The sequence below is a fragment of the Portunus trituberculatus genome, chromosome 50, assembly GCF_017591435.1.
Source record: "Portunus trituberculatus isolate SZX2019 chromosome 50, ASM1759143v1, whole genome shotgun sequence".
In the NCBI taxonomy this organism is placed as follows: domain Eukaryota; kingdom Metazoa; phylum Arthropoda; class Malacostraca; order Decapoda; family Portunidae; genus Portunus; species Portunus trituberculatus.
The window spans coordinates 25,392,044-25,447,902 of record NC_059304.1 but is presented as its reverse complement, the minus strand read 5'-3'; the positions used below and the strand labels follow the sequence as shown (position 1 = coordinate 25,447,902).

At 39.6% G+C, this 55,859-nt stretch overlaps 1 protein-coding gene across 1 annotated transcript; it reads left to right on the top strand.

The window, feature by feature from the left end:
• Positions 1-14,237: 14,237 nt before the first annotated feature.
• LOC123499922 (epimerase family protein SDR39U1-like) lies at positions 14,238-41,376 on the top strand. Its single transcript, XM_045248454.1, has 5 exons — positions 14,238-14,261; positions 14,774-14,908; positions 15,391-15,530; positions 26,014-26,081; positions 40,495-41,376. Exons 1-5 carry the CDS (start codon positions 14,238-14,240, stop codon positions 40,554-40,556), a joined length of 429 nt encoding a protein of 142 aa, XP_045104389.1. The 3' UTR covers positions 40,557-41,376.
• The last annotated feature ends 14,483 nt before the right edge of the window (positions 41,377-55,859 follow it).

The window sequence follows — 55,859 nt, the reverse complement described above, 5'->3', positions numbered from 1 at the left end:
GTTAATTGTACGACAATTATCGTATTTGTACGATAATATGGCTGTTTGTACGATGTACGATACATAGGTAAGAATCGTACACCAATATACGATAATTGAGTGGCAAAGTATTTTTTTTTTTATATTTGTAATAAGGTACTGGAATAATTGTGTAAAGAAAAAAAATATCGATGTCAACATTTCAGAGAGAGAGAGAGAGAGAGGGGCTGGGGACTGGGGAGGGAAGGAAAAAGGAGAGAGACGCTGTCAGTCACAGTCAGTGTCAAGTGACAAAATGATCTTATTAGTGTGACTCTTAGTGTTAGTATGGTAAAGGGCGAGTTTTCCTTCTCTTATCATATGTTCTATTTGACGTATAACGGTATGAAAAAACAAAACATTCTCATTATGTGGCACTAATGGGCAACAATAAATAAAGAAATAAATAATAACGGTTTTCCAGTGTAGGTTGTGTTGCGGAGAGTGATGGAATGACGATTGACTGATACGTTGACCCCTTGGAGATACTTGCACATTGACACTGTACGTAAGCTTTTATCAATATACAGTTTTATATATATATATATATATATATATATATATATATATATATATATATATATATATATATATATATATGTGTGTGTGTGTGTGTGTGTGTGTGTGTGTGTGTGTATATATATACACACACACCTTTGTGTAACATTTGTATGTGTAGTATGTCATTTGCATATGAAAATGAATGAAAATTAATGAAATGTTCAATACAGTGTATAATGCAGTTCTGATGTGTGTATATTATTTTTCCTTTGGATGTACGATAATATTCGCCAAATACGATAATTCTGGTGGTTCGGTACGACAATGTGGGCTAGAAAAGTAACATCACTGATCTGACTCCATCACGGCATCACCCGACATCCGTTCAGTCGGCACTCGGAAGGGATTGGGTAGGGGGGAGGACTACTTCACTCTACAGTTTCAGTTATACAGTAAGCTCTGTTGCTCAGCTGGTGTTAGTCACACCGGTCTGCAAGACGGCCGGTGCCTGTAGGACCTACTTTATCTGCTACTGCTAGTGGTAGTCAAGATGACTTGACAAAAGTACAAGGAAATACAGTCAGAGGTACCGTCCATCATGGAAAAATTATCAACGTTTTAAACACAAATAGATTATCCTTAACACAAACACGTAGTAGATTCGTAAATAGGGATTTTGTCATATTTTTAAAAATGTCCAGACCTGAGAATACAGAGTTTACAGATATATCTATTGTCTCATCCAGTGGAATGTTAGTAAAAAGTGACTGAACATCATAGCTAACCATAAAACACGATTCTGGTAGTCTGTAGTTCGAAAGGGATTGAGAGAGTTCATGAGAATTTTTTACAGTATAGTTATTAGTAGTGTATGGCCTAAGAATGGGAACCAGGAATTTTGCAAGATTATAAGAGGCACTATTATATGCCGCAATGATAGGTCTAAGTGGGACAGAAGGTTTATGAACCTTAGGGAGTCCATACATCACAGCAGGATTCGAACCAGTGGGTTTCAGAAGTGAAGCTTCTTCCTCATTAACAGCACCAAGAGTTTTAAGATTATTAATGAAGCGTGTGATTTTATCTTCAACTTTAGTTTTGAGCTTATAGATGTCATCGAAAACAAGTTTAGAGAACTTAGTATCATCCTGGAGGATATCACGCATTTTAGAAACATAATCAGACTTGTTTAAGAGAACAACGCCTCTCCCTTTGTCAGGTCTACAGATCACCAGGTCCTTGTTCTTACCTAGATTTTTTAACAAGTTAAAATCAGATTTAGAGAAGACAGGAGAAAATACTTTGTATGAGCTAAAAGTATAAAAAGTACTATGTGCAAATTGTTTTATGGAAGTTAAAACATTACTGAAATCAACATCTGGTGTGATTTTCAAGCCTTTTATCCGCTTGATTATAAGCTCAAAATCCAGAAAATATCTATAAAATGAAGGTTTGAATACAGGGAGGCAGAAGTCTAATCCAAAAGACAGTAAAAATTTCTCTCTGGGAGACAAGGTAAAATCTGAGAGGTTAAAAATTACTTTGTCTGGGTCACATGGGTTTAAGTTGCACCTACCACCAATATTACGTAACTTCTTTTCATGGGTAGCACTGACACTTTTTTCATATACCTGGGTATTAGTCTTAATGAACTTACTTAAACAAAGGTGCAACTTAAACCCATGTGACCCAGACAAAGTAATTTTTAACCTCTCAGATATATATATATATATATATATATATATATATATATATATATATATATATATATATATATATATATATATATATATATATATATATATATATATATATATATATATATATATATATATATATATATATATACATATACATATATCATACATATATATATATATATATATATATATATATATATATATATATATATATATATATATATATATATATATATATATATATATACATATATATATATATATATATATATATATATATATATATATATATATATATATATACATATATATATATATATATATATATATATATATATATATATATATATATATATATATGTATATGTATATATATATATATATATATATATATATATATATATATATATATATATATATATGTATATATATGTATATGTATATATATATATATATATATATATATATATATATATATATATATATATATATATATATATATATATATATATATATATATATATATATATATATATATATTTTTTTTTTTTTTTTACAGTAAGGTCTATAGCGCCTGTAGGCACACTTGAAGAGTGTATAGGAAGCGCTGTTCAGCTTCCGCCCATTAGTGGCACAGGCAATTTTATTTATAGTGGTACCCATATTAAGGCCCATATCACTGCCCAAGCTCATCTTGAGTGTAACCACCTAGAACCTGGGTATCATGGTGACATGCAGGTAACTTTAAACCACTCAACAAATGGCAAAGTGTTTTAAGGCTGTACATGGTGGGATTCGAATCTACTCGTGGACGTCTGCCCGATCCCATGCTCACCACCTTATCCACTATGCCTATATATACATATATATATATATATATATATATATATATATATATATATATATATATATATATATATATACATATACATATACATATATATATATATATATATATATATATATATATATATATATATATATATATATATATATATATATGTGTGTGTGTGTGTGTGTGTGTGTGTGTGTGTGTGTGTGTTTTATTTTTGCCTTATAAGTTCATAACCACAAGAGAATGCAGAGAAAAATAGGAAGCATGGGAGAAATCTTCTTAAGTTACTCCTGAAAACGTTTTCTATGAAAGCACTCGCTTCTAACAGATGGCAGCACCATCGCTGTCCTCCAAACTTTAACCCACACTACAACTTCCTTCCTGTATATTCCTTGGGCGAGACCAAGGATTCTAGGGAGGATATACAGGTTCAATGGGCGGGCTGGAGGAATTGATTAGGGAACCTCGCTTCTAACAGATGGCGCGCAGGTCGTAGGGAGTAAGGGGGTGAGGGATGGGGGGTTCCATCAGCTGGGGAGGATGAGTGCCATTACAAGATTCAAATAGTCAGTCAGTCGCGGGAGCCGGGAAGGAGCGCAAGGCACATCAACCATTGCCTGCCTCCGCCTGGGCCACACTACGCTCAGTGCTCACTTGCATCGCCTACGTCTGTCTTGTGACCTCTTCTGCCCTTGGTGTAGGACTACCCCTGATGATCCATAGATTTTCGTGGCCTCTTTTGAATCCTTATGAGCCCTGGGTTTGTCCTGTGTGGGTATCACAGGCGTGGTAGCTGGCCGGTCTTCCTCAAGAAGGCACAAACAAGTAAGGCGAAAGGACAGCAGGTTGCAAGGAGGAGTGGACGCCTGAGGCCGCCAAGAGGGTAGGCAGGTCGAGTGTTGTGATGGCCAGGGCGGAGAGCAGGGAGCGTAATGTAGTATGTTGAGAGAGGAAGCGTGGGCATTGAAGCAGGAAATGTTCCATGGCCTCAGGGTTAGTCCTACACCAAGGGCAGAAGTGGTCACGAGACAGTCGACGCGTATGCAATGCAAGTAAGGAGTATGGTGTGGCCCAAGCGGAGACGGGCAGAAAACGCATATATATATATATATATATATATATATATATATATATATATATATATATATATATATAAATATTTTTATATAAGTTCATAACCACGAGAGAATACAGGGAAAAATAGGGGGTGGGAAAGGAAGCATAGGAGAAATTTTAAGTTACTCCTAACAACATTTTCTATGAAAATACTCGCTTCCAACAGAGAACCTCCCTCCAAACTTTACACCAAAACTTCCTCTCTATGTATTCCTTGGGCGACACCAAGGAATACACAGAGAGGAAGTTTTGGTGTAAGTTAAAGTTTGGAGGACAGCGACGGTGTTGCCCTCTGTTGGAAGCGAGTATTTTCATAGAGAATGTTGTTAGGAGTAACTTAAAATTTCTCCCATGCTTCCTCCCCCCACCCCCTATTTTTCCCTGCATTCTCTCGTGGTTATGAACTTGGCAAATAAATATATATATATATATATATATATATATATATATATATATATATATATATATATATATATATATATATATATGCGTTTTCTGCCCGTCTCCGCCTGGGCCACACTATACTCCTTACTCGCATCGCATACGTCGACTGTCTCGTGACCACTTCTGCCCTTGGTGTAGGACTAACCCTGAGGCCATGGAACATTTTCTGCTGCAATGCCCACGCTTCCTCTCTCAGCATACTGCATTACGCTCCTGGCTCTCCGCCCTGGCCATCACAACACTCGACCTGCCCTCCCTCCTGGCAACCTGCTGTCCTTCGCTTTACTTGTGCCTTCTTGAGGAAGACCGGCCAGCTACCATGCCTGTGATACCCACACAGGACTACCCCAGGCCTCATAAGGATACAAAAGAGGCCACGAAAATCTATGGATCCTTATCCACTACACACCTGTAGTGTTTGTTGGACTATTAGATGATTATACCTGGTTTATTACACCCTTTTGAACCATGCTTGGTTCGTCCATGCTCGTTTCGAGCACGTGTTCGGGTTTTTCCTACCTTACAACTTACCTGCCGTCAGGCGAGAGGTCACTGCCTGCCTGACCACAGTGAAACTAGACCTCCCTCAGTTCTGGTTCGCCGTCTATCCTACCTACTTCTGGAATTTGGGTGAGCATTTCTACTTTGCATTTAAAGAGTGTTCTGAATATCGTTTTTACTTGTATCATTGTGGGTAATTGTATATGACTTTAGTGATATTGTGATATTCCTTGTACTTACTGTGTTATGATACGTCACTGTGTTACACATCGTTTATTAGTTTAGTTATTGCGTGCATTTGTCTAGGTATAATTGTTGGTGTTGTGTTGTGTTTGTTGTTGTTTGTGTTGGAATTATTATACTTAACTTAATCTTTGGTATGGACTGTTAATGTTTAGTTTCTTATGTTAGAACATCTTATTTATATATGACCTGGTTTACAGGCCTCTGGTCGTATTCATGAAATACAGTTCTGGTACTGCACACGGCTTCGTTTCCCTCTGCACTCCTTATCACTTCCCAACAACTGGTGACCCCGGAGTGACCGTGGATATTGGGGTGCAACCTGCGGTTCACTAGAAGACGCCGTATATTGGAGCTATGACACCCTCGGATCCTAACGCAACTGCGGGACAGTCGTCAAATTCCTCATCCCCTGTGCAGCCTGTGACTGCAGCAGTAGCAGTAAAGTCGCCTGTGTTCGACGAAACTTCAGTAACACGTTGGTTCACAATAGTTGAGTCGCAATTTGTTCTGGCTAAGATAACTGTTCCAAGTACTAAGTTTCATCACATACTGGCAACTTTACCTTTACGGGTGATGAACCAACTGAGTGATGATGTGATTACTTCTATGGATTATGATAGGTTGAAACAAGCCTTGATTACTCTTTTCACCAGATCAAAACCTGAACTTTTTGACTCCCTTTTGGAGTGTGTGATAAACCTTCAACCTATTTGAGAGATTTACGTAGAATTGCTGCTCAACTGGGAGTTGATGATGCATTCCTAAGGTTAAAGTTTTTGAAGGCGTTGCCTAACAACATAAGGCCTCTCTTAGTGACATATGATGAATCTACCTCCCTTGAAGAACTTGCCCGTGTGGCTGATACATTGCTGGCGTACGGTACACACGTCAATGTAGCCAGTAGTGCTAGTGTGTCTTTGGTTGCAGGCAGAAGTAGTGACCTTAGGACTGACCGTAGTCAGGGTGATAACAGAGGCTCAAATTTCAGAGATAATATTTATGGGAAACCTAGTGTACCTATTGGCGTGCGCGCCTTTCATGACAGCCAGCGACCACAAGTTTGTAGGTACCATTTGTATTATGGCAACAAGGCCAAATCATGTAAGAAGTGGTGTATGCTTTCATCTACTTCAACTAACGTTCTTCCTGATTCTCGTCCTCCATCACGTAGCTCATCCCCTGCTCCCATGCCTCACCAGTCGGGAAACTAGACGGGCAATCCGTGAATCTTTTAACCGTCGGATTGCCACTTAGAGTAAGTGCCACAATCGGTTGCAAAACATATCCATTTATGATTGATACAGGTTCATCATTTTCAATAATTCCTTTTGAACCTAGTTTTACACCATTTCTTAGACCAACCGCTGTTGTGAATCTCACTAATGCTTCAGGTAATCCTATACGTTGTTATGGAGAGATTAACGTGGACCTAGGAATACGATGCATCAGGCGTTCCTTTCCTTGGTCTTTCGTCATTGCAGATGTCATTCATCCCATTTTGGGGACGGATTTTCTTGCTGCTCATGATTTAATTGTTGATTGCAAGAACAAAGTGCTTATTGATTCATCTACACAATGTGTAATTCATCTTGAAACGTCAGACTCTCCTATTTCCTCGTACTGTGTCAGTTATGATGAGGTAGACACTAGGGTTGCTTCACTTCTTTCTCAATTCCCTGTCCTTTGCAGTTGTCAGCTACTGACCGTACTGAGAGAGACATACATCATCACATAGACACAGGTAATTCACCTCCCATTTGGTTCAAAACCAGGCCTCTGACTGGTGAGAAGCTCAAAGCAGCTAAGGATGAATTTCAGTTTCTACTTAATGTTGGGATCATAAGACGTTCTAACTCTCCTTGGGCGTCTCCTTTGCACCTCGTACCAAAGAAGGAGCCCGGTGCCTGGAGACCTTGTGGTGATTACCGTGGCTTAAACAAGGTAACTATCGATGACAAGTACCCAATACCTTATTTGCGCTCTCTCACCATGTCACTGAAGGATAAGGTGTTTACCAAGATAGACCTTCAGCGTGCGTACTTGCAAATTCCAGTGTCTGAACTAGATATACCCAAGACTGCTATTTGTACCCCTTTGGACTATTTGAGTTTTTGTATATGACTTTTGGTTTGAAAAATGCAGGCTCAACATTCCAGCGTTTTATAGACACGATTTTGGCTAATGTTAAAAACTGTTTTACCTATTTAGATGACATCTTAATAGCCAGTGAATCTCTGGAAGAACATGTGCTTGTACTTTCTACCCTAGCTAGACAAAATTTGCGGATTTCTTTGCCTAAATGTGAGTTTTTCAAGTCTTCACTCATTTTTCTCGGTTACGAGGTTAGTTCACAAGGTATTAGACCACCATCCTGCCGGATTGCTGCAATCTCTGATTTTCCTTTGCCTGAGACTTCTACTGGGTTGCGTCGTTTCATGGGCATGCTTAATTTTTTTAGAGCTATGATTCAGAATTTTGCTGAGATTGCCTACCCTGTGACAGAGCTCCTCCGCTATAACCCTTCTTCCGGACTATTACCATGGACAGACGCATCCGAAGACTCCTTCAAAAGTTGAAGCAAGCTTTAGCAAACTGTCCTTTTGCCTTTCCCTCACAAACTTCGACACACTACCAGCTGGTGACAGACAGTTCCAAGTTAGTTGTCGGTGCAGCGCTCTACCAAATGGTTGATCGCCAACCGGCGCCACTGGGATTTTATTCTAAGAAGCTTTCTGACACTCAGCGGGACTATTCAGTCTATGACAAGGAACTTTTGGCTGCATACTTGGCTGTTCACCACTTTAAGACTCTCATCGATGGACAGTCTGTCACTCTCTTCCTTGACCACAAACCTGTTGTTAATGCTTTTCACTTTAAGTCTATTGCCAAATCTGACCGCCAACAGAGACAGTTGTCTTTCATCTCTGAGTATGTTTCTTCTGTAGAATACATCCGTGGTGACAACAACGTTGTAGCTGATTGCCTTTCACGTCCTGTTTGTGCAGTTACAGTTGATGCTTTTGACCTTCGTAGTATTGCTCGATCCCAGGATGCTGAAGTGGAATTGGAGACGTACAAAGACAGACTAACAAGGTACTCTTTATCACCTGACTTAGATCTATGGTGTGACACTTCTACTAATTCCCCCAGACCTTTTGTTCCTTCTTCTCTTAGAGTTGATATTATCAATTCCTTGCATAACCTTTCTCATCCTGGTAATAAGTCCACTGCTAAACTAGTCAAACAAAGATATTTTTGGCCAAATATAGGTAAAGACGTTAAAAATTTGTGAAAAATTGTCTAAATTGTTAACGAGCTAAGGTGCAGCAACACACCAAATCTCCTGTTTCTGCTATTTCTGCTCCTACTGACCGTTTTCAGACTGTGCATATAGACATTGTCGGACCTTTTCCTCCTGCTACCCTACCTAATTGCATGTATCCTCTTCCCTACCGCTACCTTTTGACTTGCATTGACAGAGCAACTAGATGGGTTGAAGCCATTCCTCTCATCGACATTACTGCAAGCTCAACTGCAGTTGCCTTCGTCGCCGGCTGGGTATCTCGTTTTGGAGTTCCGCTGCAAGTCGTCACTGACCGTGGTGCCCAGTTCGAGAGTGAACTGTTCTCTGAGCTCTCGTCAATGATCGGCTTTCATCACGTTCGTACGACAAGCTACCATCCACAAGCAAATGGCATCATTGAGAGACATCACAGGTCTTTGAAGTCCGCAGTCATGGCAAGACAAGACAATTGGTATTTGGCCTTGCCTATAGTTCTCCTTGGCTACCGTTTGACGCCTAATATCTCAGGTTATTCCCCATTTACAGCTGTGACGGGTGCCCACATGATGTATCCTTCGCCACTGATTGATAGAGATGCGTCTCGCTCGATGAATTTAGCCACCATCCAGGTTTTCATCAATGAGATGCAGTCCATTGACTTCAGTGACTTGGCATCTGGGGATTGTCACTCAACACCTCACCCGTATGTGCCCAAGGATCTCCTCACTTGTCAGAGGGTCTGGCTACGTGTGGACCGCATTCGCAAAAGTTTAGAGGCGCCTTACTCAGGCCCCTATGAGGTTCTCCAGCGTGCACCTAAGTACTTCATTATCAAGCTTCCACGGGGAAACACTTCGGTCTCCATCGACCGCCTCAAGCCGGTTTATATAAAGGAGCGCGTCAATAAACAGCCTACCCCTCCAGTTGATGTATCTACGCAGTCTATTGCCATCCCTGATTTCCCTCTTCCTTCTGTTTCTAACACCCCTTACACTACACGCAGCGGACGGACGGTTCGGTTTCGACAGCACCCTGACTATTGTTCTTACTAGGTACACTCCGTTCTTGTGGGGGGAGTGTTGTAGTGTTTGTTGGACTATTAGATGATTATACCTGGTTTATTACACCCTTTTGAACCATGCTTGGTTCGTTCATGCTCGTTTCGAGCACGTGTTCGGGTTTTTCCTACCTTACAACTTACCTGCCGTCAGGCGAGAGGTCACTGCCTGCCTGACCACAGTGAAACTAGACCTCCCTCAGTTCTGGTTCGCCGTCTATCCTACCTACTTCTGGAATTTGGGTGAGCATTTCTACTTTGTATTTATAAAGTGTTCTGAATATCGTTTTTACTTGTATCATTGTGGGTAATTGTATATGACTTTAGTGATATTGTGATATTCCTTGTACTTACTGTGTTATGATACGTCACTGTGTTACACATCGTTTATTAGTTTAGTTATTGCCTGCATTTATCTACGTATAACTGTTGGTGTTGTGTTGTGTTTGTTGTTGTTTGTGTTGGATTTATTATACTTAACTTAATCTTTGGTATGGACTGTTAATGTTTAATTTCTTATGTTAGAACATCTTATTTATATATGACCTGGTTTACAGGCCTCTGGTCGTATTCATGAAATACAGTTCTGGACTGCACACGGCTTCGTTTCCCTCTGCACCCTTATCACTTCCCAACACACGTTGACATGATGTGGGAATGAAAATATGATAACCAAAACTAACCTTACCTAACCCTAAATTAGGCTAACCCAACATAACCTAGTTAAGGGGGTATATGCTGCTGATACATCTTCCTCATAACCCTCCTGATGAATAGCATGGTTAGGTTAGATTAGCTAGTCTCATGTCAGTGAAGTGAAAGAACTGTGAAGTTAGGAAAAGAGGCAAGCTGGAGGGACCAGTATGTTTAGACAGTGCTAGGTTTAGATTAAGTTACAGTAGAGCAAGTTTACTTTGGTGTAGTTGGTTGGTGAAATAAGAAATAGAGACAAATGATCATATTTGGCAAAGGAAATACCTGTTGTAAATTTTTGTTGTATACAATTACACACTGAATTTTGTGAAGGTACGAAAGAAAATAGTTGAAAAAGAAGTCTTCAAACTTATACTGGAATCATTACCCATTGAAGAGACACCTGTTACAGGTAGTGTTAGGATTCACTTGAAAGGAGAGCCCTGGGCAGGGTTCCTCGTGTGACTTGGCAAGGAAACATACTAAATTTTCAGTTTGAGCCATCAATATGTATTTACTTTGTATTGTGTATCTCGCATATCCAGTGGTGCCTAGCGATAACGGACCTCGCAGTAATGGATTTCGCTCAATAACGGACTGGACTAACCTAACCTAACTTTTTTTTTTTTCATCATTACATTAGCTTTCCTTTTTCCCTTATGAATCCATAGTTCCTGAGTGGCCACATGGATGAATACACATATGAAATATAAACAAGCTAAAAAGGCATGCTAGATACCATTGTAACTTGTTTTTGATGGTCTAGGATTTGCAAAGCTTGTAAGTGGCAACTGCTTGCCTGTGTGGGTTACCAGAGTGACACTCATGGTGATTTGTGGTCCCTGGTTGCATGGACACACTGCCTGCTGAAATAAAATGCTAGATATATATTGTGTTTGAATGTTGTTGGGTAAGTAAAGATAATGACACTTCCATACAGAGAGAGAGAGAGAGAGAGAGAGAGAGAGAGAGAGAGAGAGAGAGGGGGGCAGACAGCGCAGTGATTGACTATGTGCAGACAACAGATAAATGCGAACTCAAACCCTCCATCACTTGATTTTTTCTTCATTTACCGGTTATTGGAGGTCTGCAATTTCATTTCCTTCTTCTTTTGACTGAGGATAATTTAATATGAAGTGAACAAACTTTTCTTCTTGTAAATGACATAATGAGGAAAGTGTTTCATCAGCACAATGGTAGTGGTGGTGGGGAGAGCAAAGCTATGTAAACGAAACACGGCCACCTGATCATGATCTCTCTCTCTTTCTCTCTCTCTCTCTCTCTCTCTCTCTCTCTCTCTCTCTCTCTCTCTCTCTCTCTCTCTCTCTCTCTCTAAGAAGCACTTCTTCATGTTGCAGATTATTGCCCTAGATTGGCTGTGAAGGTGACCATATGGCAGTATGCAGCAGGATGGCAGTACTCTATAGCAAGACTGCAAAAGTTGCAGGCCTGTGAGGTATCTGCACTCAACAGTGTAACACTTCCCTGCTAAAATGTCATGTTTAGGATAGGGCAGAGGTTCTCAAACTATGGGTCGTGACCCAAAGTTGGATCGCGAGATCAATTTTGATGGGTCGCAGGGACACAGAAACATTATCATGCTTTCAGTGTTTCAGTGTATTTCAGTTACTTAATTGATTGAATTATTCTTCTTTAACCACAAATTACTTTTGTTATGTATGTTCATCTTCCCCCAAATCTCCCTCCTCCTGGGCCCCACAGCCCCACGTAATGGTGTCTCTGACAGGAATGACTCCTGTATCAAACGCTTATGTTGAACTGGCAGTGGGCCCATGCAGGCTCGTGTATATAACTATATATCATTGTACATTTTCTTTCTCTTACTTTACTCTGGGTCGCGAAGGAATGAAATGTTCCAAATAGGGACGCTCATGAAAACGTTTGAGAACCACTGGGATAGGGGAACACTTTCTCATAGAGAAAACATCTTAATTTTTGCCTTAATGATGATGTGGAACAAAAGTTAGATGAATTTCGGAAGTAATTTTGGAAACACCAATTTATATAGAAAACAGGGAAAGGAAGAAAGACAAGAGACAGAGAGTAAGGAGGTGGAGTGGCTCGTGATCTGTAAGGGGGCGGCAATAATGTGGAGGTAATTTACTTTTTACTCTGACTCTGATGATCCATTGTCTTCTATGACTCACTTGTCATCTCAGCAGTGTCCTTCAGGCAATCATTAAATGCTTGTTAGAGATGCTGCTGGATGACATGAGAATCAGCCAGTATACCAAATGGGAAGCTATATCTTTAATTCATATATTCTTGGTCAGACAAATTTTTCATTGTACACTTCTTGAATAATAATGAACCCTTTTATTTCAAAACTGTGGGTAGAATAAGATGGATTAAATTATGATTTTTTTTTTTTTTTCATCATTTAAAGAAATAAACTACCAAAAAAACGGTAAGGGGGTGTTTAAGAGTCTCACAGACAAACCGCTCTCAGTAATGGACAATTCGTGTCCAATATGTTTGTTAATGTAAGGCACCTCTGTATTTGCCAGGAATGATGGAGGTTCTAGTGCAGTTCATCACAGTTCACCAATAGCACTTATGATCACACAAACCTACACAAATTTTAGAGAGAAAAATTATAGTTTGTCTTCTTTTGACCATTTTCTGAAGATGACATACGAGAGAAAACGTTAATTTTTATGGGAAATTTATCTATTGGTACCATAAAAAGATTGACAAATATTTACAGCAGGTTGCACCAGTACTTATTGTGGTATAAGTGAATCATACACCTTTGTAATAATGATGAAAGTCAACTAAACCATCATGTCTTATACAACCTATCTTCTAAAAGATCTCTTGCAGTATACGGGAAAAATGACACTCCATCTTAGAAAGCAGCCAATATGTACATCATCGGATATGTCATGAGCGCTCCGATGATGCAAAATGCACGTCATCATATTGAAGAGGTTAAATATGGCATATTACAAGTCATAAATCTGCTGATTTAGACAATGAAAAGATATGAAATCTGAATGTACTAGCTATATAATATGACACAGCATACTCAGTAACATTGTGATATATGGATATAGTTATTTTCATGTGAATTTTATTTTCCCTGGTATGATGTGAGTGAGGTGGCAAAGAAATCGAGCACCAAAACAAACATCTCTAAGGGCTGCCCTAGAGTAATGAGAGGGGAATACAGGAAACTTTCCTCCTCCTCATGCCATGGTGTCATGGACACTATAGCAGGAATTAACTGGTTGACCAATAATGTGTTTGTGAAGTTCAACTAAAGCAGCCCAGCCAGGTGTTTGTTTTGGTTAGACACAGCAATACTCTTGCCTGGACACTTATGTTATCTATTCTTAATTAAAATTGTTTTCATATACTATTAGTAAGTTGATATATGTCACTTGGACTTTTAAGTGGCACAGACTTGTTTTCTTCCTTTATACTGTTGTCTAGATTAATACACTTCCAGTGACATACTTGTTTGGAAATCTGGAAATGACCAAATAGATCTAAATGCCAATTCACTAGAAAATCAACTTGCATACTTTTTTTCATAAATAGAATTTGATTATACCTGTGTTAGTATTTAGGAGGAACTGTGGAGAAAAATCTATCATATTAGCTTATTGCATCCTTACGTTTATAGAATGACACCAGGAATATTTGATAGTGAGTAGGGGACATGCCTAGTGCTGGCTCCTAGTGACAACCACTACTTCTGAAAACTCCCCATTCTGTTATATTTAGTTGGTTCTACATTGGGTTAGGTTAGGTGGTGGTGCATGACTGCTTGCTGGTGTGTACAGGGAAGTGGTGGCATATCCTCTTGAGAGAAACAATATGGTTGTTACTGTTGACTGTTGGGTTAGTTATTTGTAAAGATGAAACTGTTTTTTTGGAATAAATTTTGGTCTATTTTATTAATCCACTTCTCAGTTTTATCATTGGTTTGAGAGGGATGGGGAGTCAGTAGGAAGTGTAAAAATTAAAACTAATAATTTTAGGGAAAACAACAAGCAGATTAATGAAAATTATGTGAAAATACCAGAAATTTTTTTTTCTAGAATAGAGAGACTGGTGAAAGCGTAAAAACTTATCTTCTTAGCTCCTTATTTCCATACACATAAAGGAATAAAACTATAAAAATAATGAAAATGTTTAGAGAGAGAGAGAGAGAGAGAGAGAGAGAGAGAGAGAGAGTATAGAAGCCTGCAACTACTAGTTTTAAATGCCTACAATAATCATATATTTTTCCTACTCTAGCTATATCATATTTTATACCAATTTGATTAAATGCTTTCATCAACTCATAAAGCCTGCAGACCAATATATGGATGAGAGGCAACCATTTCTACTTTGGTTTTGTCTCTTCCCAGCCATTTCTACATTTGACATCATCCACAGGTGGAGGAACTGGCTTCATTGGGACAGCTCTTACCAAGAGTCTGCAGCACCATGGTTATGATGTGGTGTTGGTGTCCAGGAAGCCTGGGCTTTACAGACTAAGCTGGGTCAGTCTTGCTCACTAAATGGATGCCTGTAATCTCACCTAACATCTTATTATTCATTTAGGAATGACCAGGGTTTTCATTTGCATTATAATTTTTTTCTATTATCACCATTATTAAATTGTTAGTGTTGATACACTTAGCAGTGTTAGTATTAGGATTGCAATTACAATAATAAAGTAATTCTCCTTTCAAATAATTAGTATCTTTTTTACATACTTCAGTGGATATTTCTGTGAATTTACTATTAGTGAGAATGACCATTCAAAGATAAATTTCTGCAGAATTATCCACCTACTCATTTTTAATTAGGAAGTATTAGTAGAGGAAGTTAGTATTGTACCTTTGCACTAAACTTAAGGATGTAAGGATTCATTTTATAACTTACAGATTGCAAAGTTTGATTTTATTAGAAAAAGTATATATGAAGGTACTTAGGTTCAGAAGAGATTAGGATCAAAGATGAAAGTCATGATAATTTTCAGAATGACCTCAACAAAAAAGGTCTACCAGAATCCACTGTGGCTGTTGTTAGTCTTGCTGGACAGAATGTGTTAGATCCACTGAGGAGATGGACTGAAGGCTTCAAGCAAAATGTTTGGGCATCACGCGTAAACACAACAAGGTCAGACTAAGGCTAACTATATATCTTTGATGCCCCACTTCCTTTGGGGAATATCCATGACAAAGAGCCTCCCTTTTTCATTCCCTGTTTGTTCTGTACTAACATCATTCTAATATGTAATCCTTAATCCCATCCTTCCATCTTCACATTGGCTTTCACATACATACTACTAGGAGCTTCAGTTTCATTCCCATACGCTTACTGTAGACTTGATCATTATTCTTTATTTTTATTTTTTTTCTAATGAAACACAGTATTATATATTTCAACTGTCAGAAACAGAAACAACAAGTAGGTGCACAATGTTTCTTTAGTTTTCAAATTGAAACACTTTCAGCAATGTGTTCATCTTAGGGAACAGCCAGATATCACGAGGAGCCACATGTGCAAAGTGGGATGCTTGTCGTATTTGTGTTTGGCCATGAAATCCTGGAGCAATCTTTTTTACTACAAATGGGAGTCATATACTGACCCTATTTTTTGCATACAATCCAAGATATGGCAAAACACATATTTTCTTAGATTGGATGGCTTCCTTTCTCTCCACAGATGGCTTATTTGCAATATCTTGCAGTTTCCTAAGCTGACAATGCTGATGAAAGGGTCCTCCTGATTTGAAAGTTGAGGAGACATTATTCACAATGTATCAGTGCACCTGTGAACCATTCCAGAACAGAAGTCCCAGAAAATAATTAAATTATTACATTATTTAGTTTTTGTTACATCTATCTGTCTCATATAGATAGGATGAGGGTCTATCTACTTATTTCCAAGTTTGAAATACCTGGATTTAAAGTCTGTGGTAAAGGGGGCAGTACACATGGTAACTGCTCAAACCCTCTCCACCAGTGCACCTTCTCCACCATGCCTGCCATACCATTTTGAATCTTCATAGGGTTAACACCTATGCTCCAAAGTTGTATGTTGCTAGTGCCGGATTTTGGATGCCATCTCCTCCTTCTCAGCGCTCTGCCTCCGCTGCTGGCTCCAAGAGGTTCTGTGGTAGTCCAGGTTGCAGTTGCTGGATAAGTGCTGTTGTCTTTGACCCCCTTCCTTTTGTGTGCAGTGCTGTGGCTTGTGTGATGTAGACAAGCATTGTGATGAGTGCAGAGAGTGGGATGATAGTTTGGTTGTTAAAGCTTATAAGCACCAGTTAACTCTTAAGGCCAAGCACAAATATAATGAGAAGAGATGTGGCATTTCTAAGCAGACTTCACCATCCTGTGTTGTGTCTCCCCCTGAGTTTGGCAGTGTGATGACGAGTGTTGGTAGGGGAGGGATTGTTCCCTCGTCACTGGTGAGTTTTGTAGGACCTTCAGCTTCACAGCTGTGTGATAGTTTTACTGTTAATAATCTTGAGACTCAACTCTCTAACGCTATGTCAGTTATGTTTCACATGGTTAGCTTTTTGGGCATGTCTGGTGATTCTACTCATACTAGCTTCAAGGAAATAGTGGAAGAAACAGTGGTTGATAAACTTGCTGACCATGTTTCCATTCCAGCTGCTCCCCTGTCAGCCGGGGTCATGTCCCTTGCACCCCCCTTTCCAACAACACTCAGCTGTTCGCTCAGGCAAGCGTAGTCAGATTGGAAGTGTAGGGATGGCTGGCAGGGGGTGTTACCATGGATTCCCCCTGTAGGGATTAATCTTGGTATTGCTAGTTCCTCCCCTCCCAGGAAGGTGATCTGGCTTGAAACAGAGCCACATGTTCGGGGGGGGAGTGATGCGGTCACAGGATGGCATGATGGGGCTTGAGAGATTTACTTATATGTCCTGCCTTCTTCCCACCTGTGACGGTGTGGCAGCACCTGCCCTACGATCTGATGGTTTGCTGCCAACATCACCGACCCCTTGCAATCAGAGGATAGGGAGTGATGAAGTGGCAATATCTCCCCTTTCTTTCCACTCGATTAGGGGTATGTGGTGTGTGCCTGCCAGACAGTGGGCATACAGTGTGCACCTACCAGATGATGCTGGAAATGCTACTAATCCACTGTGGTTGCATTCACAAGTGGGTGTTTCCTCTCTTGCTTCATCTTCTGATGAGGACGATGACAAAGAGAGGCATGAACTTCCTGAGCAGGAAGATGAGGGTGTGGCTCCTAACCTAATTTAGTGATGTTGAAGGGGAGATTATTCAGTGGAAGAGATTGGCGGGTCTGGTGGAGGAAGATCTCGTTGCGGCCAGGCCAAGAAGCAAATTTGTGCATTTTAAGTGGTCACAGCCAATATCAGAGGCCTTGGATTATATGCATGAACTTCTGACAAACAGAGTGAAGAGAAAGTCAACCACCTTTCCCTACATTGCCAGATGCAAGTGGCACTTCTATGAAGTGAGTGATGACTCCATGAAAGGCCACTCCTTAGTTGTTAATCCCATGCTAGGGTAGTATTCTCTCCAAAAGGTGCACAACACTTCCTCCAAAATTGCTGCCACTGACCTGTCACAGATGGAGGAAATTATGAGATCCATTTGGGTGATTCAGAACTTCCAGTTTTGGATCTTTGGTGCATTCATTCATTTAGTTAAGTTCAAGATAAGATTACAAAACAAAGATTTGCTGATGGCAAAGGCAGTAGATAACATGCAGAAGGTCATGAAGGATGCAGCTAAGGAGTCTTCCTTGGTTCTATCTAATTTAGTGTTCTTCAGTAGGGAAATGACTGAGAAATTTGCCTTCCTCCTTTTCAGTATCGGATAAGTTGGCTTTAAGGCACTCTTTGTTGGACACAAAGTTCTTGTTTGACAAGGCTTTTGCAAGTCATTGCCAATGATGAGAAGGTGACCCGGTCTTTTCAAGAAGCACCTACAGAGGCACTAATGAGGAAAAAGTCCCTACCTACTGTTTCCTTTTGCTCAGTTACTCGGTGGTGAAGCCTTCCACTTCTGGGCTGTCTATTCATCCCAGGAAGCCCTTCATGAAGTCTATTCCTATGCCACCTCAGACTGGTCCTTCCTGCCCTAATTACTGGGGACATGGTAAGCTGGGTTTTCTCAAGTAGGAGTCATGCCCCTTGACTGTACAAGTAGCAGGTTGTCTTTCAGGGAGTATGAAAAAGTGTCAAGATTTTGGTACAGAGACCTCCACCTGTTATGGACTGATGCAACCTGATTGTTACCTGGTCCCTTTTTGCTCTACAAAGAAAACAGTTCAAGGTTATTCCATGCATAATTAAAAATCAAGACAGAGCAGAACACTCATACATTCTATACAGGCATCCCACTTTGCCAATTATTTAGACTAAGACTGCTTATAACTCGATGCCTAAAGCAGGTTCCTAACATAAGCTGTTAAAAGTTATTTTCAGGTGTGCTGAATGGCTTCCCCACTCAGAACACTCCTGAAGAATCATGTACCTGTCACCACATTTTATGATACACAAAAAGTAATTGAGTTTCAAAGTTAAAGGCTACTGCTTTTCTTAACTAAATGAAACTATCCTGACCTAACCTATCTTCACCTGATGTGGATTGATCTAATATAACACTATCTGTGGTAGCATCATGATTCTTCAGGAAAACCTATACATTAGGCATTGCTACAGAAGTACTCATGTGTCAATTAAAGCCTATATATGTATTACAATTTGATGTTGACTGGTTTTGCTTGTACTCAAAGTTTGATCACCAATATCTTTTATTGACCTTACATTTCTACACCAAACTACTGAGTTAAGAAAAAGCCGTAAAATATTGTAGGTTTCTATTGTAAGAAATTGAATCCATAAAGATATGAAATGGTATTATACTTACTTTTGCTTATAGTTGTCCCACCAATGCTTCAGGGAGGTGGTAGATCTGGCAGCATATCCTTGGCTGGAAGGAAACATCTCAGCATATTGCTGGCTTATTTCCTCCCAGGCCACTGCCTTCATCTCATTCTGTACATTGGGAGCCTGTCGTTTAGATCAGTGTTTCTTAAACTTTTTTTTGCAGCGGACCCCTTTTATTAAAATTACTCATGTAGCGGACCCTTTATTATTATACTTTTCCTCTTGAGTTTGAAAGTGTTTGCAGGTCATAATATACTGAAATTACAACTGAATTATTTATTACTGGCTTATCTTCAAAATAAATGTTTATATTTTGCTTAACATAATTTCCACAACATTGATAATTTTGCATACAATTTTTCATGAACTTAACAGCAACGCTTCCTCGTCATAATATACTGAAATTACAACTGAATTATTTATTAATGGCTTATCTTCAAAATAAATGTTTATATTTTGCTTAACATAATTTCCACAACATTGATAATTTTGCATACAATTTTTCATGAACTTAACAGCAACGCTTCCTCCTCATATCTCACAACCATACTTAATGCGATGAATGATACTGTTTTTGCTGCCTCACTACTGTTGGAATATCTGGTTCCAGTCTGCTGAGTTTCAGTCGTATATCGGGTTCGACATTGATTCGGTTGCGCTTCTTCGTTTTAAGATCAACCAGTGTAGAAAATCCAATTTCTCAGTTGTACGTTGTTGGGAACGGCATCAAGTGTTTCAAAGCAATTTCTGCAAGTCCAGGGTACTCTGGCTGGACTTGAGCCCAAAAATTGGCCAAACTTCTTTCCCTGAATAGGGTCTTCAGTGCCCACTTGTTGCAATCTCGACAAGATTATCAGCCTCTTTTGATGACAGGTTGACACTGACCTTTTGGCCTTGCCAAAAAAATCCAAGTTTCAAGTAATCACTGCAGTATTTACGCTTCTTTTTGGCTTTTGATGACAGGTTGACACTGACCTTTTAAAGGCCTTGCCAAAAAAATCCAAGTTTCAAGTAATCACTGCAGTATTTACGCTTCTTTTTGGCTATTTCTTTGTGTGTTTGCTTGTGCCCTACAGTGGTAACCGAGGCATCTGTACTGCTTTGGTTTGTGTCAGCGGTGTTCCCTTCGTCCATGGCATCTGCGCCTGCCTCCAGTAGCTTGAGCTGAGTTGCACTGTTAGCATCGTTTCTTTCTTCTTTAAGGCCAGTGCTGTCTTGGTTGTTGTTCTGGAATTCAGTTTTCTTCTTTGTAAGTGAGCCTGTCTTGAGCCACAGATCCATTATCCTGATGCTAAAAAGTAAGCTAGGCTGATTTCTGATGTTTATCCTGCAAGTAACGTAAAAATAATTTTTTAGTTAAATACACGAGGTCTAGTATTCAAAATTCTAATCTCAAAAAGGTAGGTAATAACGTTTAACAAATGGCATATAAAAAATCAGTATGTTGTCATAAGCATCCAGATGATTTTCTTACCTACAAAGAGGAGCACAAGCAACTGCCGTGTGTTCCTCACAGCAGCCTAACGTCAACTGATATGTGGCGGGCGGCCACACCACCGGGCATCAGTCAGTACAATGTTGCCAAATCATAAACACCACTGCCTTCTATAAAGTTATTTTTTTGTGTGTGTCTTTTTCGGAATTTCGTTGAGGATTTCACCCCAAGGGAGGAAGGCGGCATTACTTAAATTACTTCCATCCCAATGTGACTTAGCCACTGTAAAAAGCCATCAGGATTTGGTGCTACAAAAATAGGAATTTATGATGTTTTGGCCGAATATTTGACTGAAATCGATATTAAAAATTATCCTGCGGACCCCTTGGAACATTCCACGGACCCCTGGGGGTCCGCGGACCACACTTTAAGAAACACTGGTTTAGATACAACAGGTCTCCCTTTCATGAGAGAGAAGAGAGCCACTCTCATTTTCAATGAAAGCTCTAATCAGAGGGGAACTCTACAACTTCATAATCACAAGGGCCAAGGCTCAAATTCTGTGCTTGGGAGCACACTACTCAGGTACACGGTGGGGCAAACCAAATGCCCGAGTTTTGATAGGCTATTAGGAAAAGTAAAACAATACTTACAGAATTATTTGTTGTTTTTTTCTAATCAGTATATAATGCCGTTTGTGTGATCACTTTTTGACGATGGCATCAGGAAGATGGTGGCCATCTGTAGCGATGCACTGTTGAAGGTGAAGTTTTCGGCTGCTCTTCGGCACATCTCAAGGTGTATTGCAGCGATTTCCTCCCGAATTCGCATTTTCAAATTGTTCATCTTGTTGGAACCAGATGTCTCTCAGATTTGTTTGCTCACTTAATTCTTCCAATTTCGGTTAAAAAAAGTCTTCCAACATCGCAAGATAACATTGAGAGTTGACGGTGACAGATCTTCCATCCTCCTCAAAGAAATAAGGTCCAATTACCCCTAATTTGGAAACTGCATACCAAACAGTAACTTTAGGGGAATGGAGCAGTGAAGTCGGCCACACAATTTGGAAGAATTGAAGATGCGAATTCGGGAGGAAATCGCTGCAATACCCCTTGAGATGTGCCGAAGAGCAGCCGAAAACTTCACCTTCAACAGTGCATCGCTACAGATGGCCACCCTCTTCCTGATGCCATCTTCAAAAAGTGATCACACAAATGGCATTGTATACTGATTCGAAAAAAACAACAAATAATTCTGTAAGTATTGTTTTACTTTTCCTAATAGCCTATCAAAACTCGGGCATTTTATTTGCCCCACCCTGTACCATCTCTCTCTCTCTCTCTCTCTCTCTCTCTCTCTCTCTCTCTCTCTCTCTCTCTCTCTCTCTCTCTCTCTCTCTCTCTCTCTCTCTCTCTCTCTCTCTCTCTCTCTTTCAGAAGTACTTTACCAGTCTTTGGAGGTCTACAATTTCATTTCTTTCTTCTTTTGACTGAGGGTAATGTAGTACGAAGTGGGCTAGGTTTTATTCTTCTAGTTGACATAATGAGCAAATTGTGTATCAGTGTGATGGCAAAAGCAATATAAACAACACACTCACAGCTGCCTGGCTCCTGATCTCTCTCTCTTTCTCTCTCTCTCCCCCCCCTCTGCCCTCCCTCCCTTCCTCCCTCACCCCCCCAAGAAGTATTACAGTATTTTACAGCTTGCAAGACATTGCATCATGGAAGACACACCCTAATATTTGAAAGAAATTTCTAAGAAAAAAAAAAGTCATTTTCATACAAGAACGCATTCACCATATACCTGACCACTGAACACAAAAACATCAGAAGCAAGGAGTCTGCAAGACACTATTGTTTCACCACTCATTACAAATTTGCTGGAGCACTCACCACAAATTTAAAACTATGTAAATAAAAACACCATAGGTAAATAGATATACACAGTGAAACAGTCCATCTCTTCTTGTTTTAGTGGTGGGCGACAGCATGTATTGGATGTATTGTTTACATTATGTGATCACTAGTCCTCAATTTCGGAGGTTTGTCATTCGGAAATTTCAAAGTTTCGGAAATCTGGGAGGCTGAATAACTTAGGTTTATTAAAATAGCTGAATCTGACATTTGCCAAAACCAAACGCGTCAGTGCTGAAGTTCGTATTTATTTTGTTTTGCAATCGTGTTTCACACGCTTTATCAATGTGAATATAATTCACAGGTAGAGTTTTGACCCTTGCTTGAATGAGTAAACCATTTGGATGTTCTATTAATAAAGGTATAAAGGCACCTGGCATGTGTGTGCGTTCGTGTGTATGTATGTGTGTGTTGCTCTGAGATGAGGGAGCGGCCCATTTTCTCCACATACCAAGTAGGCTCCAGGAAGGATTATGGTACTGGAAATACTTGTAACAGCTAAGTGCTGAGTTTACATCATATAAAAGGCTGAATTAAATAGTACTTAGGCTAACATCATAATGTAATGACTCAACATACAAATCCAGGTTGCTATCGGTCAAGTGTCCAAGCTCACTTGAGGCTGGGTGTTGCCTTACAATCCAACATTTGTCTTGGAAGACGCACTAGTATTTTTCAGGGTATTTTTCAGGAAAAAAAAGTGTGTCTTGTAAGCCTTAAAATACAGTATTTCACATGCAGATTATTGCCTTAGATTGGCTGTGAGGGTGGCCATATGGTGAGCTTACAGCAGGGCAATACTCTATTGCAAGACTGCATAAGATGTGAGCCTGCTAGGTATTGGGTACTTGGCAGGGTTGCACTTCCCTGCTAAGATGCCATGTTTAGGATGGGGGAACATTTTTCTATAGAGAACATGCCTTAATTTTTACTTCAGTGGCAATGTGGAACAAAAATTAGGATTTGGAAATAATTTTTGAAACTCATCAATTTAGATAGAAAATATAGGGAGAGAATTAAATAAAAGAGAGACAGAGGGTAAGGAGGTGGAGCGACGTTAGAGAAAGAAGGCAAGCCTGTGATCTACAGAGAGGGCAATAGTTTAAAGGTAGTTTACTCTGACTCTGATGATCCATTATCTTCCTTCCCTCATTTGTCACTTCAGCAATGTCCTTCAGGCAGTCATTAAATGCTTGTTAAGGATGCCACTGGACCACATGGGGATCAGCCATTACACCAAACAGGAATCTATATCTTTGATTCATCTATTCTTGATAGGACAAATTTTTATTACTGTACACTTAAACAATAATGAACCCATGTGGTTTATGTCCTTGTAATGTAATGAAATAGAGGGGATTAATTTTGATGAATAAAGATGAAACACAAGTGGGAGAAGCGTGTCTGTCTGAGGACAAAGGTGGAGGTGAGAGGCTGGTTTGAAGGGAAGTGGGGTCTTGTGGTGATGGAGGAATTTCAGTAATTTGGGGAGTAAAGAGGGTTTGTGTGGAGTTCTTTGTGGTATGATGGTGTTATCCTGTGGTTTAGGGTCAGGTTGGTGTAGTCTATAAGGATTGTCAAGAGCTCTTGTCTGGGGAGTAGAGGTTCTGGTGTCTGGTGGTGAGTGTTGAGTTTTGGTAGCATTTGGAGAATTGATGAATTTGACAACTGAGGTATTAAGAGTTGTGTATTGTGGTGGAGTGGTGATGTTTTGGGTATGATAAGGTGTTACATTGCACAGTAGAAAGTGCTTAAGGGAAGTAAGTACCTGCTGTGATTATAGGTAGATAGGATTATGGGGGAGATTTCCTGTGCTGTGAAGGAGAGATTTCACTTGTGTTTATATATGTGTGGTATGTATGTAAGTTTTGTTTTGTTAAGAATATATTTGTCTTTTGTGTTAATATTTGTTTTGTTTGTTCCCACACAACTGATAATAAGTGAAGGTACTACTAGGGTGGAGAGTGTTGTCAAAGTAAGGTTAAGAGAAAGAAATTATTATATCATTTTTATGTACTGCTGCCTTGGATAAGTCAAGTGGGTAATTTGGGACCCTTAAAGTTTAGACCTTTAAAACCTGTTACCAGTGTACTGTCCATTCTACTACTACTACTACTACTACTACTACTACTACTACTACTACTACTACTACTACTACTACTACTACTACTACTACTACTACTACTACTACTACTACTACTACTACTACTACTACTACTACTACTACTACTACTACTACTACTACTACTACTACTACTACTACTACTACTTTCCTTTTTTATTTTGTTTATTTGATTGACTGTATTATCATTATCTTATATTATTATTTTGTTTGTATGCCTAATGTATACAGTGAATGTGGAAAGTATTTATAAACAAATACAAAACAAAATGGCAATGGGAATAATCTTTGAGTGATGGTGTGTGGGCACATGTCATATGGGAGTTGGTGGCCTTAGACGGTGTAGTGGCTCACAGTAATGTGCGGATGGGCAGTAGCAAAGGGGTTGACACAACACAAAACTTTAACACACATTTCACCTCGCCTCTGCAGAGGTTAATGCTTTACAAGGAAGGTGTAGAGCAATTTTTGTTCAGTTTTCTTTATGAGGAAAAGGAAAATTTGCTGCTGAAACCAAAAGAGCACAAGGGTACTGCATTGCTTTCATTGCCATGTCTGAGCTGTGTCTCACCATAAAGTGAACATGGTTTAATTCGTGAGGATGGACACTGTCCATTAGGTAACATCATTAGGTCTTTATGATGCCAAAAGTGTGTATGCTGAAGAATGGTTTAGTTTAGTTGGCAATAGACAGTTTCATTATAAGACTGATTTCTAAGTCATGAAAATAAACTTATGGTGCTTCATGTGTTCATGGTTTTTTGTTGTCTACTTCCTAGCTCAGAAGGAAAAAATATACTGACTGAGTTATTAATTGGAGAATGAAGTAATTTGTGTCCCAAGAATAGAAATAGTATAAGAAAAAGCATAATGCATGTATATAACCTTAATTATGCTATCAAAGTGTTTATGTTGTTGGTACATGTTCAAAAATACTTAAGCTATTTTATTATCTTGGTGTGTTGTCGTAGAAATCCAAAAATACATGATATGCAATAGATCAACTTTCCGGGTGGATCTGGCAACAGCAACTTTAAGTTTGTGTCCTCTCCTATTGGTCAATCTTATGCTGGGGTTATTATACTTAATTTAATATAATACTTAAGTCATTAATAAAAGACTGGCAACTGTAATACCTAAGACAGGTAATACAGTAAAGTCGTATGTTAAGAATATATTAAAATGCTTCAGTTGGAAAAGGTACAGAGAAAAGTAGCTTAACCTCTGTTGACTTGCAGATACTTGGCTGCAGCTATTGAGTCTGCCAAAGTGAAGCCCAAGGTCTTTGTGTCAGCCTCAGGTGTTGGTAAGTTGCTCAAAATGTTTATTCACATTTGCATTCTATGCTCAGCCTAAGCATTCAAACACTTACTTTGCAATCCTTTAGGCATTTTCATTGTAGTTGATATATATGTCTATAATTGTAATATGGAAGATATGAGTGAGGTACTTCTTGTTCTGTGTATATTGTCAACTCTTGACTAACGCAAGTTTGAATAACAATTTTGATTTAACGCGACTTGATATTTAAAGAGATGCAATTAAATAATGTGATTTATTCAATTTAACACAAGTTAACTTGACTTGATGACTTCATGCGCGCCCACACTGCATCTGGTGGAAACCACAGCGGGCCAAGATCCAAGAAACTTAACAACGAGCGGAGCAACTTCCAGCCAAGAAATGGCATCCATGAACACATAGGGAGATATTGTTGCCATGGTAACAAGATTGCTAGCAGGTCTTGCATGGAACATGGAAAAGAAAGCAGGAGATGAGGAGCCATTTATGATCAGCAGCAGCTGCCGATCCAAGGTTCAAGGTTCCAGCATAGCCTTTACAACAGTGCTGGATAGAATTGTTGTTTCTTCCTTCATTCATGACGATTGGTTATTTCATCTAAATGCTTATTTTTCTTTCTTTGGCCATGGATAACTATGCACTGTTGTTTTAAGTAACCTTTTGTCTGAAAGCTGGAAAGCAAACTCAAGCCACATATAGCATCAAGATCAGTTTTTCAATTGTGTTCAGTCGCCAGTATTGTGTTTTGCAAGAATTCACATTCATTGTTGGGTATTACGGGTGATATAGGTGTGATGTCTTCCAAGCAGCCTGCAACATTTAGTACTGGTGAATTGAAGGACAAAAGACCAAGGAAAAAGCTTATCTTATGAGAAAAGAGTTTTAAAATTGTTAAGTGTCATGAGGGAGCTTGGGAGCCCACTTCTTCACCAGAACCCTACAGTTGTCCCAAATGACTGTCTCCACTGCCATCAAACAAGCAGCAAGTGTGAAGAAAGCAGGCGAGACAGTTTCTACATTAATGGCAAAGACGCTAATGAGGAATAGGGAATTAATAATGGAGGAAATGGAGAGACTTAAGGCTGTGGATTGATGACCAGACTCGCTGCTGAGTGGCACCTGGTAACTTACTGAAGCTTATTCTTCTCCTCTTACCAGTGGATATAGGCCTAAAGGGAAACACTATAAAAAAAAAATAATGGGCCTATAACACTTATCTCCTTAGGTGGTGCAGAAAAGTGTTCTCTATCTCAGTACAAGTTAGACCTAGGTTAAGTGAAATCATAACAAACTTTAAGTTCACTATTTGATTGTTTGCTATTTGATCTGATTTTCAGGAATGGGACCCAATCATAAAATGAAGGAAACCTGTATTAACTGTAGCTAATATATTGAGACAAGGAACACGCAATAATCATTGTGGCAGACCCTGAAAGTGCGCCTGCCTCAGAGATACCAACTAGACTGAAGCTCACAGGGGTTGTCAGGCATACAATAACTGGAGGTACAAGTGAAACGTAAACATTACATATCCCACACTCATATCACTGTCTTGAGTGAAAGCAACTGGGGAGCAAGTGAATCAGACAGACTTTTCCTGTCCAAGCAAGGAACCACAGGGATATGGGGAAGATTGTTGTCACCATTGGGTGTCACTGACTGCATGAGTAGGCAGTTGCATCGCCAGACACGTTCACTAGGGGGACATACAGTTAACTCCTGATTAATGCGAGTTTGAATAATGCTATTTCGATTTAACACTTGATATTAAAGTTTTAAGGAAATACAATTTAATAATGTGATTTATTTGATTTAACGCTGGTTAACGACTTGATGTTACATGCACCACCTTAGGAGTTTTTACTGTCTTATATATACATTAAATGGTCACAAAACATTTTTGTTAACTTTCTACAAGCTTTACCACCCAAAAAGGATTGTTTTATGCAGCACAAAGTAAAATCTTGCATGGAACTCTGAAAACAATGCAGATGAAGAGGAGGCATCTGTCCATCCCCCTGTCCCCAGTTGGTGTTGGCTGCTTCTTGTTACCTCTAAACCCTTCAACACGAAGATGCATATTTTGCATCCTCTGAGCACTCATTATATATCCGAGGATGTGCATACTATGTCATGGCTTTGTTCTACTAAGATCTTTTTTTTTTTTCCAGAATCTATAATGAGATCTTTCAGAATGTAGGTCATGTATGATACAATGGTTTACTTAACTTTCATCATTATTACAAAGGTATATGATTTGCTTATCCCAGGATAAGTGTAGATATGCCCTGCTTACAATAATGTCATTTTATCTGTTTATTTTTTTATGGAACCAATAATTGCTTGTTTACAATTGAGGCCCCGCGTGCTATAGTATACCCAAGCGCCATCCTGCTCAAATTTGAGATAATGCTATCACACGGTCAATCAGACCATATACTTTCATGTGGACGAGGTGGATGTGAAGAAATGCAAGATAATATACACAAAAAACCCAATAGAAATTTCTTGGGTTTACGTCTTTAGCACTCGGCACACGTATTTTTATGCAGTGCGCGAGGTAAAGTATACACAAGCGCCATTCCGTGACAATAGACAAAGCAGCCTGCTTTTCGCGCATGCTAAAGTATACCCATGCGACATAAGCAGCGTGAATAGTCTCGTCCCCAGCCTCTAGTGCAAGCTATAGTATTACTCCCGCTCTCGTCCCGAGCTTGAGTTTTTGCTTACAAGCTTGCCATGCAGCACGTGTTGCTCTTAACATATTTATAACATTCAGAAAAAAAATTATAAAAAAATATTTTATGGCAATAGCTTAACAAAATCATTATCAAACACTCTATTGACACTCACCATCATTGTACAACATAAAAGAACACGCTAACCTCTGCCAGGTGTAATGGTTCTTGCATAAAATAAAAACTTTTTTGCCAATTCCTCGTCTTTTTTGGTTAATGATGGGGGGGGAGGGGGAGTGTATCTTAACAAAAAGTTGATGGAGCAAAGTAGAGATGATAGGCTTTAAGATGATGCAAACCCCATTACCCTAGGTGTAATACTCTTCATGATATCGATCTTTAAAGAAAAAAAACTTTGAACTCGATTTCTGAGACTTTTTAAAAATGGTGGATGGGTATACTACAGTACGCGTGGCCTCAATTAAAATAAACACTTTCTCTTATTTGTCATTTTCAAAAAATGACCAATAGCAGGCAAACTATATACTTTTCTTTAAAATTTTTGTGGTTTTATTTCATAATGTATGTACCTAATATGAAAAATCACTTAACTGTTATCATTCTTATTTTCATAGAGAGAGAGAGAGAGAGAGAGAGAGCAAACTATCTTAAAGTAAGGTATCCCTACCACCTCCCAGCCTGGAAATGGTCCTTGGAGCCCCTTTTTTATTGGCTGTAGTGAAGAGGTTAAACTTGTGTGTTGCTTTCACCACAATATTTGTTTCCATGCCCCTGTTACTTGTTATAATAGATATCAAATTTTTGTATTCATATATGATCATGCCATGAGGATCACCTAGACTGTGGCATTAAGTGATAGTGAACTACTATTGAAATACCACGTCCCTCAGCATGAACTTTTCTCATTGTAACTTCATCTGGTAAAGGAGGACTCAGTGGGAAATGCAGTTCTCACTCGAACCCAGATTTTGCTTCATTCACTGACTGTATGTACATCAGAGCAAACTATAGCTACATAACTTTTCACCACTGCTTGCACCAACCCTTTTTAACCCACCCTAACAATCTTACCATCTTTCTGTTCAGTTTTCTGGGGACATTAGTGATTTACATGTATGTTTTGCATGGGTATTATTCAATTTCTTGACCTAACTGCTGGAATAGCTTTTGTTTCTTTGCTTTACATTGCTGAGAAATGGTAAGGTTAAGTTAGGGTGGGTTAGAAAGGGGGTAGAAAAAATAGTTCATGCCGAAGGAAGTGGTATTTCAACAGTAGTTCACTATCACTCTGTGCTATAAAGTGATCCTCATGGCATGATCATATATGAATTCAAAGATATGATATTCATTATAGCAGACAATAGAGGAGTGGAAACAAATATTATGGTGAAAGCAACACACAAGCTTAAGGGATCACAAGAAGAAAATGAAGCGACTGACACTCCTGCTTTGATTTTGGTGTTCCATGCAAGATTTGACCTAGTGACGAAAGTTTTTGTTTTCTAATGATTGAGTAACACAATCCCCAAAATAGGCAGATTTTTCCCAGTGGCCAGAAATGTAACCATCCTATTACCATTGTTTTCTATGGAAAAATTATGTTTGAATAGCATGATGTCTCCAGAAATGTAACCCTCGCATTAATTGAGAGTTGACTGTATTTCATAGTCCCTGTTCCAACTGTGGTCCATAACCTGCTAACCTTGTCTCAGCAGAGAGATATCGGGTCCTACCGTATATGCCAGATTATAAGGTGACTGGATATATAAGACAGCCTCCAATTTTTTACAAAAAGTTTAGGTTTTGAACTACTACTGCTGTATAAGACAACCCCTTTAACTGTTACCTTCTGGTGATCATTCATGAACGATCGCATCGCTACTTCTGGTAAGACGGTGATCGTTACAGTAATCATGATTTTTCGCGCAACAGGTTTGTATTGCTTTCCTGCTCACTCAAGTCAGAGGGTGAGTGTAAGTATCTGGCAACTTTTTCCACCCACTGAGTTGCCACTGGCTATGTTTAGCTACATCTCAGTAAGGTTTTTTTTAACCATGGAGGAAATATCTGGTAACTCCTCCGGCATGCCATGTGGTATATAGCCTTTGGGGAGCAAGGAGAACATCTCAGAAGTACTAGCTGTTATTTTTTACTAGTTTGTAATTTTTTCATTGCCCTCTGAATGTAATAAAAAATTGCAAACTACCTTATGTGTGCATAAGAGAGAGAGAGAGAGAGAGAGAGAGAGAGAGAGAGAGATGGTAGTAAAGGGGGGCCAGACAAGCTGGTGTGTTTTTGTGTCTCCATATCTTTACTTATCTAATTTTTCTTTAAGGCTATGCACATTATGTGCTGTAACAACTTCATCACCCAATGCATTCCACTTTTCCTCTGTTCTATGTAGAAAATTGTATTTGCCAATATCCTTCACACACTGCCTCTTCCTAATCTTCTTTGCATGTCCTCTTATCCTTCCATCTTCTGTTACTAGCACCAGATCTTTCTGGTCTATCTTTTCAATGCCATTAACTATTTTATACGATCTTATTAAGTCTATTTCTCATCTATCTTGTAAGGTTGGCAGCCCCATTTCCTTGAGCCTTTCTTCACATGTTAGGTCCTTTAGTTCCAGCACCATTTTTGTAGCTATCTTGTGGATCTGTTTTAATCTTATATCCTTTTTCAAGCTCGGCAACCACACCACTGCTGCATATTCCAACTTCATGCAGGGACGCCAAAGAATGCCCGACTTTTGATCTCTCTAAGATTTCTGATTGGAGCAGAGAAAACTTAGTAGTTTTCAATGCCTCAAAAACTCAATTCCTCCATCTATCAACTCGACACAACCTTCCAGACAACTATCCTCTTCTTCAATGACACTCAACTGTCTTCTTCTACACTGAATATCCTCGGTCAGCCCTTTACTCATAATCTTAACTGGAAACTTCACATCTCATCTCTTGCTAAAACAGCTTCTATGAAGTTAGGCGTTCTGCAGTGTCTTTACCAATTTTTCTCGCTCCTCCAACTACCAATTTTGTACAAGGGCCTTATCCATCCTTGTATGGAGTATTCTTCACATGTTTGGGGGGGTTCCACTCATACAACTTTATTAGATAGTGTGGAATCAAATGCTTTTTGTTTCATCAACTCTCCTCCTCTGATTGACTGTCTTCAGTCTCATTCTCACCGCTGAAATATTGCATCCCTTTCTATCTTTTATCGCTATTTCCATGCTAACTGCTTTATTGATCTTGCTAACTGCATGTCTCCCCTCCTGCAGCCTTGCTGCACAAGGCTTTCTTCTTCCTCTCATCCATATTCTGTCCAACTCTCTAATACAAGAGTTAACCAGTATTTTCAATCATTCATACCTTCCGCTGGTAAACTCTGGAACTCCCTTGTTGTATCTTCTGGCCGTAAAGAAAACAATCAGGATTCCAACTTGTACTATATTGGAAACAATGCAGCATTAATTATGTACAATATATACAATCAGAGAAGTAGCAGGTAGGGTGGTTAGTAGGCTGGGTGGTAGTAGACCCTCGCGGTGAGCCGCACTGTGCTGGTCTGGTTTCCGCTTCACCCTCCTGCACAACAACACCTCTGTTGGGTTCACGCCGCTATCCTCATGAAACCTCGGAGCTCCAAATAATAAGTGAAGCACGGTGTGTGCTGACGTGTCATAGTGGCGTGGAGAAAACAACGAGGTGTAGTTAACAGAGAGGTGTAGTTAGGCCTGACCAACAATCTGGCCAACAACCATAACACCTCCCCACTAGCTGAGGATTGCCTGAAGCACTAACCTCATCCTCCGTCGTCTTCTGTTTGAGACGCTTCGAACGTCTTGGATTGTCCAGTCTGTAGTGGTCATCCGTGGGTGTCGGTAGTCGAGGATTCCGCCTCTTCTCCAAACATCTAGCTGGACGGGATGCTGTACCATCTCCATCCTGTTGTTTTGGGTCCGGGATCGGTGAAGTGAACGTTAATGCCTCTCCTGGATCATCGTCGTGTTCCATTCCATAGCGGGGGCGTAGCTGGTCAATGTGACGGCGACATGTAGGACCTCCAGGAAGAACACGAACATTAACACTCCTTGACCCTAAAACCTTAGTAACCACGGCTGGAACCCATCGAACGTCTTGGATTGTCCGGTCTGTAGTGGTCATCCGTGGGTGTCGGTAGTCGAGGATTCCGCCTCTTCTCCAAATATCTAGCTGGAAGGGATGCTGTACCATCTCCATCCTGTTGTTTTGGGTCTGGGATCGGTGAAGTGAACGTTAATGCCTCTCCTGGACAGGTAGAACACGAACATTAACACTCCTTGACCCTAAAACCTTAGTAACCACGGCTGGAACCCATCGAGGTTGCTTGTCTCTCCTAGGGCCGCAGTATAAAGCATAACAGGGTGTACCAACTTGGATTCTCGGTGGCTGAGTTCCTCCCTCTGTGACATGGCCGCTCTGTTGGCTTGTCGTCCTTGGGCGACATGAGCAGGAGAAGGAAGGAGCGCGTCTAACTTGCACCTAATTTGCCGACCGTTGAGCAGTTCACTAGGAGAGTATCCGGAATCCAAAGGTACGTCAGTACTGTAGTAGGAATTCCTGTAGTGCAGCCTTTGGCGACAATGTTGATTTCCTCAAAGACTGCTTGAACGACTGCCCTAGCCGTTCTGCAGCACCGTTTGTAGCAGGATGGTACAGCGCTCCAGTAAGGTTTACAATACCTTGTTGATGGCACCATACCTAGAATTTCTCAGACAAGAAAGTTGTGGCATTATCTGTAACTATAATGTGCGGGTAACCAAAATGAGCACAAGTCTTTTCTAATAACTCTGTTGTACTTTTCGTGGATGTTGAACTAGTTTTTTTTATTTATTTTTTTTTTATTATACCATGTGGGCTTTTCACGGGAATTTATGGGCTAAAGGGGATACTTTTTAGGGTACCTCCTATCTTAAAGCTCACCCGCTAGGAAACCGTTGCCCCGAGTGAGGAAGCCCAACCTACACTCAGACCATGGACAGGATTCGAACCCGTGCGCTTGGAGACCTCTAGGATCCCAAAGCACGAATGGTTCCACTATACCACGGCGGTATATACAAGGATACTTTGAGTAAGCATCAATTAAAACCAACCAGTTAGAACCCATGAAGTTGATGGTGTGGTCGAGATGCAATCGGCTCCACGGTGTTTCGGGTAGCATCCATGGATGATTAGCTGATTTGGGGGGCTTGCTTTGGTGCTCACCACAAGTAGAACATGTAAGCGACATATTTTCTATGTCATCGTTGATTCAGGGCCAGTAAACAACAGAGCGAGCCAGTTGCTTCATCCGCTGCATACCAAAATGACCCAGGTGTATGAGGTGCAGCATTGGTTCCCTCAAGCAGTGTGGGATGACGATCCTTGATCCAAGGAAAAGACAACCATTCTTCGTAGTCAGGGAGTTCGCCAGCTTCATGTAGTGTCGTATCTCCTCTGAGTTAGTAACATGTGGCCACCCTTCCTTGACGTAACGAATAACTGTGGAGATAATTGGATCCTTCATGGATGCTTTAGCCAACGTACCTGCATCTATAAGGTTCAACTGTCGGCTAACTGTTTGAATAGTGCAGACAGTAGATACATCTGCTACTTGCTCCTCCCTGTCAAAATTGACGTCTTTGCCAGCAGGAAGACGGCTGAGAGCGTCCGCGTTCTCTTGTTCACCCGGTTTCCTATACTCGATGGTGTAGTCGTACTGGCTGAGAGTGAGGGCCCATCGTGCAATTCTGTTTGCCATAAGAGCAGGTGTACCCTTCGTGAGACTGAAAAGAGAGACTAATGGCTTGTGATCTGTTACAAGAATGAAATTCGTACCATAGATGAACTGATGGAATTTCTGAAGACCATAGACAACTGCAAGTGCTTCTCTCTGTATTTGACTGTAACAGCGTTGTGTATCTGTCAGAGTCTTTGAGGCGTTGGCAATGGGGCATTCGGCACCATCGGCGTAACGATGAAACAGTACTGCCCCAATCCCAACTTCTGAAGCGTCGCACGAGATGCCGATCTGCAGATTTGGATTGAAGTGAGCAAGAACAGCGTCCGTGCAAAGAATGTCTCATAGACGCTGGAAAGCTGCCTGCTCTTCATTGTCCCACTTCCATGGAGTTCCCTTCCTGGTGAGGCAAGTCAGTGGCTCTGTTAAAGTAGAAAGATTAGGTATGAATTTGCTGTAAAACTGTACAGAGCCAAGAAATGAGTGTAAAGTAGAGACGTCGGTAGGTGGTGGCATCTTGACGACTGCATCAACCTTGCGTCCCTTGGATATACTGTTACGTGAAAGTGTATGACCCAGGTAGTCTACCGATAGCTGAGCGAAAATGCACTTCTCAAGGTTGCAGTGTAAGCCCTTGTCCTGCAGACGTTGGAGAAGAGCACGAAGGTTCTGTAGATGCTCCTCTGCATTCGAACCACTTACCAAAATATTGTCCAAGTAAACCGCTACTCCTCGCAGATCACTGGTGAGCTGATCCATGATCTCTTGAAAGTAGCCTGGCGCAGATGATATCCTAAATGGTAGACGAGTTTGAAGCAAGATGCCCCGATGTGTACTGAGGGCCAGCTTTTTCAGGCTATCAGGTCCCAGCTTGATCTGGTTGTAGGCATCTGCTAGATCAATCTTGGTGAAGTAGTAACCCCCACCAAGTTTACACATCAAATCCTTCAGCAACGATATGGGGTGTCTGTGTGTTTGCAGATGCTGATTAACGGTTACAGAATAGTCACCACATACCCGTAGCTTTTTTCTCTGTTGTTCTGGTGAAATAGTCTTGACCACTGGCACTACAGGGGTCCCGGATTTATTGAACTGTGTAGATATCCACATGCCCTTCCTGATGCCAGCGTTGTATGCAGTGTTGAGATCCTCCAGAACAGCCAATGGAACGGTCCTTGGTTTACAGAAGATTGGTTGTGTATCTGGCTTGAATGCAACCTCCAACTCGTAGTCCTTGAGACAACCTAGTTCTGGCAAAAACAAACTAGGAAACTCCTTGCACACCTTCTGACAAGCCTTCTGGAACACGTGGTCGGGAGACTTGTCACTAGGACGACATGCACGTCGTTGCTGGGTGTTTTGGGGCCGGCCTTGCACATCAGCGCCCGTACGTCAATGTCTAACTTCCGTATTGCAGTTCGACCTCGCAGATTAAGACACGGGAGAGTGGAGACATTAAATTTTACGTCGTGTCTCTTGTTGTAAAATCCCCCAAAGAAGCCTTGACAGTAAAGGTACCCAAAACTGGTAAATCATTCCCTGTAGCAGAGACATAACGAACCTGAGCAGGGTGTAGTGTAGGTTTGCCCAGATTTGACCAAATACCTGTAGTACAGAAGTTGTCCTTCGCTCTGTTATCCACTTCAAAAGTGAATATCTTCCCATCCAACTGTAACTGTTGCATAACGGGATCATCACTAGAGATACTTCTTACCACTTGAACCGGTAATTTTGATGTGTGATGGTTAACTGATCCCTTGTTCCTTTTCTTTAAACAGACCGCTTTCAGGTGTCCCTTCTTTTGACAGAATCTGCAGATAGAATTGATGAACCGGCAGTTCTTGGCAACCAGGTCAGTCCTGCCACACCGAGGGCACATCCCTTTGGGAAACAGTGTTTGAGGCTTTATCCCACTATTCCGTGTTGGTGAGATCCTTTTAAGCTTTAAAACAGGTGTGGTCGTGGAAGCCTTGGAACCATGAGCAGTCTCTTTAGTCACCTTTGCAGCGTCCTCCATTTCCATTGTCACCTCCACTGCTTTACTGAAAGTCAGGTCATCATCACTCATCCTGAAAAGAGTTTTCAAAATGGCCTCATTATCCACCGAACAAATGAAGCGTGTGCGCATTGCTTCATCCTGAGGATCCTTGATGGTGGCAAAGTCGCAGGTAGTGGCATCCTGGCGAATCCTTGCTGCGAGCTCAGGAATTGTCTCCCCAGGTTTGCGCTGCATAGAAGACCAGAACTTGAAACGTTCCCTTATGATGAATCTTTTGGGGTCATACTGGTTCTCCATATACTGCCCAATGTCTTTCATAGTAAGCTCGTTTACCATCTTAGGTGCACTCTCTTGACTAGCCAATGTACTAAGTAACTTGTAAATGGAAGTACAGGCAACCCCCGTTTAACGAAGGGGTTACGTTCCTAAAAAAGACTTCGTTAAGCGAAACTCAGTTAAGTGAACCGATTATAACAAGTTTAACCCCTGATTTGAACTTTCATTGAGAGTAAGCAAAGCGAGAGTGCATCATATTACAGTAAAAGGTGTAATGAAAGTAAAAATTATGAAGTTAAACATTAGGTAGTTTAATTTAAGTCATTATAATGTACACTAATATATGTATGTATGTAACTTTATAATGTTGATGATCTAAACTTTATGAAGGGAGGAAGAGTGAAACGGGAAAGACACTAACCGGCAACCTGTGGAATATAAACAAAGTGCGAATCATGGTACTGCATACAAAACTTATGTACCACATTTCCACATTTTATCCATTGTGGAGTCACGAGTTCAGGTGGTTCTTTTAGCTTGCAAGGAAGATACGGTCTCACCAGCCTTCTTAATAGACTTGATAGACTCTTCTGCTGACTTGAAAATAGAGACAGTATAATATGGAGTCAAGATAGTGGCCAGCACTGCTATAGTTTTCTGGCCTCTCTCGTGTCTGTGAATAATATCTAGCTTCTTGGAGAGTAAGAGACTTCCTGGTCTTCTTACGAACACTAGGCCAATTGCAGGGCATTTTGGTGGTAAGTTGAGCTAGGGAAGACAAGCTGCTGCTGACGCTGTTATGTTTTGACTGGGGAGTGAATGTTGCGCGTGTTGTCCACGAGAGGCTTGATCTTGATCTTGATCTTTATTCTATAGGGGTTCCAGGATTTTTCCTGAGGCAGGCCTTAATACCAGCAGCTCCTGGTGTATTCAAAAGCCTGTCAGCTTGCGTGATATGGTGGGGCTTTCAAATTTGGAAAAAAATTACCTGGATAAAACTTCGTTAAAGCGAGTTTGGTGTTTGTTAAACGAGCAGATGGTAGTAAAATGAAACCTTCGTTGTAGTGAAATTTCGTTGTGTGAACCTTCGTTAAACGGGGGTTGCCTGTAGTTTGATTGGTAAGAAAGACTTGAGCAACCTTTTCTTCAGGGATAGAGTTAGCTTGTGTGAATGTGTCAAAAAGAGCTAAATAATCCTTCCAGAGCTTGGAGGTAGGATCAAAAGAAGTGAACTTCGGTATGCTTACCGGTGTAGAAGCAACCTTAAGAGTGGATCCTTCACGGGGTGGTGCAAGGCGATCGACCAGCTCTTTCATCTGCTGCTGCTGTATCACCATCTGCTGTTGCATCAGTTCCACCAATGTAGCAACCTCCGCCATAGCTGTAGAGTTGAAGGCAAGGAAGTAGTGGAACTGGCTGCGTAATTACTCTTGTAAGCTGGAAAGCACTGAAGAGCCAGAAGATGTGCAGGTTTGCTGGATCCTACTCACTGCGCCAATTTATCCTGTTGTATCTTCTGGCCGTAAAGAAAACAATCAGGATTCCAACTTGTACTATATTGGAAACAATGCAGCATTAATTATGTACGATATATACAATCAGAGAAGTAGCAGGTAGGGTGGTTAGTAGGCTGGGTGGTAGTAGACCCTCGCGGTGAGCCGCACTGTGCTGGTCTGGTTTCCGCTTCACCCTCCTGCACGACAACACCTCCATTGGGTTCACGCCGCTATCCTCATGAAACCTCAGAGCTGCAAATAACAAGTGAACCACGGTGTGTGCTGACGTGTCATAGCGACGTGGAGAAAACAGCGAGGTGTAGTTAACAGAGAGGTGTAGTTAGGCCTGACCAACAATCTGGCCAACAACCATAACATCCCTACCTGCATCTGTATTTCCATTTTCTTACGATGTGACTTCTTTTAAGAGAGAGGTGTCAAGACATTTGTCCCAGACTTTTGGCTGATTTTTTCAGATCTTTTAGGGAAACTGGAGTTCCAGTGGGCCTTTTTTATTATTTTTTTCTAATATTTTGTTGCCCTTGACAGTTCTCCCTCTTGCATAAAAAAAGAAAAAAAATCATCATATCTTTGTTCAAGTATTGAAATGCCGCTCTAATATTAGTCAACATTTTATATGATGATCCAAATATCTTATGTGTTTTTGAGGTTCAGATTTTCTTGCATAATCACTCCCAGATCTTTTTCCTCTAGTTTTCATTATTTGTTCCTCTCCCATCAGATAGTTCCATATCGATCTTCTCTTACTCTTTCCTAATTCCATTACGTGACATTTCTTGGCATTGAATTCTAACTTCCACTTCTTACTCCACTCATAAATTTTGTCTATATCTTCCTGCAGCAGCAAACAGTCATCTCAAGTCTTGATTACTCTTAGCAATTTTGCATCATCAGTAAGCAAAGTAATATAAATTGTCACTCCATTCTGTATATCGTTTACATATACCAGGAAAATAATGGGGGCTAACACTGACCCTTGTGGCACTCCACTTGTTACTTTACTCCAAGATGAGTATGTATCCCTGATCATAGTTCTCATCTCTGTCCTTCAAGTAATCCCTTATCCAATCTAACATAATGCCTCTCAGTCCTCTTATGCTCTCCAACTTCCAAAGTAGTTTGTTATGAGGGACTTTATCAAAAGCCATTTTTATGTCTAGGTATATAGTCTCCACCCATCCATCTCTGCTCTCCAGTCCTTCTATTACTCTTAGAGTAGAAACTTAGTAAATTTGACACACATGATCTTCCTGTCCTGAACCTAAATTGTCTGTTCGATATAACATGTTTTCTTCTAGATACATAACCGATTTTTCCTTGATAACAATTTCACGTATCTTCCCCACAACACTTGTAAGTGACACCTGTCTGTAATTTAATGGCTCAGTTGACTTTCCTCCTTTTGAATATTAAGATTATGATGGCTCTCTTCCATTTCAGTGGTACCCTCCCTTCTTTTAATGAACTTGTAACCATTTCCAAAATTGGTTCTAATAACTGATCTTTATTCCTTTAGTGCCCAGCCTGATACATCATCCGGCCCTATTGCCTTTCTGACATCCATATTTTCTAGTAGTCTTCCAATTTCTTCTTTGTGCACTATGGTTTCCTGCAAGCCTCAGCAATGCAATGATTCTGTAAGCTCCTCTTCTTTAGTGAACACAGTTTTGAAACTCTCATTCATAATTTCACTCATTTCCTTTGCTTTTTGGTATGTCTTCCCTCCTTCAATTATTTTTGCTATTGTTTTCTCATTCTCCATTTTACCATTTATGTATTTTTAGAAAAGCTTAGGTTCATCTTCACTTTTCTGCACCACATCTTTCTCAAAGTTTCTTTCTCCTTACTCTAACATATATTCATTTCTCATATCCTCATACTGCTGTTTGTTGTTTTCATTTCTCTGCTTTTTGAGTTTCTTCCAAGCTTTATCTTTTTCCCTTGTAGCTTCTATACATCTGCCATTGTACCAAGGTTGTATACCTTTCTTTACACTATAGTTAGGTAAGTATTTCTTCACTCCTTTGTTATATTTCTGTATGAATATTTCATATTTCCCCTATGCTGCCCTTGCATTCATAATGTTCATCCATTCTATTCCACCCAAAAATTTTCTTAACTTTTCAAAATTTCTCTTGCATAATTAAATCTCTTTTTTTGTAGTCTTCTCTGCATCTTATCACATCCTCTTCCTGCTCAGTCCTGAGTGGTATCTAGTCCTTTAAGGCTATCCTAGAGGCAGAGAGGATCAGAGAAAACCAAGCCTTCTTCAAGTCTATTTATTGCAAAGACAATTTGGTATGTACATATCGGGACTAAACACTTCCTACCACCTTCCCACATGTAACAGTTTCAACTGACATTTCCTCACTCTTCTAAACATGAACTATACACTAATCATAGCGATAATACCTAGCCTGAAGTTTATTCATTCGTAATACATTTTCCAATACAAACAATCGAAGAAACTTGCACAGGATAACTAAATAACTCTGGTTCTAGGGGGAAAAAAATGTCTCCCCTCCACACCCTGATTCTCTTACAGGCTTCTTTAAATGAGAAAGGCATAACTTAAAGCTCCTTATGTAACCATATATACAGTGGACCCTCAGACTTTGAATTTAATTCGTTCCTAAAGGCTGTTCGGTGTCTGAATTGTTCAAAGTCTGAAACTGTTTTCCCCATAAGATACAATGTAAATAATTTTAATCCCTTCCAAGAAATTATATTTTTACCTAGGTAAGTAAATAAGAATTAAACTATGTAAAATGAACATTATTTATCTTTTGGTGGCAAACTTCATGGCACATGTAGATGATAGTGTGGGAGAGCAAGGGAGGCATGGCATTGTGTACGTAGTAATATAGATGGTTATTTCTGGGTGATCTTTGCATTTGAGGCTGTTTTAGGTAGGGACACCTGGCTAACACATAGCAGTCCAGAAGGTTTAAGGTCTAAGTTACAAATACAGTGGTACTTCGACGTACAAATTTAATTAGTTCCGTGACAGTCGTTGTATATAAAACAAAAATTTTCCCATAGAAATTAATGGAAATATAATTAATTTGTTCTTGTGATATGAATTTATCCCCCCCCATGCAAAAGAAAAAAATTAACATGTTTTAAATACCAACCAAATATAGATTTAATATAAAATAAATACAATGTTTATTGTATGCATGATATAAATTAACTATATTGCCCAAAATAACAACTTAACCCGCAAAACTTGGGACACCGATAGACGTTCATCACGCAAGACTTGGGGCACGTTGATAGACGTTTAGACTTTTTACGGCTATATTTTTGCTATTTTCTTCCCGTTTTCTTTGCTTGTGAGCTGGCAACACTCATCAGGAGTAAACATATGCTCTACGTCACTGTGTCATCAACCATGGATGGTGGGAGCGAGAGTGATTTCACTGTGTCTGATTCCGCCACCTCTCCCACGCGCCTTACTTCTATACAGGCAACCTCCGCTTAACGAAGGGGGTTACGTTCCTAAATAACCCTTCGTTAAGCGAAACTTCGTAAAGTGAACCGATTATAACAAGTTTAACCCCTGACTTGAACTTGCATTGAGAGTAAACAAAGCGAGAGTGCATCATAGTACAGTGGAAGGTTTAATAAAAGTAAAAATTATGAAGTTAAACATTTAGGCAGTTTAATTTAAGTCATTATAATGTACACTAATGTATGTATGTACGTAACTTTAAAATGTTGATGATCTTAAATTTATGAAGGGAGGGAGAGTGAAACGGGAAAGACACTAACCGGCAACCTGTGGAATGTAAACAAAGGGCGCATCATTGTATCACATACAAAACTTATGTACCACATTTCCACAAGGCTTTCCATTTTATCCATTGTAGAGTCACGAGTTCAGGTGGTTCTTTTAGCTTGCAAGGAAGATATGGTCTCACCAGCCTTCTTAATAGAGTCTGCTGACTTGAAAATAGTAGAGACAGTAGATGGAAGCAAGATGGTGGCGAGCAATGCAATGAGAGTTTTCTCGCCTCTCATGTCTGTGAATAATATCCAGCTTCACTTCGAGAGTAAGAGACTTCCTGGTCTTCTTAGCAACGCTAGGCGACATTGCAGGGCGTTTTGGTGGTAAGTTGAGCGAGAGAAGACGAGCTGCTGCTGATGCTCTTATTGTTTTGAACAGGGGGAGTGAGTGGTGCGCGTGTTGTCCATGAGAGGCGCTGGTGTATTCAAAAGCCTGTCAGCTTGTGTGATACGGCGGTCCTTTCAAACTTGGAAAAAATTACCTGGATAAAACTTCGTTAAAGCAAGTTTGGTGTTTGTTAAACGAGCAGACGGTAGTAAAATTAAACCTTCATTGTAGCAAAATTTCGTTGTGTGAACCTTCGTTAAGGGGGGGGTTGCTTGTACCTCGGGTCTCTCGCCATGTTACGGGGAGACAATTTTTGAATGAGTGGTATCAGAACAGGTGACAGGAGAGAGAGAGAGAGAGAGAGAGAGAGAGAGAGAGAGAGAGAGAGAGAGAGAGAGAGGATACAAGAGGCCTGTTTTCTAACGCTCTAGCCAAGGCTGCTGAACCCGATCGGATGCAAGGCCACGTAAACCGATGATACTACCTCATTATACCTGTGATATTTTGGTAACCATGACATCTAGAGACTTCTGGTTTTTTGCATTGCAAAGAGGAAGAGTTGCTTGTGGGCAAAATACCATTTGTACTCACTTGTTTATTGAATTTCTAAGTGTAATCAGTATGTGAATACAGGCTATTTTGTGTGTTTCTCACCAAACTTTTACTTTGGGACTCATGATCTCGGGGTCTTAAGTTCACAACACTTGAGAAAAAATACACACTGCCGAGGAGCACAGACACATACATGCACAAAAGATGATACACAACCCGGGCTGAATGTTTGGGTGGACTTGGGTAGCCGAGCAATCGCTGCGCCACCTACCGATGGCTATTTATATCTTAAGAATATCTTCGTATTTCAATGCATAAATTATATGAAATTTTTCGTTGTATATAAAAAAAATTATGTGTTGAGGGAATCGCATCTCGAGGTATTACTGTACTGTGTCGGCAATACAGTGTATTAACCCCTTCCCAGTGGAGGATCTATATAATTTCGATATTGGGACTTTTTATCAGATCATCAATATGAAGACCTTGTTCTGATTTTACCACACTAAGTTGTAGCATGGTCTGTATATAGATGATCCCTTACAAGTAACAAAATTAATAAAATAAATCATTATTTGGCATCTCAAATACCCAAACACATGCCAGTGTTAAAAGCGGAAGTCCCAAAGTAATACTAAAATTATACTTGGTGCTGGTCAGTTCACATTTTGACTATGTGGTACAATTCTGGTCCCCACATTATAGGAAGAATATAGCTCAGTTGGAGTCAGTGCAAAGGAGGATGACTAAAAAGATACAGGGAATGAGGGATATTCCCTATGCAGCGAGACAGAAAATACTCAATCTGCATTCCTTAGAGAGAGACGTATGTTAAGAGGAGACCTGATAGAAGCATTTAAGTGGTATAAGGGTTTTAACAAAGGGGACAAGAACAAAGTTCTTAGGATCAGAAGCGGGGACAGAACCAGAAATAATGGGTTTAAACTTGAAAAATTTAGGTATAGGAAAGGAATGGGAAGAAACTGGTTTTCAAACAGAGTGGTTGATGAGTGGAACGGTCTCAGTGGTCATGTAGTCAGGGCTGAGTCAATAGGGAGTTTTAAAAGATTAGATAAGTTCATGGATGGGAATGATAAATGGAATTAGGTAGCTTTAAACACACATGGACTGCCACGTGGGGACCTGGCACCCTCTTGCAGCTTCCCTCTTTTCTTATGTTCTTTCTTATGTTCTTATAGAAACATTGCCTCTCAAGGCCTGTCACCATTTGTGCTTTGTTGGTGGTATAGTGGATAAGGTGGTGAGTGTGGGATCAAGCAGATGTCCACGCATAGGTTCGAATCCCACCACATACCACCTTGAAGCTATGCCATTTGTTGAGTGGTTTAAAGTTAGTTACCTACATGTCACCATAATACCTAGGTTCCTACACCAAAGATGTGCATGGGTGGTGATATGGGCAATAATATGGGTACCACTATAAATAAAATTGCCAGCACCACTAAAGGGCGGAAGTATGCCTGTAGGTACTATAGGCCATAACGTAAAAAAAAAAAAAATAAAAAAATAAATAAATAAAAAAATAATAAAAACTAATTGCAAATTTTTTTCATTTTTCTACTTTCTTTTATTATTAGTCTTTCATGTCAAGGAGAAAGAACTGTACCACATGCCAGTAATGTTGCCTAAAAGTGAATAGGTGCAAAACAAGTATGTAAAATATACAAAGAAAAGTGGAAGCAAATTACATCCAGGTCACTGGATGTGAGTACCTCCAAACATTCATATAAATATATTGACATACATTATCATCAATCAAACACAAATAACACCTATATATAGATTCAATTGTTTGTTCAGCTTTGTGGCATAGTCTATATATAGATGCCACTTGTTCAGTTTTGCAGCAGAGTCTATACTGTTGAACCACGATAACTTGGATTTCGCAATAAATCAGACTATTGACATTATCAAAAATCAAATTCCAACTAAAAATTGCATTTTAGTTGTAGTATAAAATGATACCAAACAAAGTCAATCAGAGTTTATACCACTTTGTGGAAAATTTTGAAGTGCAAACATCCACTTGTCGAGATATTTGCTTCTAAAGGTTTTTTGATAATTTTGTTCTTGTTTTGCTGTTTGTATTCATCTGATTGACATGAAATTTCCACACATGATTGTGTATACAATGGTGACTTCCTGGAGCATGAAAGGATGATAATGCATCAGATCTTCGCTTCTCTAGAAAATATTATTCACTCGTACATGAGGGTTTGGAAGGCACCATCAGCAGTGTCACAGCAATCTCCTGTTTTGCTACTGAACTGGATGCTCTCTGAGTTGTTATTAGTGTGTTGAAATGAGATAATGATACAATAAAGTAGTTATTACTTGTCTTGTTCAGCTTTATACCTTTGTCTCAAAATAATCTTTTGTAATAGTGTTATTGTGCAAGTTATGTGATGTATGTATTGTTGTCAGGATGAAGATAGTGAGAAAAAACAGTGTTTGAAAAGATCATAGCAGTCTCATGATATAGAAAGTGGGTGGAGAATCCTGGCAGTGAGACGTGGGGTGTGGGGTGAGGCAAGAGGGTCTCAGAGGGGGAGATACGTGCGTGATGGAGGGGAGAGGGGAGGCAAGGATTCAAGGTCCAGCAGTCTTGCAATGATACGTTTGTTTGTTTCTTGTTGTCTTCTCTTCTTTCTGAAGTTTCTGACTCTAATTTTCGTCAGTTTATGCCTATAAGGACATTATTTCTGAAAAAGTAGAGAGCTAAATGATGCACCTCCCCTCTTGATGCCTGGCCACATACTGTGTAGGGCCATGGTATCGAAAAAATCTGAAAAATATTGAAAGTCCCCAAAACACCACCAGAGCATCCCCAAACATATGGCAACATAGTGATGGAGTATTTTGGGGAAATACGCTAAAATACGTGGGATATTTAAACTTTAAAGGGCCCCTGCCACGCCCACCGCAGCCCGGGGCTTCCCCCTCCCCACTCTCTGTACCATAAATGATGATAATAAGCACGGAAAAAGCCATGGAAAGTGGTTTCTTTGGTAAAGAAAGGTGGGCGCTGGTAACTCAGTACTATGGCGTACACAGGAACACACCCTCTCCCCTTCCATTTCAGTGTCCATGTGACTGCAATGAGAGGAGGATCTATAGAGTATCTCGCTCATTATTTCACACCTTGCAAGCCACAATCCAGCCTATTTTACCTGCCTTTATTGCCTTACAATGTCTAAACAAACGGTGCAAAAGGAAATTACATGCATGGATGGGAGACGCCCTCGTCTTCGAGCGACTAATAACTACAATCATTGTAGGGGCAGCCAGGTGCCATATGAGTCTTACAGAATATTCTAAACATGCCTAAAAAACATATATGATGCACATGGTGGTGTATGAGCACAAAATATCCAACCCAAATAAATGTACAGGGTCATAGAGGACCAAAATGACATCTCTGGGGTTTTTTGCCTTTTTCTCAGTTTCCACTTTTTATCATTCAAATCGTATCTTCTCCCACATTTCTCAACGGATTTTCAATTTTGAGGTATCATTTTGAAGCTCAATGAAGCTGCTACATTTCCACCTCATGAAATTTGGAATTTTTTTTTTTTAAGTGCTGCAATATATATATAAAAAAAAAAATCAAAAAAAAATAAAAATTCATAATGGCCATCAAAATCCGTACTGGCAAAATTGAAATATGTCCCCTAGTGACAAAGTTTATAAGAAAAATATATAATTTTTAAAAGTGTTTTTTTTGTTTTTAATGCAGTTATTTATGGGTCAATTCACTTGTAACTACTAAACTAACATTGTGTAATAAACATCTATCAGCGAAAAAAAAAAAAAAAATTACCCACATACCTCTTTATTTTCGATTTTTCAAAAACCTCACCGGACGGTCCCCTTAAGTCAGGCTATAATGCAACCACACAAGATATTTGAAAATGGCTTCCTGGTGGGAAGGTATTTAATAATCCTAAAATAAACTACGCTCTCTGATAATTTAGATTCTCAAGGTTTTGGAGAGACAATAGTAATCCCAAAATTTTTAATCATCCAAAATTAAATAAATAAATCCTGTACTGCCCCCCTAAAGTCTGAGTTGAACTGCCAGCTCCGTTTTTTTTTTTTTTTTTTTTCCCTCCAGTGTGAGTGTGGGGGATGGGATTCGTATAAGCTGGACACTCGCCTTTATTGGACAAACCTTTCCCCTTATTAGTCTGAGTTAGCAAGGGTCACTAGTATATTGATTCACGTGAACCACATGGGCTCACAAGACACACACACTTTTGGCAGACATTAAAATGAAAGATATAGATAAATGAGCAGATTTAAGCTCTGAATGTCTAGGGTTTGATTTTTCAGCCTCTGCCTCAATACTGAACCTTGGCCTCATAGAATGCAGGGTCATTTCCTGAAATCTTATGAGTCATCAAATATGGTAGATGTCAATTTGGAATGCCTATTTGTGAGGAAACTATATATAGATGTATGGATTAAAGTTGGTCAGACTGTAATTTTTTTATTTGAAATTTGTGTGGGTTTATTTCTTATTATATGTACCTGTTATGAAAAATGAAAATCATTATTTCTGTAGTGGAGAGAGAGAGAGAGAGAGAGAGAGAGAGAGAGAGAGAGAGAGAGAGAGAGAGAGAGAGAGAGAGAGAGAGAGAGAGAGAGAGAGAGCTGCCTTTCAGTCAGGTATCTTCCCACCCCCATCCAGCCCAGATATAGCACCAGGAGCCGTTTTCTGTTGCTCATAGTGATGAGGTTAATGAAACCATTGTTTTATTTCATGTCTGTTACATCTTGTCACTACAGTAGTTAAGAAATGTTTTCGTTAGTTACAAGATCAGAGTACAGGCAATCTCCAATTAACGAACATTCACACAACAGAATTTTGCTGCAATGAACATTTCCTTTTACTACCATCTGCATCCCTTCATAAATTTAAGATCATCAACATTATAAAGTTACATACATACATTAGTGTCCATTATAATGACTTAGTCTTAAATTAAACTGCTTAAATGTTTAACTTCATAATTTTTTACTTTCATTAAACCTTTTACTGTACTATGATGCACTCTCACTTTGTTTACTCTCAATGGAAGTTCAAGTCAGGGGTTAAACTTGTTATAATTGGTTTACTTTACAAAAATTCACGCAACGAATGTTTTTTTAGGAACGTAAACCATTTATTAAGCGGGGGTTGCCTGTACTTATGTGAAACATTACTTAACCATCCTACATGGTGACTGGTCAAATGTCTTGGCCTCAGCTGGGAATAAGAACAAGGTGACAAAGTGAAACCAAAACAAACTGGGAACTGATGTTTACCTACTGCTAATGGCACTAGCGTCACCCGGATTTGCCAGATTCGGCCACCTTTGGATTGTTCCAAGTCCGAATTTTGTTCAACCTCCAAGGGTAAATATTATTGAAATTTTTGTTCCAAGTCCAAATTGTTCCAAGTATATATATATATATATATATATATATATATATATATATATATATATATATATATATATATATATATATATATATATACATATATACTTATGAGTATATACAGGCAACCCCCACTTAACGAAGGTTCACACAACAAAATTTTGCTACAACGAAGGTTTCCTTTTACTACCATATGCTTGTTTAACGAACACTAAACTCGCTTTAACGAAATTTTATTCAGATAATTTTTTCAAATTTTGAAAGCACCTGCTGTATCACACAAGTCGACAGGCTTTTGAATACACCAGCGTCTCGTGGACAAAACATGCACCACTCACTCCTAGTTCAAAACAATAACAGCATCAGCAGCAGCTCGTCTTCCCTCACTCTACATGCCACTAAAACGCCCTGCAATGTCGCCTAGCGTTGCTAAGAAGACCAGAAGTCTCTTACAGCCGGTTCCTGAATGTATTGGTACGGCAACAAACCAAAACGCTTACCATGTTGTTTGGCTCGCGCACCAACTATTTATGACAGTTCCACAATTCGCTTTTTTGTGTTTGGAGTGCTCGCCAACCTAGTTGTCTGGCTTACCAAAAGGATATAAAGCATCGGAATGGTTGGTAGCCCCGCATAGCTGTGGTTGGTAAGCGTGTGAGTGAAAACCTGGTGAAAACGTAAACAATTTTGTTCGATCAGCTGATAACATGTCTCAAGGAAGAGAAAAGTTGACGTCGTTAACCAGCGACCAGAAAAGCACGTTGGTTGATCTTATCAACCAATTCAACGTCGTGCTTGATAAAAGTGGTAATTACTCCATGATAGCTAAGAAACAGGAAGCTTGGGAGAATTACCAAGAAGTTCAATGCAATATGTGCAACACTGTTAATCAGTTTTTTTTTTTTTTTCCAGACTCATCACTGACTATGATCACATTTTCAAAAAGTAGATAACACACACACACACACTCCAAACGACAGAGCAGGAACCACACAAAGGCCAGCCATAGCAGCCCCCAACGCATCCCACCACACACACGTAGCTACCAGGCCTGGCCCCCAGTGACCACACACCCACATGCTCCCAGGAAGAGTAAAAAAAAAAAAAGGATAGACCGGTAAGAAATAAATTACCAAATTCAAAACATGCCGATGAGGCCCAGGGAGCAAAGCCGAAAGTGGCCAATCAAAGTATGAGTCCATCTTCAACAGGGGCAACAATGCAAGGTAGATTGGTAATGTTGGAGAAGAGATTTGAGGAGTTGGTGAAGGAATTAAAAGTTCAGAGGAGTGAGGAGGAGCAGGATAGAGAATTCGCAAGGCTTTGAAGGAAAGAGTTAAGAGACTGGAGGAAAATGAAAACGATTGGTGGATGAGAATGCACACTTGAGAGTGGAGGTTGAAAAATACAAGAGACGGTTGGAGGAGAAAATGGAGAGAGTAGTAAAGGAGAAAGATGACTTTAAGGAAATGATTAGTGAGCAGAATGAAAGGTTTGAAAGGAATGGGAACTGAAGAAAACACAATGGACTGAGTCGAGGGAAGCAGAGATGGTTGGATTACAAGAAATAATTAAAGATCAGTTGAAGGAAGACAAAAAGAAAGGTCCAAGGAACTGGTTAATGTAATGAAGAATAAGGAAACATTGATAAGGAAATAGCAGAAAAGAAGAAGAGTGTGTTAATATTTGGGATGAAAGAACAAAATATAACATATAAGCCTAAGAGAATTAAGGAAGAATTAAAACGGTAAGAGATCTGTTCAAAAATCTAAATGATGATGAAAAAAGACCTACAAGAAGAAGTGGAAGAGATCCATAGACTGGGTCCGTATAAGGAGGGAGTGAGCAGACCGATTAAAGTAGTACTGAAGTCACAACAATCTGGAGGATATCCTATATAGAACATCAAAGTTAAGAGAGATAGAAGGTTGTAAAGAGGTGTTTGTGAGAAAGAATAGAAATGAGGAAGAGAGGAGAAGATATAAGGAATTGGTGGAAGAGGCGAGAAGGAAAAATGATGAGCGGTCTGAGGAGGAAAGAGAAAGTTTTTGGAGAGTTATAGGAGAGAGTCAGAAAGTGGTATGTGGAAAGAAGGAATGCGGAGGAACCCCTAGAGGGAGCAGTGGGTGGACCGTAATGTATACTAATATAGATGGGATACTGTCAAGTAGATTGGAATTGCAAGACTATATGATGGTGGAGAAGCCTGATATAGTGTGTTTGACTGAGACAAAATTGCATGAAAAACAAAGATAAATTTGGATAATAAATATAATATATGGAGAAAGGATAGAGAGTAAAGGTGGAGGAGGAGTTATGATTATGACGAAGAAATAAATAAATGTGGATAAGGTTTGGTATGGGAAGAACAACGCAGAAGTGATAAGCATAAGGATAAAAAGTGATGGAAAAGAATTAATAATCATGGTGACCTATGTACCTCCTAAAACAAATTCTTGGACATTAAGGGAATACGACAATATGATCAAGGATACTTTACAGAGTTTGGAAAGTGTATTATCTGGAAAAGAAAGGTGATACTAGTAGGAGATTTTAATTGTAAGGAGGTGGATTGGGAAAATCTAGTAAGTGGTGTTGGAGAGGAAGCATGGGAGAGAGATTTCTTAATCTAATGATGGAAAATATGATGGAACAGAGGGTGAAGGAAAATACTAGATATAGAGGAGATGATGAACCGGCTAGACTGGATTTGGTGTTAACAAGAGAAGTGTACCTATGTGGAGATATACAATACAAATGTCCTTTGGGAAAGAGTGATCATGTGGTTATGGAAATGCAGATAGCAACAACACAGCGAAGGAAGGACGAGACATACAGGAGTGGTAGATTGAATTATAGAAAGATGGACACAGAAAGTTTGAAAAATTATTTCAGAAAATTAGATTGGGAGGAGATGTTACAAATCAGAGAAGTGCAAAAAAATATGAGATTTTTATGAAATATTATAAAGAAGGAGTTATGAAATTTGTACCAAAGTATAAACCGAGAGAGGAAGGAAGAAAGGATTGGTTTAATGCAACTTGTGTTAAGGCTAAGGAAAAGAGATGTGGCTTGGAAAAGATGGAAAAGAGCAGGAATATACTAAATAAGGAGAATTATAGAGTGGCGAGAAATGAGTATGTGAGGGTAAGGAGGAGGAAGAAAGAAAATTTGAAAAAGATATTGTAGACAAGAGTAAGGAACATCCAAAATTGTTTTACAGGTTCATAAATGGTAAACTTAAAAGAGAGAGTCCATTGAAAGATTAAAAGGAGAGCAAGGGATAGTAGATGACCCTAAGAATATAGCGGAATTGCTAAATAATAGGTTTCAGCAAGTATTTACTAAAGAAACAATGTTTGTAAAGCCTCAGAATGTACAAGGAAATGTGCACATGGATGACATTAAGATACCTAAAAGGAGTTATATAAAATGTTGGAGGAACTTAAAGATGATAAAGCGATGGGACCAGATGAAGTTTCAGGAAAATTATTGAAGGAGTGTAGAGAAGAATTGATTGATCCATTATATGATATTATAAGGTGTTCATTAGAAACAGGGAAGTACCAGTAGAGTGGAAAAGAGCTGAAGTGGTGCCCATTTATAAGGGAGGCAGTAAGGAAGAGCCTCTTAACTATAGACCTGTGTCTCTAACAAGTGTGGTCGGTAAGATTTGTGAGAGGGTGATAAAGAAATATTGGATACGGTTCCTGGAGGATCATAAGTTATTATCGGATCATCAATTTGGCTTTAGGAAAGGGAGGTCATGTGTAACAAATCTACTGAGCTTTTATTCAAGAGTGGTTGACAAAATACAAGAGAGAGGGATGGATGGACTGTGTATATTTGGATTTAAAGAAAGCTTTTGACAAGGTACCTCACATGAGACTGTTATGGAAATTAGAGATTTATGGAGGACTGAAAGGAAAAGTGTTAAAGTGGATGGAAAACTACTTGAGATGGAGGGAGATGAGAACGGTAATAAGGGATGCAAAGTCGGACTGGTTGGTGGTGGAGAGTGGAGTCCCACAAGGCTCAGTGCTGGCACCAATACTTTTCCTTGTATATATTAATGACATGCCAGAGGAGTAAACAGTTATATTAATTTGTTTGCGGATGATGCGAAGTTGTGTAGGTGTGTGAAGAGTGAAGAAGATTGTGAAATTTTACAGGCAGATCTGGATAAGATTTGGGAGTGGAGCAAGAGGTGGCAAATGGAATTTAATCTGAGCAAAAGTCATGTGATGGAGATGGGAAGAGTGGAAGACGGCCAAGAGGGTCATATAAGATGGGTGAAGAAGTAGTGTTGAAAAAGGTGGAAAAGGAAAAGGATTTGGGAGTGATAATACAAGACCATGGGCAGTTTGAGGCTCATATTGATAAGATGTTTGGAGAAACGTATAATTTGATAAAAATATTGGATTAGCCTTCCATTATATGGATAAAGATATGATGAAGAAATTAATTAGTACGGTAATTAGACCAAGATTGGAATATGCTGGAGTGGTTTGGTCCCCTTATAAAAAGAAGCATATAAGGAAGTTGGAGAGATTGCAGAGAATGGCAACAAAAATGGTTCCGGAATTGGCAGAAATGACCTATGAGGAGAGATTAAAAGAAATGAATTTGCTTACCTTGGAACAAAGAAGAGAAAGAGGAGATTTAATACAGGTTTATAAACTGTTGAACGGACTGGATGAAGTGGATAATGAGCAAATGATGTTGAGAGAGGAAAACTTAAATAGAACTACAAGATCGCATAGTAAAAAGATAGCCAAGGAATATGCTTGAAGGATGTGAAGAAATATAGTTTCCCAGAAAGATGTGTGGAGGTGTGGAATGGTTTGAGTGAGGAGGTGGTGTCAGCGAGGAGTTTGCATAGTTTTAAAGGAAAGTTGGATGTATGTAGATATGGAGACGGGGCCACACGAGTATGATACCCAGGTCCTGTAAAATTACAACTAGGTGAATACAACTAGGTGAATACACACACACACACACACACACACACACACACACACACACACACACACACACACACACACACACACACACACAAGATAATGATTAGCATTAATAGTAGATGGTTAAGTTTATTCATTCTTACATAGGTTAAGTTTATTCATCCTTACAAATTTTGTACTTTGCAATACTTACATTATACACCATAAGATCTTATATATAATTTCCTTTTCTTTACCTTTTGGAACCTTATATATTTTTTTATTTAAACTTAAAGTGTTAATCCTAGCAAGCAAGAACTAGAAAAGAAAAAGAAAGTAATATTACACTGGAGCCCAATCGGGTACACAGGGAAAAGTTCTTGAAACTGGCCCTCAGAACCATCTTTGAATTAATGATTCCCTAACTTGTGTGGCATCCAGTTCATGTTCATCTTCATCCTCCAATAAATCAACTACTTCCTGTGGCTCAATCTCAACATCTAACATGTCCACCCTTCTTGAAATAGCAATGTTATGCAAAATAGCACATGCCATCACAATTCTTTTTGTATTGGGAAGTTTGGTTCGCAGGGGTATGCTTAAGCATGCAAATCTTCTTTTCAGTACACCGAATGCCCTCTCAATACAGTTCCGTGTTTGCATATGAGCTACAGTATACCTCCTATGCTTTTCAGTTCTTGGAGCTAGGAGTGGAGTCAGTAATTATTCCCGACTCGGATACCCACTATCCCCTAACAAATATAAACCACTGTAATCTCCTTGATCTAGAAGATGACAGATACGACAATTAGAAAATATTCATGAGTCATGTACGCTGCTGGCCAACTTGACAACATGCATAAATTTGAGTTCTGAATCACAAATACCTTGGACATTTAACGAGTAAAACCCCTCTCGACATCTATACATCTCAACGTTGTTCCCACCTGGCATATGTGTACAATCTATACACCCGAATACAACTGGCATACCAGCAATATCATAGAACTTTGAGGCCATCTGACGTGCTTCTTCTGGCTGTGGGAATTTGATGTAGTCTGTGCCAGGAAAGCAATAAGTTGAACCACCTCTCCAACAGCACTGCATGCTGATGATTTTGCAATATCCATTATGTCAGCTACCGTAAGAAGGAAACTTCCCATGGCTAGGTACCGCAAGGTAACTAGCATCTTCAAATGCAGAGGAATGCCATATCCTGTGGAAAGACATGCAAACATATAGCAAGGGACTTTAGAAGGAGTTATGTACTCCCTCTCCCTCTGCGTTGTGCCTAGTCTATTTATGAGGAAAATAAAGAGGAGGAGATCCCAGGAAAGTGTGGAAGAACCTTAAATTTCCCAATTCACTCCACATGAAAAGGATGACAGAGTTGTGGAAAGAAATACAGAAGATGGTTTCCCAGGTCTTGAATCAATAAGTATTGTAAAATATTCTATAGCAATATCACCATCCACATATATACTTAAATAAATAGCTACTGTTCCATACCTGTGCCAAGCCTGTCCACATGTGTACGTGGCCTAACTTCTTCAATGAGGTCTCATACAGCATCCTTTGGCAGACGAAAATGCTCAAGGAATTCTTCACCAGAAAGATAATGAAATGGGTCACTGCGATCTTTAGGTACTATGCGTGGAATCCTCACTCGTCGCAATTCTTCCATTTCATACATTTCTTCATCTATGATTTCTTCTAATGCAGCCATGGTACCTGAAAAGTGTAGTTTTTAATGGTCTGAAGAATACCTAGCTGCATTTTGAATGGTTGTAGGGCATAGGTATGTTAGATTTGGGTGGGGGATAGGTGAGGTTAGGTTAAAATATGTTTGGTTTGTTTTAATTTCTGCCAATCTAACATTTCCGCTTTTTCATATTGACATTTTCCATCGCAAATAGATGCTTCAGAAGTTATGACAATAAATAGGTTGGTTAAGTTACCTTGGTTAGGTTAGGTTAAGTTGGCTGGGTTATTGTTTGCTTGGTTAGGCTACATTAGGTTTGTTAATAGGATCCATTCACTAATGTGTAATAAATCCATCAATAATGTCTTCTGATGTGTAGACCACCACAGAATCGAGTGTTACCTGCAAGCTCATCAAGGTACCGTTTATACCTATCCTCCATTGTTTCATCAGTCACCTCTTAACCCCTTCCTTACCGCAAGACTGTTTTGTGGTACGTGCGTACCACACGCAAAAGCGACCTCGTGGTACCGCAAGATGCTGCCGTGGTACGTGCGTACCACACCAATACATTTCCGTGTATAACCGTGGCCTGAGTGCGGATTTTGCCTTTTTCATACTCCACGTGGTTCACTATAAACAAACAAACACTGGAGGCGTTATTTTTAGCCACCCCAGCGTAACAAAACCATCCCCCCCACTAGCCAATCAATATCGGAGTTAATTTTTCATGCATAAACTATAAAGCCAATCACTATTCTTTGACATATAT

Bases quoted from the DNA above. Each gene is read 5' to 3' on its own strand.
- LOC123499922 (XM_045248454.1), top strand. From the start codon at position 14,238: ATGGTTGTTACTGTTGACTGTTGG. The intron at 14,262-14,773 runs GTTAGTTATTTG...GTCTCTTCCCAG, and splicing joins TTGTTACTGTTGACTGTTGG to CCATTTCTACATTTGACATC. The intron at 15,531-26,013 runs GTCAGACTAAGG...GTTGACTTGCAG, and splicing joins TCACGCGTAAACACAACAAG to ATACTTGGCTGCAGCTATTG.